General features: G+C 34.9%; 1 protein-coding gene and 1 long non-coding RNA gene across 3 annotated transcripts; both read left to right on the top strand.

The window, feature by feature from the left end:
- The first annotated feature begins 37904 nt into the window (after positions 1-37904).
- LOC137396427 (neuropilin-1-like) lies at positions 37905-67916 on the top strand. 2 transcript variants are annotated; one of them, XM_068082706.1, is made up of 4 exons: positions 37905-38038; positions 39251-39496; positions 40771-40924; positions 67781-67916. In XM_068082706.1, exons 1-4 carry the CDS (start codon positions 37946-37948, stop codon positions 67900-67902), a joined length of 615 nt encoding a protein of 204 aa, XP_067938807.1. In that variant the 5' UTR covers positions 37905-37945; the 3' UTR covers positions 67903-67916. The 2 variants fall into 2 exon arrangements, with proteins under 2 accessions (XP_067938807.1, XP_067938808.1); XM_068082707.1 differs by lacking the exon at positions 67781-67916 and adding an exon at positions 41407-41735.
- Positions 49788-55530, top strand: LOC137396429 (uncharacterized). The gene is made up of 3 exons (XR_010978549.1): positions 49788-50019; positions 54197-54350; positions 54813-55530. It is a non-coding gene; the product is annotated as an uncharacterized lncRNA (long non-coding RNA).
- Positions 67917-72089: the final 4173 nt, after the last annotated feature.

Below are 72089 nucleotides of genomic sequence, written 5' to 3'. Positions count from 1 at the left end.
TCTTATTTTTTTCTTGTTTAGCTGAACAGCTACATGTACGAGTATAGCTGGTATAGTCACTTTCAAATAGTTTTATTGTTCCGTTAAAGCTAATACATCTTTTTAATTCCATCACTTCAGATTGTCTTGGAGATCGGATGACAGAAAATACCGTAAAACAGAGAGCTCATCTTACGCTCTTTATTAACACTTTTCCAACCTATTAACCACTATGCTTTAGCCTCTTTTAAAAATTAGCTTGTTTCAATGTATCTGGTCAGTTACACAAAAATAAATATCATGAATACTTATTAACATTGTGTATAACTCATTTTATATTGCACATAAAAATTCTGTTTTGGCTACCAAGTCTATCAAACATTTTAAAGCAATAATTGTACTTTTAGTTATAAAATGAAAATATCCTTATATGTTTAGAATGAATAAAAAATTGAATGCTCCAACAAATTGCATATTATTGTTCAGGCTATAATATCATCACAGGTTAAGTACAAGCAATATAAATCCACTGGTAATGATATTCGTTGGTTCTCAACGCATATTTAATTATATATATACAATTTAAAAATAAGGTAGCAGATTTATTGTATCCCAAAGGGTTCTACTACCAAAGTTGGGTGCAAGGTATAGGTTGCCAATAAAAGGGTTCGGTGTGCACTTCGCCCATAAAAGAGTTAAATTAATCTTCCAAAAATTCTGATGAGCTATTTGAAATAAACACCATGCCAGGACCTGTTTGAATCCCACCTTTATTTGACTGCCACTCTGGAGAATGTGTTAGAAAAATAGAGAGCCATGGCATTCAAATAGAAGTTTACGGTATATTGAAATTGGTTGAAAGTATTTGGCATAGTTTTATAGTTTATAGCCATAGTTTTTATTACCTTTTAATAAAATGAGTTCATAATTGAAAAGTTTCGGGCTAAATAAAAACAAAATACTGCTTGAAACATTTATATAATAATTTATAGGCCTTAAGTATCATATACTCTATATATAAATTACATATACAATATCTACCATACGTGTAATCATATATACATGTATATCATACAATCGAACCAAAAAACTACAGTTTATGTAGCTTGTAGTTTCTGTAGCTGTAGCATAAACTGTGTAACACATTTTATGAATAAGAAAAATCTTTGCTAGCATTTCTCTTTACTATGTTTCATGTTTTTGCTAAAGTCTAACACTGTTTATTACTTGTTAAGTTTTTTCATTTCTAAGATTTGCTCTTTGCATCTTCTTCCTTATTTTGAACTTTAAGACTAACTATGGTCATCTTTATTTGGATTTATTTTTCTGCTGAGGCTGATGCAATGTTTTGACTCTTTCACTTCAGAATGTCTCAGAAACTAAATGATGCCAGAGAGTTCCATAAAACAACAAGTGCATTTCATCAGCTTTATTCACACTTTTCAGCCTCAGCCACAACTACATTGTATGTAGCTGAGGCAAAGATGGTACAATATAGCAGGCCATATTCTACCATTTTTGAAAAAAGTTGTATAGTTTTACAATGAAAATAGTTTTTCAAGGACTCTAAGAAAATACACTGACGTACACGTTTTGTACATTCACTAACATCATGCTTTTTTTCTAGCTGTACCTAACTAGAAATGTACCATCTGTGTGAGGTCTTTCACAAAACCTCTTGGAAAGGGCTCTGCTAGAGCTTTCCTGCATTTGTCATTTTACTCAACCACCACTTATTTTCTCAGATTCACATTCTAATATCTAACTGAAGACCAGGACTGCAATCTATCAAAGGTATTCAGTCATTCGCCATCATCTAATTCTCAAGAAAGATAAACTACTTTTGGCTCTCAAGACGTTAAGCAATGTTTGAGTCTTTTGAATAGCTGGTCGAGTTTCAGAAAACATAATGTGAGCTTTGTTATAACAATTGTAGCTTCTGTCCAATACAAAAACTGCATGCTCAGAGAGATTTGAACGTTTGATATACAGAGCTGAGCCAGTGCGCTTCTTATAGCAGAGATACATAGGGGTGGTAATATTTCATCTTCATACATCACTTGTCTTAATACCTGAAAATTCACTATAGAAAGGCTTTCTTATAATTGTCTGTCTTTACTTTTTCACGTTGAAGCTCAGCTGACTAATCCCAGTATACTGATAGCAGGTAATCCAACTCTTACAGTTATTAGCTCGATTCTTAATATTGTACTGCTTTGGTAACAAAATATATTGTGGCCTCATTTAATATGTGGCTCATTGGTGAATCTGATCGATACATTTTTATTTCATTGACAAGTGTATTATAACCTATATTATAGCATGTACCAGTCATTAATTCTAACGTGAATAAAACTTTTCAAAAAAGCTCAATTAAGGCTCTTCAAATTTTTTACATAGTAATTCTCAGGCAAAAAAAATCACGCATTTTTTAAAATATGTTTTGAACAATTAAAAAAGAATCTATTTGCTAAATACTTTTACTTATTCAATGCATCCAATGAAGTGCATTCTGCAGTGTTCTGCAGAATGCCATCTTTAACATTTCTCCAAATTAGTTTAATAATACAGTAGAATTGTGTTTAGAGATATTTTACCAAACACATCAATAATCTTTATTTTTTAAGGAGACTAAAAACTCACCTTATATTAGCAAATCTAAATGTTTGGTTGGTAGTTTTAGACATTGTGTTCTGATAAGCTAAAGCAAAATTGTTGGTATTTGTACATGTCCCGGTAATTCACCCACTTTATTTCAACTGATAGATAATTTTTAAACAGATTTCTTCATAGAAAACTGGTTAATGCTGGTTTCTATGTTTTCTTACACAGCTAAACACTTGTGCGTTTAGAGTCTTCCGACTCTTCTTTTCAAACTGTTAACTCTATCTAATAACATACTCAAGTAAAACACCCTTCAAGATTACATATTTTATCTTTTCAAGCTATGCAAAAAGTGTATAAGGTAAATGTTGCAACTTTACATGCATTCCTCAGTCTGCATCCAAACAATGATATGAATTAAAAGTGATTTGAGGTGTTCAATGGCTCATTTGACACGTATTTAATTGTTGTGATGCACCTTTCTCTAGCTATTTGCTATTTAACTTGCTTTGTTATTTTTTTATCATTTCTTTCTTGTGAGTATCATGGATACGGTATAAGCTTATCTGAAAAAAAAATTTTAACCAATCTATAGCTTGTTTTGCGACGCTTGAAAGAAGGTATATTGTGCTATGTATCGGGATATTTTATCCAAAATGTTTTTATGTTGCATGTACGTGTCATAGCGAGTTTCTAATTATAACAAACGCGTCCAACAATGCAACTCCAAACAGAAATAGTTAACTCTAGAAATAAACCTCTATGCTGAATGTGTAAATAATGTTACGAGAAACCTGTTCACACATCATTGGTAGACACAATGCATACACTGAGTTGCATGTTTATGCCATAGCCTAGGCATGGCTCTCTTCCCCATCCCCCAAGAGAGCCACGCCCAGGCTACTTATGCCACATGTATAGTTTAGATAAGTTTATGCAATGGACTTGGTCTTCATAAATCGTCAATCCAATTGCCAGCTCTTGGTAAAGTCCATGAGAACCACTGTGCTAAGCACCTTTCAATCTTCTGTTACTTTTAACAAGCATTTCTTGGCAGTAGAGTCAGTTAATGTAGTGGTAAAAAAACTCACTAAAATGACTACTATATTGGATACAGTGCCACCCAAATACTACAACATATAGTCAGCAAAAATAGATAATTTTTTTATTAGAGAAATACCTCTTTCCGTGACAAGAAATTGAAAATTCATAGTACATAATTGCGAGTGCAGGTTCATTTTTCATTGAAACCTCCGATACCCTAACACCTGGAAATTATAGCTGGCCTTCCAAATACTGCCAGAGACTGACAACAAGTTAAAAAAGTCAGCTGCCAAATAGCAAACTAAAGGGAAGGGCTATAATCTTGCGGAGAATTCTCAAATTCCAAAATCACAGGTAGAAGACACAAACTCGAGTAGACATTATCACATGCATAATTTATTGGAGGTAAAGAAACAACTTTTTGATATATTTTAATATATTTAATTTACAATGTTTTACCAGACTAGTACTTAGTACACAGTACAGAAGAACACAGTACAGAAGTACACAGTACAGCAGTACACAGTACAGCAGTGCAGAAGCAGTTCAGCTGCAGTATATGTACAACAGTAAAGCTGTACAGAAGTACAGCAGTAGCCCATAGTACAACGGACTGAGCCGCAGTACATGTACATGCAGGAAATTCCATTTGTTGATTGTAGTGAGCAAAAACAGAGAGTTATGTACTATCTCTAAGTTAAGCAAATCAACTAGAACTACAAATGCAAACTGTATTTCTGCAGTATTTTGTAAGCAGGACATGTACTCTCTCAGAAGTCTATTAGGTAAAAGTATTTCTCATTGAGTTGTTGACATCAACCTTAAGAAACCCACAAAGCTCTGTAGTGGATTTTTTGACCAGCATGCAGTTATCAGATTCACAGACAATTGCCCTATTAGTATAAAACACATTATTGAATGGGTACTGTTAGATACTTTATTTTCACAACTAGGGAGTTGTCTTGTTTTTGAACAACCTTTACGCGCTGTGAAGACAACCTAGACTATTAAAACTATGTAAATGTACTCACTTAGAAAATATTCATGATACATGTATGATAAAATGATAAACTACAAAAAAATGATTTGGCAATTTTGCTACAAAATTAAAAAAAATGTCATGATTAGAGTTAAAGTTCATTAACCGCTTTTCCTGTAGGTACATGTAAATCTTGGTTGAATCATTCATTTTGAAGTTGAAATGCAATCGAATAGATTGCAAGCCTTATGCCTGGTAAGCACCAAGATTATGTTAAGAACATCATGAGTGACAAGATGATTTTTTCTTTAATGTGCACTAAATTGTACCTTTTTTAGCAGAGTTTGTATCAGATTAGAAAACTTGGATCCTATTTGTTTTGGTAAATCTGAAGAAGTAAAAATTTATTCCTTCAAGTTTAAAATTAGGTGAAGGACATAATTTAAAAGTTGAATGAGTCTCATGGGCTCATGGTTAAAAGTTGGGTACTAAGGCTTCTCTAAACAATATTAATGATTAATGGCAGGTTATTTGCTATATCGTAAATTGTTCACACAAGTGTTATATTGACACAATATGGTATGGTTCATTATAGCAAGGTAGTTGCTGTTAACCAAGATGTTATGAGAACCCTGAAAATTGACAAACAAATGCAGGACAACTCTTGCGTCAATCCAAGTTCCTACATGTATTTGTAAAAGTATTCCTGTGATTATTGCCGACCATTGATAACACACATACCTTAACGTGAACCAGACAATAAGAAATCTAATCTCAAATAAACTAAAATCTTTTGAACATATTTGCCTAAAACTAAATTAAACAAAGCAAAAACTAAAAGCTTTCTTTTATTTTCCATTCAGAATTTAAATTGACCGTATTTATTATATGTTTCTAACGACATATCTAAAAACTACTATAGTAAGTTTCAAATTGATGTGACATAAGTCAAATTAAATATTTTTTGTAAAACTATAGTTACAAAGGTTCATTTTTAAAACATCAAATACATAATTATTTTTAAGGGCATGGGTATAATATTGATGAGAGAAAATGGGATTTGAGTGCGAAATATTGCTTTACATGAAATTTATGTAAAACGTAAATACTTTCGCATTATCATATCTTCTAATGAAGCATTTCTTGTTTGTCAAAATTTAGTATAATATTTAACTTCTTGTTGCTGTGCGCTGTTCATTCAAACTTTCTCATTTTCTAAAATCAGTGCTTTGTTTATGATGACGTTTGATTGAAAATGGAAGTGTTCTACTTGTAAAAACAGGATTCTACTTGTAAAAACATTTACAGTAGCAGTATATCTATTTATCACTTGTTCATCATCATTTCATGACTCAAAGTATAGTGGAAAATTTTAATTAGTATTAAAACAGTTTTTATTTGCATTAAAATCATTTATGACCTACCAACAAACGAGTCTTATTGATTTTTTTGTGATACCATTCCATTAAAATTTGTTATTAAATCGAAGGAAATACGTAATAGTTTGAATCTATTATTATAATATTGATATATTATATTAGTTAGTATAAGACCACCTGTTGCAAACATTTACAAGTTCATAATTTTAATTAAATCCTATAGTATCTTTGATGAATCTCAGAGAATCACATACTTTCTGTCACTCCATCGATATTAATCTTTTATCTTTGTGATGTTTCCATTAATTAATTAGGAATATTACTGCTGTTACAAAAGTAGACAATTCCAACTTATTAGCATGGCCTTGCTGCGGTTCAAGCAAAGAAATCAAAGACTGTGAAAAAGTAGCTCGGTTGCAAATCATGATCAAACATTCCAACAGAAGTTGTGCAACCTTACACTAATTTGAGTGAAAATGGAAAGCCTCTATAAAATCTAATGATTTTATAAATAATCGTTACCTAGAGCAATAGTTGCTAGAATGCTTGAGACAGCATAAGCTCGCACAGCTTGACCTGAGATAAACTTTTAGCATCATTTGATATAATGGCCTTAGTGGTGGGGGTCTGTACCCATCTTAGTATATTGGAGGAGGCCTATGCATAGCCTGTGTTTAGTGTATTCTAATCATGAACATCATCACTATATTTGTCATTACAAAATGAAACCTTTTTTGTAGAAAGTGAGTTAGCAATGAAAACTCGTGAAAATAGGTCAGCAAACTTAGAAAAGTTATAATATATAAGATCTGTTCAATTAGCAAAGATCAATGCACACAATTTTGACAATTCATTTTCACTTCAATTTTTTTGCTTGCTGATATTTTTATAAACCTCCATTTCCTTTCTCGCACAATGTAATGTTTTCAGATTAATTATAGGAAGGCAGTTTGAACATAAATGCATATGTTCTGTTTTAAACATTAAATTTTATTTTTTTAACTTAATAACAAAAATATTAACTTAGTTTTCACCCAAAATCATATGAAATCAATTAAGGTTTTCTTCTCAGAGTGTGCATCTCTGTTATAGAGTATGACAACTCCTGAGTTATAAAATAGAGTATTATTTTAATATAACCTATAAAATAATATAGTTTACCTTTATTATGCAGTTTAATATATTGTCTGTTTGTACTGTCTAAGAGTTGTAGAGCTGTACAAAAAGCTAGTACACTGTTCTTTCAGTGTATTTTTGCAATTAGCACAAAACTAAACTTTGCGCTGCCGAGCAGCAATTCCATGGTCAGAAAGACTGTGGCTGCACACATTTTGGAGCACATTATATTCTTTCAAGAGCAAGTAACTGTGTATCAGTCTGCGGCTAAGTTAAAAGAATGCATTGGTTTCATTTGTGTAAACTTTGTCAGATTCCTTGACCTAGAGATAATGTACAAGTCTATGTTTAATTGTACACTAAGATAAACAGCTGGACTTATCGACATATACTTGTATTAATTCTGTAAAAATCTCATCTAAAAATTGAAACATTTTTAAAGTAAAATATTTGTTATTTTTTATTTTCCACTAGTGATAAAACTGAGTTGACCAACCTAAGAGATGACAACTCTATCTTTTGACATTACTTTTTTATTTTAAAAGCAGTATAAAAATTTTCTTTTTAGGTTTTCTGATGTAGTTTTTTCAATTTACGTTCCTAATAAACTATGGTTTGCACAAACATGGTTAAGACCTGGCTGTGAAAACCAAAAAAAAACCAAACAAACATTTGGCTAGTGGCTAGTCAAAGGCAAAGCTGTTACTCAAGCTTGGCTCTATTTGTTTTTTTTTGTTTTATCTTCAAAGAATTTTTTAAAGTTTGCGTTAACTTGTTTCTGCTAGAGTAATTTGCCCTTGAACTGTATCAGCCCAAATAGGTTTGAAGGGCTGCAAAACAAAGTACCTTTTATTTACCATAAGACGCTGGTAATATTAATTGTTGGTTTGATTTATTGTTCACTGGCGGCAATGCTATAGGTTGAAGTACTTGTAACAATGAGTAAATCGTGAATATTTTACAGTTTCAAGTGTGATATCTTGCGGCAGCTGTGAAACCCAAGTTGGTAATAAATAATGTATTGGCACTGCTATACTCATCATCAAACTCCATACATTGGTAGTTGCTTCCCCTTCCTAAATTATCAACAGCAGTTCTGCCAGGTAAGCACAAGTATTAATTTGATGATATAACCTAGAGTATTACCTCTAGACTGTAGATATTGTGTCAGCATGAAGTCATATATAAAACCATACACAAGGCTAGCACAGAGCCGTAACACATAAAAAACTCAACTTATTCGAGTTGAATTTTCCCAAACTTTTTTAAACTAATAATGTACAACTACTTGTTAGTAAATCTCTAAGTAGCTGATTATTTGGTTCACATGTGTTAAGAAAAGAATTCACCAAACAGATAACTGGTCATAGCAAGTTACACAGTGGCAAAATAAATTAAGCAAAAATAAATTTAAACAATATTTAAAATGAATAAAATTAAAATGCTTTGATATAAAGGCAAACAAACTTTAATTCTAAAAGGACCACAAAGTTTGACCCTCTTTTCATTTTACCAAAAAACTAGACAAACTATCACTAGCACTAGTGAAACGAGTTTGAGCTGTTGATCTCTATAAATACTGAAGTAACACTTTATTTCTAACAAGGCAGATATAGAAAAGTAATTGTTGCTTTTTAGAGATTATTTTTATTGAAGCTTGTCATTGCGGAAGTATTAGTTTGCTTTATATTTTGTTTTCAATAGTGCATTTTATTTAGAAGCAAAACCAAAAAGAAAATTAAGTTCTGTGTTAGAAAATATCATCAACTTACTTTATTACGTTTCTTAAATAAATTTGTAGAAATGAATGTTAAAGTTACTTGTTTGCAGCATACATGTAGCCAGTCATAAATTATTAGTATTAAGTTTATTAGTAAATGATTATACTAAAGACATAATAGATTATATTGCAAGTTGGTTAAGAGAACTCAAAACTCAGTAAAGATCATCCACTGAAGCCTTGTCCGCAATAACAAAAAATACAGAGACATATTTTTTGTGGAAGAATGAAATTTTGAGATTAGAATATTATATTTTAGTTTTCCATTTTAAGTTTCAGTTTACACTAAATACACCAATGACTTTTGTGCCAGATACAGAGTTCTACTCTACAACTCACAAGAAAAGTACCAAATTAACAATATTCTTCAGAAGTTTTGTCAACTTCTTTTTGTTTCAGTTCTGAGGATGACTGCTCTAACAAATGCCATTTATCAGATTTTTTTATGCAATCACAAAGTAAGATTTATCTTCGCGTTAAGGAGGTACTTTTGTAACACAATCTCAATGTACAAACTCAACACCAAATCATATAAATTCTCAAAACTGATTTCAACCTAAAACACTAATATTTAAAAAAGAACTAGTTGTTTTTATGTGCTAAAGCAAAGCATTAACCTATATTTCAATGGAGGAGTACCAAATTGACTAAACTCATATGGAACTTTGCCAAAAACTATACCAATATCAATTTTGAGACACGCCAATACCTACTTTATACAAAAATATAGTTTACATAAGCTGACAGCTACTAGCCTGCAACTATTAATAGCCATGAGTAATTAATTTTAATGTCAGGTTAGCTAAAAGCCATTAGTCTGTAACAAAAGCTAAAAATATCTGACACTCAGGCTAGATTGGAGTAGATAATATTTCAGTACAGACGGATGAATTAACAACTGATTGTAGTTCAGATTACACTTTTATTGTCAGGAGGTCGTTTCCTTTCTTCTGTTTCATCGTATTAAACATATTTTGATACAGGTATGCTCTATTGTCCAGGAAGTATTTTTATTTTTAGGAGACATCTTTTACTTCTACATTATTCTATAACCCAGTTTTAGAGTTCTAATGCATGCTATGCGGTATATCCATAAGTGTCAGCTCAGATGTTTACAAGAAAACTTACCAAAAACGACTTCAAAATCTCTTACATAAATTTGATAGTTCGTACGTTTTGCAAAATATTGTTAGGTATATACATATGATTATATTACAATTGTATTCTCACCTTTTCTAACTTATGCGTGGTGTAATGTTTAACCAAGCTTGTGTCTTCTACTAGATACTTGGGACTTGGAGCATTTGTCACAAGATAACAGCCAATTCCATTAGTTTGCTTTTCTGCAATTGTTATTTTGTTTCTTTATGGTACTTTGAAACACCAAATTTATTGTGCAAATGTTAATGCAATAAAGGTTCTATAGTGCTTTAAAGCTAATGTGTGCCAGGAATTTCAAGTGTTCTCTCTGAGTTGGACATATTTCTGTAGTATTAATTTTTCTGCTTTCCTTGTCGCAGTCATTAGGTACTGTAGTATCTACATATTATAGTAGCACTCTCGATTTTCTTGTCTACCTTTACAATATATGAATGGCTAGCCAAGACACGATTGTCAGAGATAGTTGGGAACTCAAGGAAGCTTAGCACAGAGTTTCTCACAGACATTATCACAAGCTCTCCCCCAGTGTTTTGGTCTACTGCAGCTCTATCTATGACATATGCATCTGTGCATGACACTTGTGACTGATTATGTGGTTCAGTGTAAACATTAGCTGCTGGCTGCTTGCTGCCACTGGTGACTTGTTGGAAGGTCTTTAGCGTATTATTGACACAGCCTGTATCTTGGATCATTTTTAGTGTAATATATTAGTGTTTTGTGTAGCCTAGTTAGGAGCACTTGTAATTGATCAGCCAAGATTGACAACTCCCTAAGTAGCTCTATATACAAACCTTATATAAAAATAGGCGTACAAGAATATATTTTCTTTTACACATAGATAAAGTGATAGCATGTTCAAAGTTAGTTGTAACTTTTATATAATATAAGTACTATGTTATGCATATTAATGCAGCAAGTTGCAAAAATAACAAAACGTTTCAAATTGCTAAAGAAAAGTGCAGGTCATCAGATAAAGACAAATTTACACAAAGTTTTGGTTTGTTTTATCACGAAGTATTGATATTGCCTATCATTTGTGATTGATCTTGATGTTTGAGGTGGTGTGACGGCCAAAATTTTTCAAGATTAAAATCAGCACAACTATATTGGAATTAAAACGATCAGATCAAGCAAAACTGCGACTATGATGTCTATGGTTGCAAAGAGCCCAACAGACTAAAAACACGTAACATTATTACTTGAACCCAAAACCCGATATCAACTATAGTATGGTTTAAAAAATGTGGTAGATGTAAGCTTAAAAGCCCCATCTATACCCCATTAGTTCAGGCATGCTGCCAAATAAATTGACCGGGTTGATAACAAGTATATTTGTTTGCGTAAAACAAAAAAACAGTTTTTATTATTATTCTATTTATTCATCTTTCTAAAGTTTGTTTATTATTTGAACGTATGATTAGTCGGTCGTTTAGATATGAGTGATGGTTGACAATATTGCTATAGATTACCATTATTATATATAAATATTTATATATATATATATATATATATTGCATTTGTATATATAAATAAATATATATATGTTTACATATATATTTAGATATAACTGATTAAATATGTATGCATATATACTTAATCAATTACATGTTTAACTATATTTATTCATATATATAATGCAAAAATTATATTAGTAAACTCTTCGGGCAACTCGGTTTTCCTAGGAGCTTGGCTTTATCAGGACAATTACTTCAGAAATTATCTCACAAACAGGCGATTATGCATATATCGAGACTTTAAAGGACATGCACATGAAACATAGTCATGTTTTGGATATGAGGAAATGCATGCACAATGGCCTCTTAGCAAAAAAGCGCAATTTGACCTACAATATATAGTTGCTATGTAATTTAGACTATAAATAATATTTACTCCATACTTTTCTATTGGTAATATCAAATATACTCTTAGCTAGAGTTACAGACTGATGACTGTCATCTCAGATCACAATCTTTAGGTAACGCTTAACAACAAAAGCATAATCTGAACTACAATCTTGTGGTAATTGATCATTGTGGATTGTAATAATATCTACTCTTTCCTTTTATTTTGACCTGCAAATATTCCTATCCCAGTTACAGACCGGTGACTTTCATCTCATGCAACAATTCATAGGTGATTCTTTAAAAAAACTTGATCAGTTTGCACTCAATTAATCCCATCTCTAGATCATCTGTCTGTTTATTTCAAAGTAAAAATAAACTTACTATAAGCTTCGTTAAATTATCTTGAATATTTTCCGCAACATATAAGTCAGGTTTTCAGAGCAAGTTCTAAAAATGGTGCATTCAGTTTTTTTTTGTTTATTCATTTTGAAACTCAGCTAACGGAGTTTGTATTGTAACCAATTCAACACCTTCCAGCTCCTAGATCTATTTTAAGTTGGTCATTGTGTTGAAATATTTACAACTTTTGAGCACTTAAAAAATGAATAGCCGAAATGGCCTACAAGTTTTGTAAGCATGGCGCATCTATTGAATCTATCTAACAAATGTATCTGGCTCGGTTTAATACATTTACATAATCTTCAGTTGCTACCCATATTATGGCCAATCAACTTGATATCAAAATGGTACATCCCTGCATATTTTCTTTCTTTATTTGGTATGAATTTCACATCGCTTAGCATGCATCTTAATAACAGGTAATCCAACTACGTTATAATTCTTACATCCAATCTTACTGCGATGCTTTGCTAAACAAAATACTTAGTGAAGTATATTAAAATATTTTATTTGTGGCACAGTTACTACACCTAACTACTGTTGAAATATTAAGCTTACTTTAATTTATCTGAGAAGCCACAAAATGAAACATATCCTGTGTCCTAACAACATCGTGTTTGCGGTAGCTGTTGCAAAAAATGTATGGATTGCAAGGCTTTCAGCGATACCCCTTAAAATGCCTCCATCATAAGACTACCTAAAACTGCTTCAACAAGTTATTTATATGTTGAATCTGGACATGTCCTAATGTTGCAATGTCGAGAGACAATGACAGCCTGGCCTCCTTTTTTGCCTTAGTTTCTCAGTCTCTTCATGTACGGCCTATTTTTTTACTCAAATTTTATGTTTTAATCAAAGCCTCCTAACTGCAATTTATCAAGGTTTTCAAGGTCATTGCTATCTCCCTCTCATGAGAGAATGACAAAAAACGGTACTATAATTTTTAGTGAAGAGAAACAGTTGGAGCGCTGAATAGTTATACATATTCTTATAGTTAAGATATTAATTATATTAATTACATCTCATTGCTGGATGACTCCTGAAATTTGCAAATGTTTTCTTGAAATAGATTACTTTTGCTGTTTTACATTGAATCTTCAATTTCTGTACTTATAACATATTTACAAGTAAGCCAACACCTTCCATTTTTTAAACATTCTCCTAATATTGCATAACTTCGGCGAAAGAAGCAATTTTTGTGTTAATTGAAATGTTGTCCATTGGTTGATGCGATCACTCATTCTTTATTTCAGTGTCATTTGTATGATAAATTGCTCTATTTGAGTTCTACATCAATAGTTTTTTTAACAACCTTGATAATAGTTGTTCAGTCTATACATACAGAAAGCCTCATGCACAAGAAATCAAACATTTTATGGAACATATTGAAATCAACTTGAGCAACAATCTACATGTACTTCCTAATGTCTAAGACTTATGAGATGCACATGATCATATAAATTGCGCAAATACTTAGAGCAGTTATCTGGAAATGCTATGTTTAATATTTCTACAAAAAGTTTGTTAATAGAAAAACATAATTCAGTGAGGATACTTAGATAAGCTCAAGCAGTCTCTAGCCCAAAAAAAGATTACAATAACTGAATTTATATCAGTCAATCTAAACGTTTCATTAGTTGTTTTAATCTTGTCTGCTGGTGTGCCAGTAATCTATTGCAATATTGTCAACCGTCACTCATATCTAAACGACCGACTAATCATACGTTCAACTAATAAACAAACTTTAGAAAGATGAATAAATAGAATAATAATAAAAACTGCTTTTTGTTTTACGCAAAAAAATATGCTTGTTCTCAACCCACTCAATTTCTTTGGCAGCGTGCCAGAACTAACGGGGTGGATGTCTCTTTTAAGCTTACATCTACCACATTTCTAAGCCTTACCGAAATTGTCCTGCCTCCATCTGAACACTGATACAAAGTAAAAGTTTTGTTCCTATCAACACTTATAACAAGTTGTATGTGTTAATCATACAGTCAACAAGGAAGTTGCTAACAAATTCCGTAGATTTTATCAAAACTTATCAATTTTTTATAATTTGTTTTTGTTTTCGATGTTTCTATGATCCGACTGCCGGGATATTTCAAGGTTAAAGCTGAGAATGTTTGCTCACAGTTAAAATCCTCAGAAGAAAAATATATGTGAAATACTGTGACTAGTTCTTATCATTGCTATAGTTGATATCGGCTTTTGGGTTCAAGTAATAATGTTATGTGTCTTTATTCTGTTGGCTCTTTGTAACCATAGACATCTTATTCACATTTTTGCTTGATCTGATCATTTTAACTCCAATCAAGTTGTGCTGATTTTAATCTTGAAACATCTTGAGCGTCACACCACCTCAAACATCAAGATCAATCACAAATAAGACAATATCAATACTTCCCGATAGAATAAACCAAAATTTGGTGTAAGTTTGTTTTTATCTGATGACCTGCACTTTTCTTTAGCAATTTGAAGTGTTTTGTTATTTTTGCAACTTGCTGCATTCTTATGGATATCATTGTATTTATATTATCTAAAAGTTAAAACTAAAAATAATGGAACAGCTGTTACCAAAAAACTTGAAAACCCGAAAAGATTAAACTACTGCATATATGAAAATGCCTGACGCTATCCTGCTCTAATCGACTCATATATGGTCTTTTATCCACCACATTCGGGTGGGAGATAGAAGCCATTTTGATAAAAAAGAATAAATAAACCAATAATTGTTGTACCTGACACAAGTTGGCTACCGCTTCAACAAAACAGGGAAAATAAGCAAACTTACATACCATCTTACAAACATTATCCTCTCTCTGTTACCAAAGTGATGCAATATTAGGAGGAGATATGCTAGCTTGTAAGAGATGAGTTACATGTTATCGCTATACGAGCTTCATCAGCTTAGTCTCAAAGTAGAGCTCAGATAGAGAATCACCAGGCTATGCAATAATTATAGCATGAAGATCAATAAAACCAGCTACATGTACATCTATTTGGCTGTAAGAAGGTTATTGTCCTGGTAAAGTCTACTAAACTAAGAAGTTGCTTGCTCTTGCGCAATAATTGTAGTTATTTTAAAAAGCTTACACGAAGTTTTCTAACATGCAATACTTAATGTTCAAATACTTAAAGAATTTGACTTATAAAATAGTTAAAAAGCTTGTAGTGCTTCCGGTCTCTCTTTTTTCTTTCGAAATAAAAGAATAGGGATGATACGTTCATATCCAATAGATTGCGGGTAGGAGGCTTGAGTAAAAGATCACGATGTGAGTGAGAGAAAATAAGCTGTGCTTGAGGAGAGTACAAACCAAATGAAAAAATGATGCTGAGCGATTGCTACCTGTTAAAATTGCAGGATTAGGAAGACGTCAAGAATCAACTTTGAGAAACTTGTTTTAGCAGAACTAGATGGTCTTTAGGTAAAAGTGTTTGAAAAAGTCTTGTAAAAGAGCCTCCCGACCTATAAATCTCTGACCACAGATGCAGCGAACACGGTGTTGATAAATATGCATTATATTTATTCTTGTGTTACTGACCAGGCACATTGAAACAAGCTTTTTCTGTAAAAAGGTTAAAGCGTGCTGGTTAATGGGTTGGGAAAGTGTGAATAAAGAACGTAAGATGAGCTCCCTGTTTTAGGGTATTTTCTGGCATCATCCGATCTCCAAGACAATCTGAAGTGATGGAGTTAGGAAGACGTATTAGCATTAACAAATCAATAAAACTAATTGAAGGTGACTATACATGTAGCTGTCTAGCTAAACAAGAAAAAAAATAAGAAAATGGATGCAAAAAAGATAATGAAAAAATGAAATTTCACTACCATTAAAAATACTCAGCTGCAGAGTTTAATGGAAATCTGAGACATAACAGAGGAAAACTGAGTAAAAATATTTCTTATGCATAAGCTGTGTCAGTATCATGGGAGAAATATTGTAATTTATATGTAATGGTTTTTGCTATTGTAATGTTTTCACTCAGCCCTTTGTATTTCAATTTGTACCTTATTTTTGAAAGATGGTAAAATTATGGCTTCTGCTTAAGTGTTTTTGCTGATTTTGTTACATATTATGAAAAGCATGATTCAAATTAAACTTGGTGCTTGGAATATATAGAGCATGACTATCCCTTTGGCAAGTTTTCGCTAAAACCTTTGTAATTGATGGATGAATGAATGGTCTGTGTTATTAGACACATGTCTCTGAAATATGGTTCTTAGACTGATATTCTCTAAGGGATAAAATTTCAAAAGATTGCATTGCGTATATTGTTAGCAAAGTGTTGCAATGTTAAAAATAGATATAAAAACTAGGACGCTTTAGATTACCTGTTATCACATGCATCAAAGGAAACAAAATAGATATGTTAAATAGAGTTCAATAGCTGTGCCTGTGCACTAAACTTGTACATCTACTTGTACATTGACTGTACATGTTTACATTGCGCAACAGCGTCAAAAGATGTTAACAAAAGAAAACTATTTTTAGAGATGGCATGTGAGCCACATGCCATCTCCAGAGTGTCTGTCCATATAAAAGAGCGGCTCGTCCAGTTAATCAGTGCATTTGGTATTGACTGCTCAGGTGTTCCTTAACAACAAGTAAAAAGAGGTTTTCTAGAATGAATTTTCAGACAAAACTCGTTCTATTTGCTGTTTTAGGGGCGTGCTTGCTAGTATTTGGAGAAGCTTATGAAAGAGGGTCATCTCGATTAGTAAGTGTCATTTATTTTCATAATTGCTGTTTCTCTTGCAGCTTGTTTGCTTTGAACAGATAGTTGAAAGCTGAGGCTAGCATCTTTTCATCTCATACCTGTTTTCAGTTTATGCACTTGAATGACGTTAATTTATATATAGTTATATTTCAAATGCGCATGATGCGCCTAATGCGCATTAAAATATTTTTGACTTTTAAAAATAGCATTTGCTAATTAAGGCAGAAGTTTATTTGCTAACTTTAAAATGCACCTTGATACTTATATTTATCATCAAAGCCAGATTTTAATAACCTATTTTTAATGTCCACCTGACATTTTTTCTGTATCTACAAACATGTAAAATAAAAACTAAGTATTGTGCAGTTTTTCAACTATATATGATGTAATTGACTTGTTTCATGACAGGTAGGTATAGGTAGGTTGGTAGATCTGTAAGCTAAAGATCTGTTTCATTATGCTTTTTCTTTCTTAAACTGAAAAAGCATTTTGTGATGTGAGATCATCGGCTATGTTCAAAAAACCTGGCAAGACACTTCACGGACGGATGTTTCACAGGTAGGACTTTGGCACCAAATAAGATTAAAATAACAAAATAAAACTGACATGTACAAAATAAATGTTTGGAGAGGGTGACAGAAACTGGTTATAATCTCAAAACTAAAACACTTTCATAGTCTAGCTATGCCATTAAATTGTACAAGTTAATTTAATTTAATACTTTTTATGTAATGTCCGCCTTTTAATGTGAAAAATAACTTCAATGTCAATAGTTTAAAAAATAGAAAGAGTTCTTTAAAAAAAGTTATCGTTTTTGTAAGCATGAAATTAGATTGAAGGAGAGTTGGAGTAAACTTGCCTGTGCATGTAAATGCAAAAAAGAAATTGCTTTCTTTTAATACTTTCTGCATTCAATCATAATTTTTTTGTAGAATTTTTTTGTTTTTGAGCATAAAGCTGTAATGTTTTATAGATGTTAGATTTATTTATCAAATATTAGATAAAGTCAAAACGAAATTGTGCTCATTTCTCATGCTCAGTTAAAAAATTTGCATGTGGAAAAAATGGCTGCTGCAACTAATACATTGGGCAGGGTCCAGATAAACGTCTAACTCCACAAACACTTACTTTGAAAACTTGAGTGTATGTTCTCCTTTCTAATATTGCATCTTGTGCTTCCTACAGGTAGAAGTAAGCAGAAACAAAAGACAAACTTCGGGGCCACTAGACTGCGGGGGTACCTATACCGCTCCTACTGGATACTTCCATACTCCAGGATTTCCAGTCAATCATCTAGACAACACAACATGCAGGTGGCACATCCAGGTTTCTGCTCCCTATGAGCGAATCAAGCTTGAGTTCGTTCCAATGCTAAGTTTGCACAGCTTCTTGGGTGTGAATGGCATCAGATACTGTTACGACTATGTCAAGGTCAGAAACTTTATTTTGTGCTCACACTTTTGTTAGCAGTTTTGTACTCTTTGTAACCCGGTGGTCTTGTCGTAAAAGCATCTTAGATAGCATGAAAACTTTTTCTTATAAATAGTTAGTGATCAGAACTTTAAGATAACCTTACAGAAACCTCAGTTGAATTTATCAAAAATTATAGCTGTATTTTTATCAATTAAGACTGTTTATGATGATTGGGGTGATCTGACTGTAAGGATTGTTCAAGATTAAACTAAATAAGGTTTTATCACAGTTTCAGATTCAATCAAAAATGTGATTGTGAGGTCTATAGTTGCATATCAGAAAATAGACAAAATATAGACGTATAACGCTGCAAGTCGAACACAGTGATCAGCATTAATAACAGGCAGCAGTCAGACAGCCGAAAAACTAGTGATGTCATTTTGGCATATATGCTTTTTCTGAGCATTTTAACTGTGACCAAGCTTTGTTTATTTTACTCTTGAAACTCTGGCATTCAGATCACCTGAAAGATAATAAATGATTGCAAATAATAGAAAAGAACGATACTTTTTTGATAAAATCTAAAGATGTTATTCAGCCTTCACATTTATTATTCCTCAGAGTGTTGACCCGGTAGAGCTAGCTAAAGTTTTCCTCATGGCTGTTTTGAGAAGTGGGTTTTTTTATTTTGGTTTTCTTTCTAACGTAGTATTTCGGTATTCCACCGGCAATGCAGATAATATTCTTACAAAACACTAATAAATATTGTACAAGGGTTCAGATTTAGCTTTTACGATTACAATAAATGCATAACGCAGTAAGTAGTTGGTAATACGTTTTTCCATGAAACTATTTCTCAAAACAATAGTTTCATCTTTTGTCAAATTGAACTTGTTAAAGCTTGCAATTTATTTCTTTCAAACCAAACACATGGAGGCTATTAAATATTGTTAGTGACTGATCATATGCAGAATTTATCACTAATTTAAATGATATATTTATTTCCGTTTTGAATTAACAATTTATTGGCTTAGTAAAAGACCGAGGCAAACTTAAATTTACCTCAAAAAGTCATTTTGAAAATATCGTTTTTCAAAGTATCATAGCAATTTGCCATGCAACAACAAACAAAACATTACACGTTATGTTTGTTGTTGCTTTAAAATGTTACCAATTATGGTAGAAATGAAAAATTTGTCAAAAAAAGAAACGCTTCACAAATTTTATTTTTTATTCAATAGATTCATGATGGAAACTCAGCTGCAGCTCCATATGAATTATGGTGTGGACACGGTACTGCCCCACCCCTCTACTCTACTGGAAGCAGCATGTACCTGGAATTTGTCAGCGATTCATATGCAACAGACTACAGAGGCTTCATGGCAGTGTATGCAGGTATGGCAGCTTTTCTGGTTTCTTTTTCATTTAAGTTTATTCAGCTTTATTGTATTGAAATATATTATGTTTTTTATGCTATATTTTGTTAATTAGCATCATATCATTTTATCTTATTTTATTTTATCTTATCTTATTTTATCTTATTTTAAATTATATGAGTATGCTGGCAGTCTAGTGTGCTGTGAGAAATCAACTCTAACAATTATATGTTCAGTTATTATGTGCAGTATGTGCTATGCAGTATGTATATGAGCTATTATGTGTAGAAAGTGATCGATTGACACAGGTGTTGGAGTGTTGGTCCAACATATCACATGTTGTTAGTTTGATTTGCATACAAAGTAACTTTTTATGTCAACATATCACCATATCTTTACACAAATGGATAAACACTCGGCTGATTAGAGTAAAGATCATATTATAGTTCAGTATTATATTATGCTATATACTATATTGTATTATGTTTTATTCTTTGATATTCTATTAGAATATTATAATTTTCTTGTAGGAGTAAAAGCGGACGGAACTACTGAATGTGTTGACCTAGAAAAGATGTAGGAACCTAAGCAATCATCTCCGGACTCTGACAAAGAGACCGTGTAAAATTCATCAGCCTCCCCTGAGATCCTGATGAGTTAAATATAAGATTAGTTACTTGATAATAAACTTAACAGATTTTATTTTGTTTGAAATTTTGCTGGTACAGTGGGCCAAATTGGTGTAACTTTTTTAACTTCTAACAATTCATGCATTAAAAAAGTTTTCCACCAGTAAACGAAGTGGCCTCATTGTCTTTCGTTGCACAATATCTAACAAAATGTTATAAGTGCTAAGCTTTTTATTGCTATTAATAAAACAAATTTTGATGCAACGTAAATTTCAGTTCCAAGGTTCAAGAAATGTATGAAGATGCAGGAATCTACATACAAAAGTTCAATATATGTACAAAGTAGTTGAAACAAATTGGGTTGATCTCAAAGACCGTACAGAGTTTTGAAGGAACACAACACAACAAGAAAGAAGAGAAATGAAGTCATCTACCCCGACGTCATGTTGTCGCTCAAAGCTTCCCAGAACTTCACCCAGAACTTCCATAACCTGAGAACAACAATGATACACAGCTAAAAAATGCAATTACAATGTTTCAAAACACTAAATTAATTTCTGGTAAAGTAGTTGATTACTGAAAACAATCAAACTTATTTGTTGTGTTTGAGACAATAATCAACATTTTTCAAATTAGCTAATCTTTCATCATCACTCCTTTACTAAACAAAACAATTCACAATGTAAATGAATACTTTTCTTTGTCCTTTAAGAGTTTTAAATTATAACATTGTAAAAGGGAAAAATGATGTAACACCCAACATGCCAAAGTACTTGTAAAACCCAGCTTACCCAGCTCACATCACCCCTTCATTATTAAATCATTTGAAACTCTAGATTCAAGTTTCTGATAGCATAAGAAAAGGCCCACACACAGATCTACATTAATAAAACACTTTGTTATAGAGTGTGTATGCAAACAAGCGTGTAAGTTAGCATTTATAAACGTCATGCATTTCCATATCTTTTGTCGATAGTATCCAAACTTCGCATGCATATGCTATGTGCCTTGATTTGATTTGATTTGATTTGATTTTTATTGCGTAATAATAACATGACAATATGAGTAAAAAAATACACAGAGTAGCAATAGGACATGCCAGATAGCCAGAGGCTAGAGTCAAGGCAGCCCCAGCAAGCAGTAGGAAAAGAAACAGAATCAGCGATAAGCGCACACTCCGGAGCACCAGAGTCAGGAAGGACAGTCCCAGGACGCCCACAGGCGCTCTACCAACTTCGCCTTCAGCTGACCCGGAGCAGAGCCCGCACAATCACTCAAAAATTTATTATATAATTTCATTGCACTAAAAAATATCGATCTCTGTCCCTTAGAAGACAAACACTTTTTCAACTTTAATTGATTTTTACTTTTTAAACGGGTATCTTGACAATGATCTATCATAAAATCTTGCAACTCTTCCATGGGGAAAGAATTTGTTAAAAACATTAGCAGGCGATACTGGAATAAAATTTCAATTGGCATTATTTTTAAAATTTTAAAATTTTTGGAAACTGTTTGATTTGGTTTAAAATTGAGTATTATTCTGATTGCCTTTTTTTGCATGATTAAAAGTTTGTTTAAATCAGTTTTGTTGCCGTGGCCCCAAAACTCGATTCCATAAATTAAAAGAGAATAGAAAAAACTGTAGTACAAATTGATCATGGTTGATTTGTCTAGGTAGGGGCGAATGAAACGTAATATTAGTAATATGTAATTAAGTTTTTTGATGAGACTTTGGATGTGTTTTTTAAAAGTCAAGTTGTTGTCTAACGTGATACCTAAAAATTGAGTCGAATCTTTGATTTGTAGTTGAGAATTGTTTAAAGAAAGGCTTAGATTATAATTTTGAGTGTTTTTAGACGGATTTTTGAAAACTACTTGAAATGTTTTACTGTTGTTTAAAATGAGTCTGTTTGATAGGCACCATTCATTAATAATATTTAATTCCTCTTGGAGTTTAGAATTATCTGTTGAAAATATATTGGTGTCATCTGCGAATAAAATACAATCCAAAGCAGGTGCAGCATTTACTAAGTCATTTATAAAAATTAAAAATAAGAGGGGTCCTAAAATTGATCCTTGTGGGACACCAATCGTAATTGCCCTCATTTGCGAACAATCAGTATCTGTTTTGGTAAATTGAAATCTACTTTGGAGATAACTTTGAATAAGAGAGGAAGACTTTACACTAAAATTGTAGTAAAAAAGTTTGTCAATTAAAATTTTGTGATTAATCGTATCGAATGCCTTTGAAAAATCCAAAAATACGCCCTGAGTTATATTACTTTGATCTAAATTAGTATATAAAAATTCCATTAGACTGTTTATTGCTGTAGTGGTGCTTTTACCTTTTCTAAAACCAAATTGTTTAGGCGACAAGATGTTATTGGTTTCTAAAAAATCCCGTATTTGCAAAGACAAACATTTCTCTAAAATTTTTGATAAAGCAGGAAGAATGGAAATGGGCCGGTAATTAGATGGATCTGTTCTATTTCCCTTTTTAAATAATGGAGTCACGCGAGCTATTTTTAAACAATTTGGGAAATTAGATTGTTGTATAACAAGATTTATAAGATGTGTTAAAACTGGAATTAGGACTAGTTTATTTTCTTTTATTGCACGGAGAGAAATCCTATCATAGCCGGTTGCTTTAGGAAGACTGAAAGAATCAATTATTTGCAGTGTTTGGTAGGGGTCAATTATCTGGAAGCTAAAATCAATATCATTTACACAGTTGTCCATAAATTTAGAAAAGTGAATATCGGAAAGTGGCAACTCATTGGCCAGTTTATTACCAACATTTACGAAATGATCATTTAAGGTCTCAGCTATATCTTGCGAGTCTGTTAGGAGTTTTCCATCTTTGTTTATGCTCGTTGGGCTATCTGAATTTTTAGAGTCTCTATTTAACAATCTGTTTATGAATTTCCACTTTTCGTTTTGATTATTTTTACATTTATCAAATTCTTTTTTATAGAATTTAGTCTTCGCAGTTTTAATTTCATTTGTGACTAAATTTCTGAAACTGTGGTAAGAGGTGTGGAGCGAAGTATTGAAAGGTTCTTTTTTGCATTTAATGTGCAATTTTCTTCGCTTATTTATCTGTTTAAGTAGATGGTGATTCATCCAAGGTTTTAAAAAGTTGAGCTTTTTCTGATTTGTGGAAATTAATTTTTTCTTCCCAGCTATTTTTATTAAATTTTGGAACGACAAAGAAAAGGATTCAAAGCTTTTGTTAACATCAGAGCAATCCATTATCGCCCGCCAATCTTGTTCAGCAAGCTTGATTGCTAGCTGATCATAGTCAATAATGAAAATGGATAAATTTGAACGCTTGGGAATTTTGATTTTAAACTCAATTGATGCAAAAACTGGTTGATGGTCAGAAATATTAAAATCTATTGTTGCAGAGTTTATGTTAGAGTCAACCCGGTTAGTTGCTATGTGGTCTATAAGGCTATTTTTGGTACTACCTAGTCTTGTCGCAGTTAAAATTGTGTTGCAAAAACCATATGATGTTAACAAGTTTTCATAATTGAATGAGTTTATGTCAAGAATATTTTCGGGACCGAGATCGATATTAATGTCACCTACAATTATTGTGTCCGGTGGTAATGTGGAGATCAAAGCTCCGAGATCCTCCAGAAAAGACGGCAGAGCGCCCGAGGGCGCCCTGTAGACTGCCAACACCGAGAAAATCCGGCGCCCCGAAGAATGCACCGACGCTAACACCGCTTCCGCCCCAGCCAGTGTAGCCGCCAAAACTCTAGCCTCAAAACCATCTGCCACATACACGCAAACTCCTCCACCTCCTTCATTTGGCCGTGAACTGCAAAGCAATCGATAATTTTTTAAAATAAATTTGTTAATATATGAATGTTCACCAAGCCAAGATTCTGATATAACGATAAGAGAAAAGTTAACATTCAGATGAGCCAAAAAAAGTTCAAATTCAGAAAACTTGTTATGAATGCTGCGAATGTTTATATGCAGAATGTTTATAGAGTTTTTTAGTACTATGCTCTTCAATGCATTAGGTTTGATCAAAGCGCTATGATGAATATTTAGTAAATCAGGTGTATCGTCGAAGCCTGGTATAGTTGCGCTAGTAATAGAAAAACCACATTAAATTATGGAAATGATTAGTTCAAGTCTATCAGGTCTTTGTCGGAAGAAATTTTAATTGCTTCTGAAGTTTTTTCTTTACGCATGAAAATGTTTCCATGATAGGTCCAAGCATATTTATAATTTAAGTCTCTTTTTTTACATCTGACTTTATAAAACAGCTCCTGTGTTGTTTTAGGCAGCTGTTCATTGATGAAGATTTTGTCTGAGTTTTCATATCCCAGAGACTTCGTAGTAATTGATTTTTTTACCATACTCTTTCTTCCATCATAGAACGCATCTCTTGCAGACATCTTGTTGAATTTTATAATAATCGCTCTCTTAGGATTTTCACCAGACTGTTTGGTTCGGAAAATTCCGTCAATGTCTTGTTCATTATAGCTAAGGTCAAGGCTGTCAGAAAGTTTCTCAATAATAGCGTGAAGATTTTCCTTATTTGTTACTGGAATTCCGTCTAGAATAAGTGATTTGTTGAATTTTTCTTGTTCTATGAGTTGAATGGATTTAGAAAGCTTTGTCAACGAGCTAGTAGATGGTTGCAGGTCAGAGTAACCTTCTAGCAAGTCAATAAAATTAACTAGTTTTAAAACTCCATCTGGTTCCTGAGAACCAGTCTCTTAAACACCCACCTGCAGGCCATCGGATTGACAATGAAAGATATTCTAGACGCTACTGAACTTACTGCTAGTAAGGAAATACCAGACTAGCAGACAAAATACAAGGTTTACTGTGTCTAACCCTCCTCATTTAATTAGGTCATCACTGACACTGTCAAAGCTATTTTAGCATCTAAAATCTTGCCATCTGACAAGGTAGAATCACCATTAGTAGTAATAATGTCACACATACCATAAAAGCTATAAGGTGATAAGCTAATATCTGCTATATGTCTAGTAATTATGGTAACCTTTACTGTTCACAAAAGGTTTTGTTGTTATTTTCATTTGTGCTCTAGATAAAGCTGTTGAATAAGTTTATGACTAAAAGCCAGCAGTTAATGGACTATGATGAAATAGCTGATTAAAAGACTTAAGCTATAGATCTATGAATAAGTCTATGACTAAATAACTAAAATTGCAAGTCTATAAATAAGTCTATGACTAAATAACTAAGGTTATAAGTCTATAAAGAAGTCTATGACTAAATAACAAAAATTACAAGTAAATAAATAAGTCTATGAATAAATAAACAAAGTTATAGCTCTATAAATAAGTCTATGACTAAATAACCAAAGCTACAAGTCTATGAATAAGTCTCTGACTAAATACTTTAAATTACAGATTTATGAAAAAGTCTATGACTAAATATCTAAAGCTACAAGTCTATGAATAAGTCTATGAGTAAAGACCTGTTTAGTTACCAATCTATGAATAAGTCTATGACTAAATAACTAAAGCTAGAATTCTATGAATAAATCTATGACTAAATACCCAAATAGTTAAAGATCTATAAATGTCTATGACTGAAGAACTAAGGCTATGAGAATATGAATAGATCTATGAAAAAAATCTAAAAATTAATTATTCAGATTAGGCCTCTTTTTTAAAATTTTTAGTAAAACTGTCATGTATTTCACCACACTTCACATAATAGTTGTAAATGTGCTGGGATAATACAACTCCCTCACTATTTAGTTGTTTGTTATAATGTACTAAAATCTAAAATAGTTTGCCATTAACAAGATATCATTTTTCAAGGTGTCATTTACTTTCCGTTTTACCGTCCTTTGGTAGTTCTCGACTACTCTGACTATTTCATTGTCTGCTCACCTATAAAAGTTACTAAATAATTGTCCTATGTCACTAAATCCTCAGCTACACTATATTATGTCAACCAATCTGGCTGAATTGACAATACATGTGCTACAGTGTCTCTTATTGATATCTGCATGTTCATGCTAGCTTATTTACACCTGTCCTAGCTTGTTGGCCTTGGTTATGACTCGTATCCTTGCATATGAATTAGATTATACCAAAGCTTTATTGATAACTAGTTTCTTTTAGAACCATCCAAATAACCGGCATTTTTTACAAAAGACTGGAACAATCTCGGTGCTCACAGCCTATACACCTCAAGCTTTTATACACACACTCACATCCTCACACACTCTCACCGTCATTGAGTGGCATGTCACTAGAATAATAGCCATCTCTAACTACTGAAAGTTTTTAAACTTTCACATGGCCTCATTGGCGTTTTCTGATGCTGTACATTACACCTTTGTAAAATTGCATAAATTATTAGCAGATGACACTACCTAGAATTACCCTCTTTCCAACTTGGAAAAATTTTGGTGAATGGTTTCGTTTTACTTTTATTTGAAACTACAGTCCACAACACACAATCTAAGACTGTCAACTAAGGAACACTGTCTACATGACTTGTTCAGTTGCCAACCTAGCCTAAATATTATTAACATTTTAAGCTTTTTCCTCACTTCATGGATAACCAATGAATCTTCTAGCAAATAAGGCATTTCTCACAAAACTTTTGACTAATTCTGCTCAAACTTTGTTTCAAGAGTTACGTTTGATTAGCGGGATCATTTGTCATGCTCCTAAACAAACAATATGTATGGAATACAAGTCTCCTAAAATTCTTGGCAAACTGTCTTTTTATATCTTTGATTACGATACCCAACCAGTTGTCTGTTCACTTCAGTTAAGCCATTTCTGTTGCTTACTGCCAGCACAGAAATACCAAACTAGCATACTAAAGACTAGGTTTACTGTTCCTAACAGTTCCATTCATTCAAACCATCGCTGTCATTGTCAAAGCATACTTACTTCAACATTGAAATCTTTGCCACCTGGCAGTATACCACAGCCGATGGTACTAATGCCATACCACTAAAGCAGTGAGTTGATAGCTTAATATCGGCTGCATGCCTTGTAATTATGCCAATTATGTAATATTCACAACAGATTGCACTGCTCATTCTCAGCCTGTGCACTAGAAAAAACATTTGGGTAGGTCTATGACTGAAAGCCCAAATCTATGAATAGGAGTATGACTAAAATTCCACAGCTAATGACCTATTATGATGTCTATGAATTAAGGTCCTAAGAAACTCTAGCTAATATGCCAACTTTATTGTTAGCCCATCTGATTGGTAGACTTTCAAAACTAATCAGATGGAGTTCAATTATTTCAGCTGTCATTTTAGGCTGCTGCTTTCTAATAATCATTTCATAGTTACTACTCACCTTTAGTCTCTGGTTATCAAAAGCAACTAAATTTATTTACTTCTAAACAACTTCTAATCTTCTGGTTATTTATGAATAACTTATATGTCTATTTGTTTTTATTTCATAGCAAAACTTGTTTCCCTGAAACTGCTTTAAACTTCAATGGATGATTAATCATCTATTATCCTTAACCAGGTTATATTTTCTACACTGTAAAAATATATGGTTCAAATAGAGCTGTACATATTTTAAAGCTTTATTAAAATTCCATTTTGTGTTACAGATCACAATATCCGCAAAAGTATAGTTTAGCAAAATATTTTAATATTCTTTGTGATAGATTTTCACCATTGATATTAAAAATTGTAAAATGGCTCGTAGCGCTAAGCAGATAATTTGTGAAACTTTATTTAAATTCATCAAGTGATATCCTCTCATAGTACAGATACAAAGCTAGTCAACAGAGAGGGCTAATAAATCCAATAGAAACTTACATAATATCTGTATGCAGGTATAGAGAAAGCTATGTAACACTCAATATGCCAAGTACAGCTATATAACTCACATTTACCAATAAGAATGATTTTGTTTACTCTAAACACACTTGTTTATACATGATGCATCATGGGTAATCACAATACACCAATGATTATTGAATATTCACTAGATTGGAGTTTATAGAGCTTCAAAAGGCTGCATATTTGAGTGAAAGCCTGCAGAAAAATAAGGGGTGGATTTTTCTAGAATATTGTATTTAAAAAGTCGGCTAAATATTAAATTTAAAAGCTGCATGATCAAAAGTGTTGCCTTTTAAAGGTTTCTCCTAAGATTATAGGTTTCTATGTGATGCTATAAACCATGAACCATATTTAATGCGATGATTCAAAACTCAATATTCTTTAAGTTTATCTTCAATACAACAGCATGCAAGCTCATTTAAGCAGGCATATTATTACATAAGCAGTAGATATTATTACAGTCTACATTGATCAATTACCACAAGATTGTAGTTCAGATTGTGCTTTTGTTGTTAAGCGTTACCTAAATATAGTGACACGAGATGACAGTCATCAGTCTGTAACTCTAGCTAAGAGTATTTGATATGATCAATAGAAAAGTATGGAGGAAATATTACTTATAGTCTAAATTATCTAGCAAATAAATACAATAGGTCAAAATGCGCTTTTTTGCTAAGAGACCATTGTGCGTGCATTTCCTCATATCAAAAACATGTACATGTATGTCTCAGGTGTATTTCCTTTTAAATATTGATATGCGCATAATCACCTGTTTTTGAGATATTTTCTGAAGAGATTGTTCTGATGTAGCCAAGCTCTTAGGAAAACAGAGTTGCCCGAAAAGTTTACTAATATAATTTTTGCATTATATATATGAATAAATATAGTTAAACATGTAATTGATTAAGTATATATGCATACAAATTTAATCAGTTATATCTAAATATATATGTAAATATTAGAGCTGCACAACGATTATAAAAATTAATCACGATTAATAACTGGTCTGAACCAGTTAATCTTCGATTAATCTAAGAATTAATCTAAAAAACCTGTCTATTTGAAAACAAATAATACAGCTATATATAAATAAATTATATTTAAGACAATTATTGGTAACAGGATTACATGTTATGCTCAATGTACCTAAGTTACAAAGTAATAACTATTATGAGTATGAAAATAGTCTATGAAAGTCCATAATTAAGCCAGCCAAGAGTTGAGGCAGCACAATTTAATCTATTCACATTATCCAAATGAAGAGATGCCCTCTTCCCACATACAGTAGTAGTAGTTATTGTCTGCGGCAGCTGGCGATGACTTCTGAGCGGTAACATGGAAATTAGTTAAATGATATCTTAATGATGATGTGCTGTGGTGGTAGGCAAGTTCTTTCTGGCATATATTGCACTTAACTTTCTCGATATGCTTCCAACCACATATGAAAATGCGCTACCTAATACGGAGGACATTTTTCTGCTTTTATGTTCCATTGAAGTGTCACTCTAATATTACTATCATTCTAAACCTCAAATATGAAATTTTAATTTTTTTTCAAAAAATGAAGATACATGTATAATTCACCTTGAAAAGTTTTGAAATATAAACAAAAAATAGGCTGTAAAATATTAAATCATACTGAAATCACTTTTGTTGCTATAACCTAGAAACATGTGCAGACAACTAACAACATGGCCGCTTACAACTAAACTGACACGGCGCTCGCGTTTTTGTATTGTATATACAAGTTTTATGTTAGTGACTCACTTCATGTTTTCATAGTTGAGTGCAAAATAATTGTGGTTGTCTCTAATTGGTAAAAAAGTGTTGCTTGTCATAGTATTTATTTGTTAGTAAATTCAATGGTAGTAACCTGCTATGTTAATGTTATATTGTGGCGGACGCCGCGTCACAAATTTATTTCTCACATTTTATATACTCGCATATAATTAATTTTATATATTGCATCTTGTGCCTGTTTTATTATGTGTTTTACTTGCATATAATTACTCTTATATATATTTTGCATATTGTGGTTGTCTTTATTATGTGTCTTATCGCTAATACTTTGTTAGTTTGGCCGTAATTAGGCCAACGTGTTAGCGAGTCTATTAATCATTTATTCTTTTACTGTTTCTTACCTGATTCCATTAGACAGTTCGGGAAAAATATATGTCTATAGAGAATGCTCTCGCAAAGAGAGCAGAGTAGTCGCAGTCCCACAACTAATGGAAATTGCTTCGAAATAAAACGAACGGAAAACCATACTCACTTCTCTTACAATTTATGCATTTTTATTGCAATCTAGAGCGTGCTTGAGTAAGGGCCAGCAAATTCCTTTACAATATATTAAACAATACAAAGGAATCACATCATGATCATCACCTCAGTTGCATTTTATTCGAAGATTAATTGGCTCAACTCAGTTAATCGTGTATTTGTATTGATCGCGTTAATCGTTTAATTAACAAGATAATTGTGCAGCTCTAGTAAATATATATATATATATATATTTATTTATATATACTAATGCAATTTATATATATAAATATATATATGAATATATCTCTATATATACACAGACACAAGCAATTCCATGCATGTTTACATTCTTGTGGAGCTTTGCAGTGATAATGAGGACCTTGATTGGCCCATGAAACCTCTTCATGATGCTTACCACCAACAAACATCTAAGGTTGGCGACCTCCACAAGAAATAAAAGTGGCTGAACAACGAAAACCTAACAACCAATACAGAGTCGCTACTCATAGCAGCCCAGGAGCAAATGCTCTCAAATTTTAGGAAATTTTAGGTCAATCTAAAAGTGGACAATTTCCTAGACGTTACCATAGACTTCAACAATGGCAGATACCAACCTTATATGAAGCCAAACAACAAGCCACTATACATCCACCAGAAATCCAATCATCCTCCTCATATTCTACGCAACATACTATGTTCTATTAACCTAAGGCTGTCAAACATATCCTCTGATCAGAAAGCGTTTGAAGAGGCAACTCCAGTATATCAGGCAGCCTTCAATGAAAGTCAATACTAATACCAACTGAACTTTCAACCTACAACTAACCGACAGAAAACCACAGCCCGACATCGCAACATTACTTGGTGTAATCCTCCTTACAGCAATAATCTCACCTCCAATCTCGGCAAACAATTCTTCAAAATTTTAGACAGAGAACTTCACCAACAATCTGCTCCAAATAAGATTTTTAACAGTAACACCATCAAATTGAGCTATAGCTGTATGCTCAACGTGGAATCTATCATCGACAGCCAAAACAGCAAATTATTAAATCCACCACCAACACCTAGCCAACATGTACTTACTAAGAAGTTCAATTGTAGAAATAAAACACAATGTCCACTGAAGAGAGAATGCATGGCTAACAATATCACCTATCATGCCACTGTTCGAACAACAAACTCTACGGAAACCTACTTTGGTTTAACATCAACCGAGTTCAAAACAAGGTTCGGAAACCACACTGCATCTTTCCACCATCGCAAAAAAGTTTGGCGATCGAACTCGGCAAGTATGTCTGAAATTTAAAAGACCAGGATATCGACTACAACATTGATTAGCGTATTTTTACCAGAGCCGCAGTCACTTTCAACCACAAACATATGTGTAATAATTTTACTGTTGAAAAATACTATATTTTATGTAAACCTGAATGGACAAGCTTAAACAACAAACGAAGGTGTCGTTTCCTCATGCCGCCATTTAGATCATTTTATGCTTTCCAAATTCAAACCATCCGAAAGTTTTAATGTTTTAATCTTTTAGCTTTTATTTGATTATACCGTATTATTTTATAAGATCCGCGAGACACAAATTACCATTAGTGTCTGATGAGCGCTAAATATTTTAACATCTTTTTAGCATGACACTCTAAGTTATACAGTTTTTATCAAACTTTACACTGCTCTTTTATTATTTATTTCATAGGGAAGAAAACTTTACATGCTATGTTCTCATTCTTCTGTATCTGACAATTGCCTGTGCATGAAACTTTGAGTAATACAGTGTTTATCAAATTTTACACTGCTCTTTTATTATCTTTTTTATAGATCAGCTCCGGAAACTTCGAGCACTTTCAACTTTCATACAATTCTGATTGTTATATATATACATGTATAATTATATATACACATATTTTTATATTTATTTTCATATATATATATTTTTGGTCTCTTTGCAAAAAAGCATAATTTGAACAACGATATCTACAGTAGTTGCTAAGTAATTTAAACTATAAATAATATTTACTCCATACTTTTCTATTGATAATATTATATGATCTTAGCTAGAGTTACAGACTGATGACTGTCATCTCGTGTCACAATCTTCAGGTAACGCTTAACAACAAAAGCACAATCTGAACTACAATCTTGTGGTAATTGATCAATGTGGACTGTAATAATATCTACACTTCCCTTTTCTTTCGAGCTTCAAATATTTTTATCCCAGTTACAGACCGGTGACTTTCATCTCATGCAACATTTTACAGGTGGCTTTTTACAATATTTTATTACAATTAATATCTAAACGATCTTTTTGTCGAGCATCAGATCAGATATTCATAGCTTTAATCAAAGTTTTTCTGTGTAACCGTGACATTTACCTTTCACTATTAACAACAAACCTCAGTCAGTTGCTCATCAGAAGCCATGATTTTTGAATTATCTAGCAGTTTACTGAGTAAAAACTTGCATTGCAAAAGCCTTTTGCGGCCTGGTGAATAATAAGAAATTTTCTCGTCAAGTGGGAAATATTTCTTTACTTTTTATTTTACTTTGCTTGCTATATTGTACTGTAGTCATTGGGTACTGCTATATCTATTAACGTAGCCCTCTTGTTCTCCTTGTTCACCACAACTATATCTGATTGGTTGGCTATAATTGCTTGTCAGTCCAGAGGTAGAACTCCGAGAGGATCTTAGGGCGGTCATTTTTATTGATCTTACCAGGAGCTTCCCACTAGTGTTGTGGTTTATTAAGGTTATACTCATCACATATACTTCTGTACACAACACCTACAACATGATTAAGCTGCTCAGCGTATGCATTTCTTACTAGCTGCTTACATCCACTAATGATGTGTTGGATGGCCTCAGGTGCATCTTGGCACAGTCTGCATCTAGGATCATCTCTAGTTTGATAGATTTTTGTTTGAAGTTGCTTTGTTGGAAGCACTTGCTCCTGGGCTGCCATGAGTAGCGACTCTGTATTGGACGTTATGTTTCTTCTGTTCAACCACATATATGTCTGCCAGAGATTGCCAGCCTTATGTATTTGTTGGTGTTAAGCATCATGAAGAGGTTTCATGCGCCAGTCAAGTTCCTCATCATCCCTGCGAAGCTCCATTGTCAGAGCAGCCATTTGAAATTCAGCTAGCAACTTATTTGAGGCATTTGCGGAGGCTGCATCAGCTTTATTGCCTTGTTCTTCCTCTTTCACTGTCTGCTATACAATTTTGAGTCTCCCTAACTCCATCTTTCTTATCAGGATACAATCTAGTAATACCAGATTTAGGTGGAGTATTCCATGCATAGTCAGCAGTTTACGTGTTGCTATGTATGTTTTCTTGATTCTTTTTTCAGTCCGCTTTAATATCCCTGATGGGTATCTCATTACTGGCAGTGCGTATGTATTTATTGCCATGACTTGATTTTAGTGACATTGAGCTAATTTCGTAGGACCTGCCGAATGCGTTTCTTGTATTTGGTAATGGTTTTATGAGGTACTTCGGCTTCATTTTGATGTTGCTTTGCATAATCCCCAAGTACTGGTACCCTTCTTGTATATATTTGATAGTGCCATTTGACATTTTTAGTTTCTCTGTGTGCACAGAATGGTCTATCTTGAGAGTTGGCTTTCTACAATTCTCATATTTCTCGTACCATCTCAAATTCTTACAGAAGCTTCCTAACTGCAATTTATTGGTGTTTCCCAGCTCATTACTATCTCTTTTCCTAGACAGAAGAAAAGAGGCTGCTAGCACACCGGATTGCACACAGTTGCACACTAGCTTCGTGCAACTTTGCAAGTCATTTGATTTATTTATTTTATTGTTAAAAGAAACTGTTGAAATGCTTTTTTGAAATATATTACTTTTGCTGTTTTACATTAAAGCTACGCTTTCTGCACTTATAACATAAGTAAAAGTAAGCCAAAATTTTCCATTTCTTAAACTTATTCTTAATATTGCATAACTTTGGCAGAAAAGGAAATTTGTGTGCTATTTGAAATGTTGCTCATTGGTTGATGTGATCAATCATTCTATATTTTAGTGTCATTTGTATGATAAACTGCTCCAGTTAAGTTCTATATCAATAATAAAATTTTAACAAGCTTGATAATAGTTGTTAAGCCTATATATACAGAAAGATTCATCTAAAATAAATCAAGCATTTTATGAAACATATTGAAATCACCTTGAGCAACAATCGACTTCTTAATGTCTAAAACTTATGAGATGCATATGATCATATAAATTGTGCAAATACTTAGAGCAGTTATCTAGAAATGCAATGTTTAATATTTCTACAAAAAAGTTGGTTAATGAACGAAAATGATGCAGTGAGAATACTCTAATAAGGTCAAGCAATCTCAAGCTCAAAAAAGATTACAATACCTACATGTACATTCATATCAGTCAATCTAAGCATTTCATTGGTTGTTTTAAATCTTGCCTGCTGGTATGCTGGTAATCTATATCAATATTGTCGGCAACTACACACTAAACGACTGACTAATCATACTTTCAACTTGTAAACAAACTTTAGATGGATTAATAAATTGAATAATAGTAAAAACTGCTTTTTTGTTTTACGCAAACAAATACACTGGTTTCAAACCTCTCAAATTATTTGGCAGCGTGCCAGAACAAATGGGATAGATGGTACTTTTAAGCTTATATCTACCACATTTTTAAACCATATTTAAGTTGTCCTGTCTTCTATCTGAACAATGATACAAAGCAAATATTTTGTTCTACTAGCACGTAAAACAAGTTATAAGTGTTAATCATATATTCAACGATGATTGGCTAACAATTTTAGCAGATTTTTTCAAAAAGTATATATGTTTTTTATCATTTGCTTTTGATTTTGATGTTTGAAATGATCTGACTGCTAGGATATTTTAAGGTTAAAACTGAGAATGTTTGCTCACAGTTAAAATCCTTTGAAGAAAAATATATGTGAAATACTGTCACTAGTTCCTATCATTGCTATAGTTGATATCAGCTTTAGGGTTCAAGTAATAATGTTATGTGTCTTTATTCTGTTGGCTCTTTGTAACCATAGACGTCTTATTCACACTTTTGCTTGATCTGATCATTTTAACTTTAATAAAGTTGTGCTGATTTTAATTTTGAAACATTTTGAGAGTCACACCACCTCAAACATCAAGATCAATCACAAATGATAGCCAATAGCAATACTTCGCGATACTCAATAATTTGTGATAAAATAAATCAAAATATTGTGTAATTTTGTCTTTATCTGATTATGTGCACTTCTCTTTAGCAATTTGAAGTGTTTTATTAGTTTTGCAGCTTGCTGCATTATTATGCATATTATAGTACTTATAATATCTAAAAGTTACAACTAAGAATAATGGAACAGCTATTGCCAAAAGACCTGAAAACCAGAAAAGATTAAACTACTGCATATATAAAAGTGCCTGACGCTATCCTGCTCTAGTTGACTCGTATATGGTCTTTTATCCACCAAGTTCGAGTGAGAGGTAGAAGCCTTTTTGATAAAAAAGAATAAATAAACCAATTATGGCCATACCTGACACAAGTCGGCTACCCGCTTCAACAAAACAGGGAAAATGATCAAACTTACATAACATCTTACAAACATGATCCTCTCTCTGTTACCAAAGTGATGCAATATTAAGAAGAGATGTGTGAGCTTGTAAGAGATGAGTTACATGTCATCGCTATACGTGCTCCATCAGCTTAGTCTCAAAGTAAAGCTAAGATGGAGAATCAGCAGGCTATGCAATAGGTATAGCATGAAGATCAATAAAACCAGCTAAATGTATTTGGCTATATGAAGATTATTGTCCCAGTATTGTCTACTGAACTAAAGAGTTATACTTGCTCTTGCGCAATAATTGTAGTTTATTTAATGAAGCTTACATGAAGTTTCCTAACATGCAATACTTAATGTTTAAATACTTGAAGGATTTGACCAACAAAATAGTTAAGAGCTTGTAGTGCTTACGGTCTCTCTTTTTTCTCCCAAAGTAAAAGAATAGTGATGATACGTTCATATCCAATAGGTTGCGTGTAGGGGCTTACGTAAAAGATTACGGTGTGAGTGAGAGAAAATAAGTTGTGTGTGAGAAGAATACAAACAAAACAAAAAAATGATGCTGAGCGGTTGCTACCTGTTAAAATTGCAGAATTAGGAAAATGTCAAGAATCAATTTTAAAAAATTTGTCATAGCAGAGCTAGATGGTCTTTAGGTAAAATTGTTTAAAAAGGTCTTGTAAAAGGATCTCACGACCTATAAATCTTTTACCACAGATGCAAAGGACACGATGTGAATAAATACGCAGGATGTTTGTTTGCGTATAGCTGACCAGGTCCATTGAAAAAAACTTTTTTTATAAAGGTTAAAGCATGCTGGTTAATGGGATGGAAAAGTGTTAATAAAACATGTAAGATGAACTTCCTGTTTTATGGTATTTTCTGTCATCATCCGATCTCCAAGACAAGCTGAAGTGATGGAGTTAGGAATACGTATCAGCTTTAACGGAACAATAAAACTAATTGAAGGTAACTATACATGTAGCTGTCCTGCTAAACCAAAAAAAAACAAGAAAATGAATGCAAAAAATGATCATGAAAAAATGAAATTTGACTGCCATTAAAAATATTCAGTTGCAGAGATTACAGAAATCTGTGACATAACAGAGGAAAACTGAGTAAAAATACTTTTCATGCATATAAGCTGTGTCATTATCACTGGGAGAAATATGTAATTTATATATAATGTTTTTGCTATTATAATGTTTTCATTCAGCTCTTTGTATCTCAATTGGCTATTTGTTTTTGAAAAATGGTAAGAATTTTGGCTTCTGCTTGAATTTTTTTGCTGAATTCATTACATATTATGAAATGCATGATTCAATTTAAACTTTATGCTTGGAACATGTTGGGCATGACTATTCCTTTGGCAAGTTTTCACTAAAGCCCTTGTAATTGATGGATGAATGGTCTGTGTTATTAGACACATGCCTTTGAAATATGGTTCTTAGAATGACATTCTCTAAGGTATAAAATTTCAAAGGATTGCATTGCGTATATTGTTAGCGAACTGATGCAATATTAAAAATAGCTCTAAAACTAGGACGCATTAGATTACCTGTTATTATGTGCATCAAAGGAAGCAAATAGAAATTTTGTATAGAGCTCATTAGTCACGCCTGTGCACTAAACTTGTACATTGACTGTACATGTTTACATCGGAGCAACGGCGACAAAATATTTTCACAAAAGCAAGCTATTTTTAGAGATGGCATGTGAGCCACGTGCCATCTCCAGAGTGTCTTTCCATATAAAAGAGCGGCTCGTCCAGTTAATCAGTGCATTTGTTATTGACTGCTCAGGTGTTCCTTAACAACAAGTAAAAAGAGGTTTTCTAAAATGAATGCTCAGACAAAACTTGTTCTGTTTGCTGTTTTAGGGGCGTGTTTGCTAGTTTTTGGGCAAGCTTACGAAAGAGGGTCATCTCGATTAGTGAGTGTCATTTATTTTCATAGTCACTGTTTTTCTTGCAGCTTGTTTGCTTTCAACAAATAGTTAAAAGCTGAGGTTGGCATGTTATTATCTCAAACCAGTTTTCAGTTCATGCACTTGAACAACGTTAATCGATTTATTTACATTTCAAACATTTTTTTAAATTATTATCAACTTACTAGGGTCTAATGCGCATTAAAATATTTTTGGCTATTAGCATTCACTAATTATGGCAGAAGTTTATTTGCTAACTTTAAAACACACCTTGATATTTATACTTATCATCGACACCAGATTTTAATAATCTATTTTTAATGTCCACCTGACTTTTTTCTTGTATTTAGAAACATGTAAAATCAAAACTAAGTATTGTGCAGTTTTTTAACTATATATGATGTAATTGACTTGTCTCATGGCAAGTCTGTAGGTGGGTTGGTAGATCTGTAAGCTAAAATCCTGTCTCATTATCTTTTTCTTTCTTAAACTGAAAAAGCATTTTGTGATGTGAGATCATCGGCTATGTTCAAAAAACCTGGAAAGACAATTCACGGACAGATATTTCACAGGTAGGACCTTGGCACCAAATAAGGTTAAAATAATGAAATAACACTGACATGTACAAAAGAAGTGTTTGGAGAGGGTAACAGAAACTGGTCATTGTTTAGAAACTCAAACAGTTTCATAGTTTAGCTGTGATATCAAAGCAACAAGTCATATTAATTTAATATTTTTTATATAATATCCGCCTTTTTAATGTGAAAAACTATTTTTATGTCGATAGTTTAAAAAATAGAAAGAGTTATTTAAAAAAATTATCGTTTTTGTAAGCATGAATTTAAGTTGAGGGCAAGTTGGGGTAAACTTGCTGATGCATGTAAATGCAAAAAAAGAGTTGCTTCCTTTTAATAATTTCTGCATTAAATCATAGTTTCTTTGTTTTGTTCTTTTTTTAGTGAATTTTTTTGATCTTGCAAATAAAGCTGTAATTTTTTCATAAATTTTAGATTGGTTTCATGAAATATTAGATCATGTTAAAGCAAAATTGTGCTCATTTCTCATGCACTCAGTTAAAAATTTTGTATGTGGAAAAAGTGGCTGCTGCAACTTGCACAGTGGGCAGGATCCAGATAAGCTTCTAACTCCACAAATCCTTATTCTGGAAACTAGCATGTATATTTTCCTTTCTAATATTGCATAGTGTTCTTCTAAAAGGTAGAAGTAAGCAGAAACAAAAGACAAACTTCGGGGCCACTAGACTGTGGGGGTACCTATACCGCCCCTACCGGATACTTCCATACTCCAGGATTTCCAGTCAATCATCTAGACAACACAACATGCAGGTGGCACATCCAGGTTTCTGCTCCCTATGAGCGGATCAAGCTTGAGTTTGTTCCAGTGCTAAGCTTGCACAGCTTCCTGGGTGATAATGGCATCAGATACTGTTACGACTATGTCAAGGTCAGAAACTTTACTTTGTGCGCACATGTTTGTCAGCAGTTTTGTACTCTTATAACCTGGCGGTCTCGTCGTAAAAACATCTTTAATTGCATGAAAACATTTTTTATAAAGAGCTAGTGATCAGGACTCAAATATGAACTTACAGAAACCTTAGTTGAATTTATCAAAAATTATAGCTGTATTTCTATCAATTAAGACTTTTTATGATGATTTGGTGATGGTGATCTGACTATAAGGGTTGTTCAAGATTAAACTAAACAAGGTTTTATCAAAGTTTCAGTTTCAAACAAAAGTGTGATTGTGACGTCTATAGTTGCACTTCAGAAAAGAGACTGACAGGATATAGACGTATTGTGCTGCAAGTCAAGCACAGTGATCAACATTAATAACAAGCAGCAGTCAAGCAGCCGGAAAACTAGTGATGTCATGGCACATATGCCTTTTCTGAGCAGTTTAACTGCGGTCAAGCTTTGTTGATTTAATCTTAAAACATTCTGGCAATCAGATCTTCTCAAATATCAAAAATGATTGCCAATAATAAAAAATACCGATAGTTTCTGATGAAATCTAATAAAATTTTGTGGAAGTTCACCGGTAATGAGGTTTGTGTCTTTAAAGATGTTATGCAGGTTTGATATTTATTATTCCTCAGAGTGTTCACCCGGTAGAGCTAGCTAAAGTTTTCCTCATGGCTGTTTTAAGGAGTGGGTTTTTTATTTTGGTTTACTCTCACCTAGTATTTTGGTATTCCACCTGCAATGCAGATAATATTCTTAGAAAACATTTCCTTAAATACTGTACAAGGCTTTAGATTTAGCCTTTATAGTTACAGTTGATGCATAACACAGTATAAGTAGTTAGTAATGCGTTTTCTCCATGAAACTATTTCTCAAAACAATAGTTTAATTTTTTGTCAAATTGAACTTGTTAAAGCTTGAAATTTATTTCTTTCAAACCAAACACATAGAGGCTATTAAATATTGTTAGTGACTGATCATATGCGGAATTTATCACTAATTTAAATGATATATTTATTGCTGTTTTGAATAACAATTTATTGGCTTAGTAAAAGACTAAGGCAAACTTAAATTTACCTCAAAATGTCATTTTTAGAATAACGTTTTACAAATCATCATGGCAATTTGCCATACAACAACAAACAAAACATTACACGTTATGTTTTTAGTTGCTTGAAAATGTTACCAATTATGGTAGAAATGAAAAATTTTGTCAAAAAACAAAACGCTTCTCAAATTCTATTTTTTATTTAATAGGTTCATGATGGAAACTCAGCTGCGGCTCCATATGAATTATGGTGTGGACACGGTACTGCCCCACCCCTCTACTCTACTGGAAAAAGCATGTACCTGGAATTTGTCAGCGATTCATACGCAACAGATTATAGAGGCTTCATGGCAGTATATGCAGGTATGGAAGTTTTTCTGGTTCCTTTTATTTAGGTTTATTCAGCTTTATTGTGTTGCAATATATTATGTTTTATGTCATATTTTGTTAATTAGCTTTATATCATTTTATCTTATTTTAAATTATATGAGTATGCTGGCAGTCTAGTGTGCTGTGAGAAATCAACTCTAACAATTATATGTTCAGTTATTATGTGTGGTATTTGCTACGAGGTATGTATATGAACTATTATGTGTAAAATATGATCGATTGACACAGGTGTTGGAGTGTTGGTCCAACATATCACGTGTTGTTAGTTTGATTCTTATACAAAGTAACTTTTTATCTCAACGTATCACCATATCTTCAGACAGATGGATGAACACACCTCTGATTAGAGTAAAGATCATAATTATTATAGTTCAGTATTATATTATGCTATATACTATATAGTATTATGTTTTATTCTTTGATATTCTATTAGAATATTATAATTTTCTTGATAGGAATAAAAGCGGACGGCACTACTGAATGCGTTGACCTAGAAAAGATGTAGGAACCTAAGCAATCATCCCCAGACTCTGACCACGGAACAGTGTAAAACTCAGCCTCCACTGAGAACCTGACGAGTTGAATATAATATTAGCTACTTAATAACCAACCAAACAGATTTAATTTTGTTTGAACTTTTGCTAGTACAGTGGGCCAAATTGGTGTAATTTTTTTTAACTTCTAACAATTTATATATTACAAAACTTTTCACCAGCAAACGAAGTGGCCTCCTTGTTTTTTGTTGCACAATATCTAACGAAATGTTATACGTGCTAAGCTTTTAATTGCTATTAATAAAATAAATTTTGACGCTACGTAAATTCAGTTCTAAAGTTCAGGAAATGTATGAAGTGGTCAGAATCTGCACGCAAAAGCTCAATGTATGTACAAAGTACCGGAAACAAATTGGGTTGATCTGAAAGAGCATACAAAGTTTTGAAGTAACACAACACATCAAGAAAGAACAGAAATGAAGTTATCTACCATTGATGTCATGTGGTCGCTCAAAGCTGTAACAAAGCATTTCCAGAACTTTCAAAACTTAAGAACAACAATGATACGCAAAAAGATGCAATTACAGTTTTTCAAAACACTAACTTAATTTTATGTAGAGTTGTTGATTACTGAAAACAATCAAACTTATTTTTTGTGTTTGAGACAATAATCAACATTTTTCAAATTAGCTAATCCTTCATCATCATGCTTATACAAAACCAAAAATTTCACAATGTCAATTAATACTTTTCTTTTTCCTTTCAGAGTTTTAAATCATAACCTTGTAAAAGGAAAAATGATGTAACACCCAACATGCCGAAGTACTTATCAAACCCAGCTAACCCAGCTTACATCACCCCTTCATTACCAACTTATTTAAAACCCTAAATGTGTGTGCGTGCATCTGTGTGTGTCTGCGCGTGCGTGCGCATGTGCGCGCATGTGCGCGTGTGTGTGCACGTGTGTGCACGCGTGTGCGCGTGCGTGTGTGTGTGTGAGATTTAAGCAAATTGTGAGCAGATTCAAACAGTTTATTACTGTCCTTGTCATTTTAGTCGTAAAATTAATTTTTAGCATAACATTTTGTTAGAGTTTTTATTTTAATATTTGGTTTGTAATTAATAGATTTTGCACAGTGTTTGTCACTGCATATCTAAAGCTTTTGTATAGAAGAGCTCTACTTTTTAATATCAAAATATTTTATTTAAAATTTAATCTCCCACAAAATCAGCATCTAAAATTTATTTTAATACGACAAAATTATGATAAAGATGACATAATGGAAAGAATTAGTTGTATAAAAAGCCAGCATATAAAGCCAAGCTGAAAGATTATAGTCATTTTATTTAGAGATTATCATTTACGAACTTCACATGATCCTTAGAAACTTACTTAATAATCTGTATGTGCTGCATATATAAACAGTTGCATACATGTATATAAAGTATATACTTTTATAGTGTATATAAATATTTGCGGTAGTGAAGACAACTTGACACTAATTTTTTTCTGGTGAAAATATTTGTCTAGTAAAATTTTTGTAAATATTGTTTTGCTCATTCAATGTATACTTATTTCTTAGTTGTCATTTTTTCTCATTTATTGATTTGAAAGAAAATTTATTTAAATGTTATTCTTATAAATAATTGTTTTTAGATCAAAAAGTCAAGAAAATTTCCTGATTTAAAAATATATTTACATTATTAGTGTTATAGTTCTAAAATAAAAAATTTGCTAAATAGTCAATAGATTACTGCAAATTTTAAAAGATTTTATCACTAAGTATAAATATTTGTTTATCCTTTCAAGTATTGCTCGTTGTTTTACGCGATCTGACTGCCAGAATGTTTCAAGATAAAAATCGATCTAACTTATTTGCAGTTAAAATTTACAAATTTGAATTTATTAAAGAAAGAAAATGTAGAAGTAAAAACCTAAACTTATCAAATAAATAAACTGCAGTATGAAAGTTAAAGCACGTAAATTATATAATTTTTTATTATTTATGTATTGTTCAATACATCAGAGTCTTGATCACATCGATTAAATTGTGACCTGCAGTTGCGTGGCCCTAGGACTACATGTCAATCGCACTTTTGCAAGATCACGCAAGGCTTGAAATTAATTAGTCTTAGTCGTGCCCCTCATCATCACAATAAAAAGAGAGGGTTAGTGCATAATATCATCGAAAAAACATAGTATGGTGCTTGGAATCTGAGTTGTTTATTATAGAAATAATCTGTATATTGAGAAATAATGACAATGATTCCTTTGTCATCTTCATTGGTTCTCTGGAGTTTTCCTACCTTCACCCGCCACTAGCGTCATTATCATAGTTGATAAATATAACCGGTAAGCAATAAAATAAGAGATAAGGGCACGCGACACCAAATATAAAAATTGTATAAGCTCGAAAATTGTGACGTCACAATTTTCGAGCTTATACCATTGAACATTTTTACAGTAAAGCTCTGGAGAAATCCTATAAATACCAACCAATGTCTGTTTCACCATGTCAAACAATGGCTTATTCAAAAGCCAAGATTCTGATGTATTGAAATATATGATAAAAATTTTGTAATATATTTGTTTGAATATGACTGAAGGTCAAATCACATTAGGCGTAAAGCAAAGAGGTTTGCAAAGATGTGCACTAATCTCTGGTACGCATTTATTAGTCCTCTCTTTAAGATACATAATGCAAAGTGTTGAAGAGAAATACACTAAATTGCTGAGATTGCAGTATTGCAGTCGTAACAGGTTATTTACCGAATCAACATTCAATCATATTTCCATTGCTCACTAAAGCCTAAACAGGTTACATCTGTATAATTCCCATATAAGGGCAATTTTAGACAATCAAAAACTATGCTTATATATAGCAAGAGGAGACTCCAACAAACATATTGATTTGCATTTTATCTATTTTACGACAGCCTGGGATCTTGTGGAAGATGCATTTGGTTAATATCCAGCTACTTGTCAAGCCGCAGTATAGTTAACACTTTTTTACCTCAGGACACCAAGAGATACCTTTGCATATATAGTTACTATGTAGTTACTAGCACTCAAGCAGTCTATTGAGCTTCATGAGAGGTCATCAGGTCACAAGGTGTGCTAGGAAAGCAGAGAGAATAAGTATGGGGTGCATGGAACAGATGTCAATGTGTGGGTTTACCAAGCTGAATGGCAAGTGTTGGAGTTCTGTTGAATGCGTATTTTTATCTCAACTTCTAACCGTGGTTCTAAACAGATGAACAAACAGTCTGACATTATTGATATTGTATTAAGTATTAGCTTTTGAAACTACATTTTAATATCTTGTTTTTCTACCATTACCAATAGTAATTTCTCTCTAATTTTAATTGTGTAACAGTGTTATTCCTAAAATGGAGCAGATGATATAATCACATTTACTGGGACCATGCACTCGCTCTTCTGCATCACCCATTTCGCACAGCAATCTGTATCCAAGATCTTACAAGCTATTTTCTTAGTTCTCTTTTAGTATGATGCAAAAATAGATTCCAAATTTCAGGTTCTACTTTTTATGTTTTATGTCTACTTTTATTAGTTTTATTAGCACTTAAAAATTTCAAGTTCTAAGGCTATATCAAACATGCTAGCTTTGGTAATAAACTATTTTTTCTAACACAAAAAAATACATGTAGTTTTAAAACTTGACTATTTGGTTACAACCAACGTACTAATGCTTTGCTTTTTTTTTACTCTGTTGCCTAGTTTTACTTTTCATGTTTTATTAGTACTTAAAAATTAATTTTGTTTTCCAAGAGAAGAAAAATTAGGTTTTTGTTATTGTCAACAGTTGTGGTGATAATGCCATACACCAGGTGTAACAACAAAGATGCTATTTTGGGTAAAGAACACCAACTCGCTCTGGTACCGTGGCTACCCTACCATTGCATGACCCATAATATTCATACTATGTACCGTACTTTTCAGACTATTAACCGCACTCTTATACAAGCCATGTCTGCTTTAAATTAAAAAAAAGATAATAAAACAATCCATAAGCCGCACCTTTGTATAGGCAGCAGAACTCAAGACAGTGATTTTTAACATGGCAGCAACTTTGCTAGTTAAAACGGCACTGTTCCGTATTAACTGATGCTTTTTAACCAAGTGCCTTACGGAACAGTACTGTCAGCCATTGTTTCATATTTTCTTTCACCGCTAGAGGCACACTAAACAGAGATTTCGATGGATTTGCCGTAGCGGTGAAAGAAAAAACCACAGAATAGCCGCACTCTTATATAAGCCGCATGGCTCCAAAAATCAGAAAAATGTAGCGGCTGATAGTCCGAAAAGTACGGTACATAGTTTTACCTTTGAAGTCCCTAGATTAGTAACCATTGAAAAATAGCTATGAAAAAACATTATATAACTGTTATATAATGTTTTTTCATAGCTAAAGTGATCTAAAGCTTCCTTGTCAAATAAGGAAATAGTTTCGTTAGGGAAAAATTATTTTTTAAGATATAATGATCAAATATAAAAGTTAAAATGATCTCTAATTTTAGGAAAATTAAAAGAGAAACATAAAAAAGTGAAAAAGTAGAAAATATAAAAATAGCATTTACCGTGTAAATTCTGCTGACAATAAGAACCCAACATAGACATAAGCTTTAATATAATAAGAGTCATATTTGTTTGTTTAAAGCCACACTAAGAGCAATAGGAAAATATCGCGCTGCACAGAAATCAAACTCAGATATTTGACTTCAAAACCAGATATTAACATTGTACAACTTGACCACCTTTTACTCTTGAAGAATAACTGCGCTCATAGTCATTGCACATGATGATCTCTTATGGAGCAAGACCGACAGCGTACTAGTTAGATTAACTTACATGTATAGGTATATAGCATCTTTATAACAAACATTGGAATGCATGACTGACACGTTCAGGTACTCCAGTTTTACTTGAATGCTGCTTGCTCCGAACTCGCTATCATCACATTTCAACCAGCTGCTATATTCTATGGTTTTAAAAATTGATTACTTCGCAACTAGCGGCAGCCACATTTGCTGATGCAGATGCTGCCTGGTTATTTCTCTGTTGATGAGCGACTAGAGTTGACATACATACTACTTTTAGCTTCAGAGGCTTGCAAGGCACGATAAGCAAACTTGTGTTGAAGAAGCAATGCATATCTGAGCAATTTACAAATACAGTAGATTATATATTGAATTAATATTTCATCATATTTAAAATAAATTAGGTGGTAATAAAGCTAAAAACTTAGTTGTTTGGTTGGCAATAGTCATTCTAGAGCCACAGCTTAATATATATATATATATATATATATATATATATATATATATATATATATATATCTACATTTTAACCAGTTACAAGAACTCTGACGCTTTGAAAGAATTAAAATTTGATGACTGCATAAAATAATCTGTTTTATGGCGTAGTTTTAGCAGATTGTTTTTTCTAAACACGTTTCTAAAAGAACTTCAAGGCATATATAGTAGTTGTCTGCCCTCAACAATAATGCAAAAGGAATAACTTATGTTGCTAGTAAACCGCCTATAAAGCTAAAGCACAGTAGAAAGTTGTAGTTCTTCCATAGATTAACTTCAAAAGTAAACTCACAATTTAAAAACTCAGATGACCGTTTCTAAGCAATAACAAGCAACTTGTTATGCTTATATTTATATATATATATATGTATATATAAATATATGTGTGTATATATATATATATATATAAATATATGTGTGTATATATATATATATGTATATATATGTCTCAGCTCAATAAGAACCACGTTATCAACCCGATATATATAAATATATCTACATTGTAACCAGTTACAAGAACACGAATACTTTAAATGAACCTAAATTTAGGGATTCTACAAAAAAAACTCTGTTGAACCGCGTGGTGTTAGCAGATTGCTTTTCCCTTTACAGGGGAAAAGAACCAGAACCACCTAAGGAACCATTCTACCAGAGCCTTTAAGGAATTAACAGATGGTTTTACCTGAATATGCTCTCATAAGAACTTGTAATGATACAATGCAGCCGACATAAATATGTATACAGTAATCTTTTCTACGTTTTGACTTCAGCTTTAGTGGCTTCGTAGTAATATGAGTTTTGATGGCCTTCATTTAAATGCATGTAGCAGTACACTACTCGTCTTGTTGATGAAGCTGCTCATGTATTATACATTGTGACAACCAAGAGTTATTCTCTCTCTCATATCTACATATAGGTGAGCTCAGAAGATCAATCAAACCAAAAATCAATCCAAAAGAAACTTCAAGTTATCTACTTGACATAAAATTTACATAATTCGCTAAAAAGGAAGGGTGAATGCAGAGCGCACAGTCTATTTGAGAAAAAATCTTTTAGTTACTTACAGTTAGTTAGTTCTAGTCCTAGGTTAAAATTACTGTTATTAATTTTGTTGTAGTATTATACTGTAGGTTACTCTATAATAGCAGATTTAACCATATTTAATTCCCTCATGTGTACTGTATGTGCATATTTTATCATACTGCAGCTTTGGAGTATGTGTGCGACACAAATCAGACTGCTTAATATACAGTACTGTACTCGATTTTAATCTTCGGATTGTTTCAATGTCCAGGCATGACCTAGTTTGTATTAGCTGGAATAAATAGAAGTTGGCTGAACCTATTAGTTACGCCAATATTAGGCAAAATTTGCGCTTCATTTGGCATGTCATGTTTTGTGTCTACTGATTATGTGATTACCATTACCCCATCAAAGCAACTCAGTCCGCGTTAGTTGCCAACTATGCGTTTATTGACCTTGAGCCACATGTCTTCTCTAGAGTGTATTTCCATATATAAGAGCGACTCGTTCGGTTAATCGGTGCATTTGTTATTGACTGCTCAGGTGGTTCCTTAATAACAAGAAAAAAGGGGCTTTCTAAAATGAATTTTCAGACAAAACATATTTTATTTGCTATTTTAGGAGCGTGCTTGCTAGTATTCGGAGAAGCATATCAAGGAAGAAGAGGAGGAAGAAGAGGTCGATCAGTAAGTGTCATTTATTTTTATAATTACTGTTTTTCTTGCAGCTTGTTTGCTTCCAACGGATAGTTGACCGCTGAGGCTTGCATTTTCTCCTCTCAGACCTGTTTTTAGTTCATGCACTTGAATGACGTTAATCAATTTATATATATTTCTAACATTTTAAAAATTATTATCAACTTACTAGAGCTTAATGCGCACTAAAATGTTTTTGTTTTGTAAAAATATTAATTAATTAATAAAATTAAGGCAAATATTTATTTGCTGATCTGCAATAATCTGCAAACAAACCTTGGTATTTATACATATCATCAAAGCAGGATTTTAATAACCAATTTTCAATGTCTGCCTGACCGCGTTCTTATATCTACAAACATGTAAAAATAAAAACTGAATCTTGCACAGTTTTTCAGTTATATAAAGTGTAATTGACTTGCCTCATGGCCGGTCTGGAGGTAAGTTGGTAGATCTGTAAGCTAAAAATTTGTCGCAATGTGCTCTTTTTTTCAGAAGCTGAAAAATCATTTTGTGATGTGAGACCATTGGCAATGTTTTGAAAAACCTGGCAAAAGAATTAATTGACAAATGTTTCACGGGTAGAACCTGGTTAAAATAATAAAAAAAACACTGACATGTACAAAAGAAATGTTCCAAGAGGGTGACAGAAACTGGTTATTATTTAAAAACTAAAACAGTTTCCATGATTTGAAAACATGCAATTTAATTTAATTTAACAATCTTTATACAATATTCAACTCTTAAAAGTGGAAATTATTGTATTTACAAAAGAATAAAAAATCTAAAAAAAGTTCTTTAAAGACAACTTATAAATTTTGTAAGCATGAAATTAGATTGAGTGCGAGTTGGGGCAGACTTGCCTGTATATGCCGAAACAACAGGGATTGCTTTCTCGTAATACTTTCTGCGTTCAATCATAATTTCCTTGTTTTGTTTTGGTTTTTGTTGTTTGCTTTTTAAGTTTCTAAACTTCAATATTTTCATTTATAAAGCTGTAATTTTTTTGAAACCTTAAACTGGCTTTAACTTAAAAAGTTTAGCCTGGTTTATCAAAAATTAGATCATGTCAAAACGAAATTGTGCTCATTTTTCATGCACTCAGTCAAAAATTTGTATATGGAAATTATCTTAAATTGAAGATTTTTAAATAGCGACTGCTGCCATGAACACAGCGGACAGAATCCAGGTAAACGTCTAACTCCACAAACACTTACTTTGTGAGTTTACATGTATATTTTGCTTTCTAATATTGCATCTTGTACTTTCTACAGATAGAAGTAAGCAGACGCAAAAGACAAACTACGGGGCCACTAGACTGCGGGGGTACCTACACCGCTCCTACCGGATACTTCTTACTCCAGGGTTCCCAGTGTATCATCTAGACAACACAACATGCAGATGGCACATCCAGGTATCTCCTCCCTATGAGCGGATCAAGCTTGAGTTCATTCCAATCATAAGCTTGCACAGCGTCGTGAATGAGGATGGCATCAGATACTGTCTCGACTATGTAAAGGTCAGAAACTTTATTTTGTGCGTACATTTTTGTTAGCAGTTGTTTACTTTTTATCACTTGGCAGTTTTGTCGAAAAAGCATCTTAAATAGCATGAAAGCTTTTTTTTTATTATGAGCTAGTGATCAGAAATGAAAGATGAACTTACCCGAACCTTAGTTGAATTTATCAAAAATTATAGCTATACTTTTATCATTTAAGACTATTTTCGACGATTGGGGTGATCTGACTTCAAGGATTGTTCAAGATTAAACAAAACAATGCTTTATCGTAGTTTCAGTTTCAAACAAAAGTGTGATTATGACGCCTATAGTTGCACTTAAGCGAGAGACCGCCAGAATAGAGACCCCATAATGCTGAAGCTTGAACACAATAGCCAATATCGATAACAAGAGGGACAGACAACCGAGAAACTAGTGATGTCATTTTAACACATATGTTTCTTCTGAGGATTTTAACCGCGACCAAATTTTGCTGATTTAATCTTAAAACATTCTGCCAGTCCGATAACTTTAAACATCAAAACCGATTGTAAATGATAAAAAACAACAATACTTTCTGACAGTCTACTAACATTTTGTGCAAGTTAGTCTTTAACCCTTTCATGCGCAACGTCCACACATGTGTACACCATTTTATAGCAGCTACAAAATGTTGTTTTGAGCATATACAGCAACTTCAATTGAAGCATTAGTTAGACTCTGGAGTTGGCTTCTCACCATGTGAGTGGAATTTTGTCATAAGGTCAAGGTCAATGTTTTGGAGGGAAATTTAGTTTGGATTGCTCATCACAGGTTAGTACTGAAATATACTGACATGTTTTGTTGTGCTATTGGGTTGCTGTGCATCTGTAAAGCCTTCTGAATTTTGTTTTCTTGTGTATAAAAGTGACAAGCATGCAATGGAAAAGCAGAAATTGAAGTAAATTATGTGGCTAAAGTAGTTAGGCCGCTTCAGTGGATGTCCACACATGTGTACACCATGCAACAATTGAACTTGCATTTCACCAACAACTACATTATGCATGGCATCCATTGTTGCTGGAATGCAGATTTCAAAACATGAGTTGCTTTATGAGCATAAAATATATTCACAGTATGATATTGGAGAGACTAAGGCAGTGTTACACAACTATAGCTCTTATGTTTCTAGATGGATAGAAGGAAGTGTACCAATCCAAGGATTTTTTCTGATGATGTGCTTGCAGCTGCACTTGGCAGCGATAGTGAGGATAACTTGATAAGTGATGACAGTGACCTAGATGAGGATTGGAGCCCACAAAATCAGTTGAAAGAGTATGTGGAAACTGAAAGTAGCAGCGATGAAGAGTATAGCTGCAATACATCCTCAGCTCTCTCTGAAAGTTTAGCTAACAGCAATGATCAACCATCTACATCGAAAGTCACGTCTACTCCAAAGTCGATCACAAAAGGACAGTTATCAAAAGCGCAAGCACCAACTACCAGAGAAAAAAAGACTGCATTACCAAAGAAGCAGTGTAAGCCTTCAAGTCTCACATGGAATGCAAATTGTGATAATAGCCACGTAAACAACATTCCTGCTTTTTCTGGACAGCGTGAAGTCACTATTCATCTAGGTGGAAATATTGAGCCAATAGACATATTCAGTCATTACTTTACCGATCAGCTTCTTGATGACATTGTTTACCAATCGAACTTGTATGCAATTCAACAAAGCATAGATACTCCTTTAGGCTTGACAAAAGGTGAGCTCTTTATATTTCTTGGGATCAACATTGTCATGACTTACATCCGCTACTCCAGACTACGAATGTACTGGTCGTCTAACACAGGCTTGAGATGCAACTTGATTGCCAACGCCATGTCAGTGAATAGATTTGAGAGAATACGGCGATTTCTACACTTTGCTGATAACACAGAAAACACAGAATCAACCGATCGCTTGAAAAAGATTCGACCATTTCTTGACGCAATGAATTCTACATTCAAGTCTGCCGTCACACCTGAGGAGTTCCATAGTGTAGATGAGATGATGATACCATTTACTGGACGAAGTTCACTAAAGCAGTACATACGCAGCAAACCTAAAAAGTGGGGATACAAGGTCTGGGTACGGTCAGGTGTGTCTGGGTATGTTTACGATTTTGAAATCTATCAAGGAGCTAATCGAAATCGGCCTGAAAAAGAGTTGGGTTTATGTGCAGATGTAGTGATGCGCCTGTGTTTAGGGTTAGAAGGAAAGTACCACAAAGTCTTTTTTGACAACCTCTTCACCACCATGGAGCTGTTAAAAACACTTCGTGAGAAGAAAATTCTGAGCACTGGTACCTTGAGGAAAAACAGGCTGATGGGTGCTGAGAACATATTGGCAGAGGATAAAAGCATGAAAAGACGAGGAGAATTCTCGTACACAACAAGCCAGTGTGATATTACTGTTGTCAAGTGGAATGACAACAGCTTTGTCCATACAGCGAGCACATTTGCTGGAGTCGAGCCTCTAAGCTATGTGGAGAGATGGGACAAAAAAGAGAAGGCAAAAGTGAATGTCACAAGGCCATTTGCTATAGAAATTTATAATCAGCACATGGGGGGAGTGGACTTGACAGATTTCCTTGTGTCTTGCTATCGCCACAACCTGAAGCAGAAGAAATGGTACCTTCGAATATTTTTTCATTTCTTGAATCTGGCCATGTCAAACAGCTGGGTCATTTACAGATGGCTTGAAGAAGGCTCTCCCCTTGATCTGCTGGCTTTTCGAAGCAGTGTCGCAACAGCCCTAATTGGTAAGGGTTTATCATTGGGAAGCAAGAAAGGCAGAGGTCGTCCATCATCTTCTCAAGCAGTACCTCCGGCTAAATTGTCTCGGCTACAACCTCCAGCTACTCTCCGAAAGAATCTGTCGCTTGGCCATTTTCCAGAAAAGAAAGAGCAGAAAAATGCTTCGCGATGCAGAAGCATGGCTTGCACAAAGCGGTGCAGGTATATGTGTGGTGTCTGCCAAGTCTACCTCTGTCCGGAGTGCTTTGCTGACTATCACCAGTAACTCGTCGAGCAGACACTCGTCTGTGTACAAAAATTATTGCTGTATCCCCTCATGATTTGAGGTCACAGTGCATTTTCAATTTTGTGAAGTCTTCGAAAGATGTGTCGACTGAGTGATACAAATATATGTCATAATATATATATATGTCTTATATGTATGTGTGATAGATCTTGCAAAATGTTCATAATATAGCAGCCTAAACCACATATTGTTCCTGTAATTAGCTCTATGTCCACATACGTGGACAATGCGAATTGGTGAACGGATGCATGGTGTACACATATGTGGACATGGTAAAAAATCTTTGATGTCATTGAGCAATTTAAAATTTGTTAATATCAGGACAAACAAGCCTTAAAGCTGATAGTAAAATCAAATTTTGGAGCAGTTTGGCTAACTAAAAAGTAATTCATGCTAGAAAGGGTTAATGAAGTTTGTATTGTTGAAGATGCTATGTAGGCTTCACATTTATCAATTTTTGAAGCGTTCACTTGGTTGAACTAGGAAAATATTTCACTGTGGCTGTTTTAGGAAGTGGGTTTTTAATTATGGCTTTCCTCTAACGTATTTCGATATTCTACTTGCAATGCAGATAATATTCTTAAAAAACCTTTTTGCTAAATACAAGGGTGTACAATATGTACAAATGTAAGATTACACTTTGTACAAGGGTTTAGATTTAGCTTTTAGATTTACAATAAATGCATAATGCAGTAAATAGTTTGTAGTTTTCTCCATGAAACTATTTCTCAAAACAAGTTTTTAATTTTTTTTAATTGAACTTGTTCAAGATTAAAACTTATTTCTACCAAACCAAACATACTGAAGCTATTAAATATTGTTAGTGGTTGTTCATATGCAGAAATTATGACACATTTAAACGATATATTTATTTACATTATAGATCAAAAGTTTATTGGTTTAGTAAAAAATTGAAGCAAACTTTTTATGACATTTTGAAATTTTTTTAATTTAACACAAAATTACATTTTAACAAGAAAGTTTTTTAAATTATCATGGCAATTTGCCATGCAACAACAAATGAAACATTACATGCTATGTTTGTTGTTGCTTTAAAATGTTACCAATGATGATAGAAATGAAAGATTTTAATATAAGACAAAAAGCTTCACAAAATTCACCATCTATTTATAGGTTCATGATGGAGACTCAGCCGACGCTCCATTTGAATACTGGTGTGGGCACGGTATTGCCCCTCCCCTCTACTCCACTGGAAACAGCATGTACTTGGAATTTGTCAGCGATTTATACCCAGCGAGTTATAGAGGCTTCATGGCAATATATGCAGGTATAACAGTTTTCTAGCTTCCTTCTATGTTTGTTCAGCTTCATTTTATTGCAATATATCATGTTTTTGCTTTATATTTTAGTATTTAATTATATATTATGTTATCTCATGTTATATAATACGAGTATGTTGTGAGAAATAATCAACTGTAATAATTATATGTTCCTTTATTCTGTGCAGTATGTGTTACTCAGTATGTATATGAACTATTATGTGTAGAAAGTAGCCGAATAACGCAGGTGCTAGATTGTTGGCCCAACATATCACATGTTGTTAGTTTGATTCTCATACAAAGTAGTTTTTTATCTCCACCTATCACCATAGCTTCAGACAGATGGATGAACACACCTCTGATTAGAGTAAGGATCCTATTATAGTTCAGTATTATAGTATGTTATATATTATATTCTGTTATGTTTTAGTCTTTGATATTCTATTAGGATATTATAATTTTCTTGATAGGAATAAGAGCAGACAACTCTACTGAATGTGTTGACCTTGAAAAGATGGAGGAGCCTATGAGCTTGCCAACGGATGATGAACCTAAGCAATCATTTCCTGACTCTGACAAAGAAACCGTGTAAGGCTCATCAGCCTCCACTGAGCTCCTAACAAGTTAAACGTAATATTAGTTACGTGATAACATCTGCTAGTCATGGAAACCTGCATTAACTAAAATATAAGACTGGAACTCAGTATGACGCTGACCTTTTACTGCTCAACATAACACTATCAAATACTGATTTTTACTCTTTGCAAAATTCTGATTCATTACATAAAATTTTAATATAGATAGTATAACTGCGCTTTGGCAAACATATCAAGCTAACAGATTTAATTTTGTTTAAACTTTTGCTGGTATAGTGAGCCACAATGGTGTAAGTTTTTAACTTCTAACAATTTATTCATTAGAAAAAATTTTCACCGGTAAAAGAATTGGTCTAATTGTCTTTCATTACACAAGATCTATCAAAATATTACATGCGCGAAGCTTTTTATTGCTATTAATAAAAATAAATTGTCAAGCTATTTTCTTTAACTAGGTTGTATTTTTTACAATCTTATAGTGAATCTTCTCACATTGAACAACAGCATTACTATTATCTTTAATGTATTTTTCTCAGAAGTCTCTGATGACTTTCTAGTCACAAAGTTATGGATACTGACATTCTACATGGTTTTACATTATTTATAATGTGTGAATAAGCATTACTTCATCTCACATACAGGTGGTTGCCCCTTCATTTAAAACAGCTGTTTGCAGTATGAAACCACATTGCACCAGGAGAGTGTGTGGCTGACATAGCACAGAATTAGTGATACTATTTTATGTTAATCTTTAGTAGTAAAGGTAAAATTGTCTTACGATGCTACCTGTGGCAACATTTTCAGCCTTTAGAATAATAAAAGCTGTTTTTGACCATCTAAAGACAAGGTTAGAGGATAGAAATTAGAGGTTAGAGGTTAGAGGTTAGAATTCAGGATAAACGATTGTTATTATTATAAACGAGTCTTGAACTCAGAAGACTCATTTTGGTAGGCTGAAAGTCTTACTCCTACACTGATCTGGGATTATAGAATTCTTGTGCAGAAGAACTGAGGTTTTGAGAAAAACAGTTCTGAGAACTGGGTCACCTCTTCTCTAACATACTGCTGGGCCTAAGCATGCTTTGCTAAAATGCAAGTCATTGTTGATTCCCGACAGGCAGCAAGCCAATTACTAAAAGTAAAATTGTCTCACAATGCTACGTGTGACAACATTTTCAATGTTTAGCATAATAAAAACTGTGTTTGACCATCTGAAGCCAAGATTAGAGGTTAGAGGTCAGGATTTGGATTATTACAAACAGGTCTTGAACTCATGAGATTCATCATGGTAGGCTGATAGTCTGACTCCTACACTAATCTGGGATTATATATTATTGTGCAGATAGCGGTTCTCTGTGCTTTATCAGCGCTCATGATAATCTCGTACAACACGGTAGACAGTCATCATACTAGTAACTGTTATCATGAACTACTTTCAGTCCTAGTACTCTAGTATTCGGTAAACTAACTAGATTTTTAGTAACCAAACTGCAGTTTAGCAAATATTTGTACACTACTGAAAAACTGTTTACAGTTTATTTAAAGTCACTAAGGGATGTCATATCAGCGATATCCCTATGTGATATTATAGCTAAGTCTATCATAGTTCCAATACAAAGCTAGTCAACAGACACGGCTAATAAATCCAATAGAAACTTACATAATATCTGCATGAAGGTACAGAGAGAGCTATGTAACACATGTTACCAATATGTTAAGTATAGCTATATAACTCACATTTACCAATAAGAATGATTTTGTTTACTCTAAACACACTTGTTCATACGTGGTGCATCATGGGTAATTACGATACACCATCGATTATCGGATATTTGCTAGAGTGGAGCTTTTAGAGCTTCAAATGACTGCCAGTTTTAGCGAAAGCCAGCGGTTTTAGGAGGAAGCTATAAACATTGAACCATATTTAATGTTATGATTCAAAACTCAATATTCTTCAAGTTTAGCTTCAGTACAACAGCATGCAAGTTCATATAAGCATGCGATGTGCTTCGTTTTCAATAATTTCTGATTTTCTTAGCATAAAGATTTTACATTTGCAAAAGAATGAGCATGATTTCTTTGCTTGGTATTTGGCTGCAAAAATGTAGATAAGCCATTCTCAGCTTTTAAATGTAATTGAGTGGTATATTTTGAACCACAAAATTTCCATCAAAAGAGATTTATTGCTATTTTAAATGATAAATAACTTAGCGTTTGCTTCTATTTTTTACCAAACATTTTGGAATTTGCAAACTCGTTTCAGAATTTTGGAGGTTTTCAAGAAAACATTTGTTTACTGTTTGACACAAATAACAATGTGTATTTGTACGGTCACTGCAGGGAGGAAAAAACTTTACACTTACTACACAAATGTACTGAGTGTAAGTTTTTTGAGGCAGCATCACTAGTACTCCTGCTGTCACATTCACCGCTTAAGGTCTTTTGAAGTGGCAGAATTGCTCATTGATTGATCACCAAATGAAATTGTTTGTCTACAAAGTTGAATATCATGAGTTCAAAACCTGTATGAAGTATTATTTTATTCCAACCTGTAACTTTTGTTTTTGAGAGACAGGCAAACAAACAGACATAGCGTTTAATAAATATTAACCTATTTTAAGGTTCCAACCAGTTTGTAAGTGATTATAACTATGCTAATCGCATTCTGCCTTACTATCATTATGTTGCCAAGGGAAGCGACTCCTGTCAGTGATGATTGATGATATGCATCATGGTTTGCAGGAACTTTTTGCCTTTTTCTATAATTGCTCGTGTGATAAATCTAGTTGGAGATGTCTAACGAAGAACACCTGTTGTCAGTTGTCACGTAGTCAGGGGCTTATGGTTTTTTCAGGCTATTAGATAGATATGATTAGATTAGGCTATTAGATAGATACTTCCCCGCATACATGATCAGAGAATTTGAATCATTTTTGAAGACTGTCACATTCCTTCTCTTCACTGACCTATTTTGATGGCACAGCAGTTGGTAGAGGTAGAGAGTTATGAAAGCCTAATAGTTTAGAGTTCAATAACACTCCTTATGCGCAACCAATTTTATTCAAGTGATGACAAAACAAAATAAGACTCACGCTATAAAACCAAATTTCTAGAAACTAATCCCCTTTTACCACTATTTTATACTGCTTCAGGTCAAAAAAACAATCGAATACAAAGTACCATCACAATTGAACAGTCTTCCAATGGACTTACGAACCTCTGCATTTACTAATTTTAGAGTTAATGTTAAAAGCCATTTATTAAACCTAGTAGATTAATCAAAACCTGCTGTTTGACCATGCCAATTCCTGTGGGCCCAGCGGCTCGACTAGCTGCAATGCTATTGAGTATGTGGGCCTCACCATGCCTTAACCAGTAGGAACTAAGTTTTCATTTATTTTGTTTAACTTAATCAATATTATTATAACTATATCTTTATTTTGCCTAATGTTACATGATATATGATAATGTTGTATGAATCATATAACATTACCATGAAATGTTATATTTGATAACTATTGTATAACTAATTGATAAAATAAAACTCTGACACGCACACAACCTACATGTAAGTACTCATTTTTAGTTCTGCCGTTTCAACCGCTTCCCTAATGTGTAGAATAGTAGAACATGACTAGCTCATTCGCTGTTATATTTACTTTTTAGTTGAATGAATTCATCTATTTTGTAATGCCTATTAAGTTTCTGATTGCCAGTCCAGCGTGCACACCTACATGTATGAATCGCTGAGAATTAAGTTGGGTTCACGTGACCAGCTGAATGTTTTGCCCGTTATTGCATTTTGCTGTGTTCTATCTAACATATACGCTAGTTGTCAGCAACAAAGGTTTACTAGTTCAAATTTGAAACACTTAGACAAGTTAACTTTTGTGGTTGTTTTAGCATTAGAGCAGTTCATTTACTTGAGATCTTTATTAGCTATTAAACTAGATTTGAAAATGATATAATTCTGTTGCTAACCAATTCTCATTAGCTCATGATTCATTGCTCGACAATTACTTTGAAGTTAACTCTATTAATGCAACCTCAAAAGTTATGTTTATGACCATTTGGCACAGTTGCAGCTTTCAAAGAGTGATTGATCAGTGGAACAAGTTGTAACTTTTTCTACATAATTCCTTGCCTAATCTGTTTCTTGACCTTGGTAATTTATGTTGGGCCGTCGGCTACTAAACCGGCTCTTCTATCTGCACTCTAGCTTGAATGAAAAGGGTGAGTAGCAACCCTGCACAATTAAAAATAAAATTTGACAATAGATTGAGGAGCTCCTCTATGAGCCAATAGCCAACTAGCTTGAGATGGTATCTCAATAAAAAAACTCAACAGAAGGCAATGGCAAATCGCTGTTAAACCTGCCAACAAAAGTCATGATTATAGGAAGTAGGGGAGCCATGATCATTGGCATCCACACGGGACATGGTATTTAGAGATAGAATCTATTTCTGAATTCGTGGTTGATACACCGTCAAGTTTTGATTTTCTGTATCAACGGCAGTTTTGTTTGGTTGTAAGATTTGAACTTTTGACCCTCAGAAAGGAGAATAGTTATTTTCCTAGAATTTTATTGCTCAATAAACGGTAAAAACTTTGCTAGTGTCTTCATTAATAAACCATATTTTGTCATTATGTCTATCTGTTAGTCTTGCTATTTTTGTTCATCTCCACTCTGCTCAATAAATATTAATTTCAATTTTAACTCAGGATTTACATGTATCAAAGACTTTTCAGAGTTTGCGCTTATTTCAAAAGAGTGCTTTACTTTTTACCTTCTACTGATGAGCATTTGCTTACCATGGTGTACTGTAACAGTGTTGGTGTCTTCTTGGCATTTATTTTGTCTATTATAAGTGTAGAATTAAGCGTACCGGCATTGCAAGGGTATTAAAAAACAGCTTATGAACAGTGACAGGTAATGTAGTTGACTGCCACTTGCCATTATCCTGGCACATTGCCAGTGAATAATTTGAGCAAGCTATTATCTTTACTGCTAAACTTACTAATAAGAACCTTCAAAGCGAGCTTTAGCGACGAGGCTGCGTAATGCAGAATGCTAAGCGTATTTCAACCAACATAACAACTCATATCACTCAATGCATTTTGTGATACAGATCACATATCTGCCAAAGTAGAGTTTATCAAAATATTTTGATATTATATCTGATAGATTTTCCCAATTCATTAAAATTTTTAAAATAGCTCATAACATTGAGCAGATAATTTGTCTAAACTTTATTCAAAGTCACCAACTGATAGTCTCTCATAGTTCAGATACAAAGCTAGTCGACAGACAGGGCTAATAAATTCAATAGAAACTTACATAATATCTGTATGAAGGTAGAGAGAAAGCTATGTAACAGCAATATGCCAAGTATTGCTATATAACTCACATTTACAGATAATAATGATTTTGTTTACTCTAAACACACTTGTTCATATGTGGTGCATCATGGGTAATCACAATACACCAATGATTATCGAATATTTATTAAGTGGAGCTTATAGAGCATCAAAAGGCTGCATATTTGAGAGAAAGCCAGCAGGAAAGCAAGTAGTGGATGTTTCTAAAAGATTGTGCTTAAAAATTCAGTTAGCTAATAAATTCAAACTCTGCATGATCAAAAGTCTTGCCTTTTACAAATTTTTCTTAAAATTGTAGGTTTTTATGTGATGCTATAAGCCATGAACCTATTTAATGGTATGATTCAAAACTCAACATTCTTTTAGTTTAGTTTCAATACAACAACATGCAAGTTAATTTAATCAGACAATGTGATTTGTTTTCAATAATGTCCAATTTTCTCAGCATAAATATTTTACATTTGCAAAACAGCATTTTGCAAAAAGCAGCCAGCAGTTCTGGTTGGTACTATAGTCATTTTAGAGCCATGACTGGACATATATATATACATATATATATATATATATGTATATATTATATATATTATATAAATATATATGTATATATATGTCCAGTCATATTTTTTTCAAATATGCATATATTTGAAAAATATATTAAGAATAATGTAAACTTTTAGTAATTGCGCTACAAATTTGTTTTGTGCGATGCACTCATCAGACGCGGTTGGACTAGAATGAAAATTTGTACTTAATGTACCGAACTGCTAGAAATGGGCTCGATGTATTAATCAGGTGATTTACTGTTAAGTGTAACCGAGAAGAGAACTCTTAGCATGTCTGCAACTAGAAGACAATTCAACTCTTTTGTTCAATGTGCTCAAGTGTGGTTTGCATTTTATGAAGTATTTTTCTACATTTTAATATAAATATATATATATTTATATATTTATCTACATATATATCTACAGTACATATATCTACTATATGAACAGCAAACTATCTGTCTGTATATTTGTGTGCATGTATGTTAGTCTACTTTATTGAGCGGTCTTTTCTTTTTTGATTCGGTCGTACGAAGCAAATGAATTAATATGAGTAGTAAATAAATCAATAAAATTAATTGAAATGTACTACTCATTAAATAAATTAATCAGTAGTAAATTTAATTAGTAAACGAGTAATAAATTAATATTTACTGTCACTAGAAGGTTGCGTGAACGTTTGTCTTTTCTGGCCACCTAGACAATCATTTTCGCTTCGAAAATTACCTACTAAATTTCTACTTCGAAAAGGTAAGTACTTCTCATTCAATGTTGTACTGTCTATAAACTACCACATCTCCACTACTTGAAAACGTTGCATTTGCCACTGTTGATGATCATAAACATGCTCATTTCCTTTCGCAGCTGAGTTACTTTTATTGTTTTCTAGCTACGAGTACTACAGCTACTACAGAACTTGCATGGGTATTGCTACTGCGTTTTACCTACTAAATCTCTACTTCAAAAGGTAAGTACTTCCCACTCAATATTGTATTGTCTATGAATTGCCACATCTCCACTATTTAAAAACGCTGCATTTGCCACTGAAAGAACTGTATGAAGGACCTCAGAGGTGGAACATTCTATTCCACTTAAGGAAGGTACTCGGCCAATCCGACAACCCCCTCACAGACTCGAACCAGAAAAGGAGGTAGAAGCTGAGAGGCAGGTCGAGGACCTGCTCAAACGAGGACTCATCGAGCCCGCCGGAGGAGCTTGGAACTCCCCCGTAGTGTTGGTCCAGACGAAGGATGGGAAATGGCGCTTCTGTATTGATTACCGGCATCTCAATGCCATCACGGAGCAGGATGCCTACCCGCTACTCAGGATCGATGACAGCCTGGATGCCCTGTCCGGCAGTCGCTATTTTAGCACGCGCGATCTGGTGAGCGGGTACTGGCAGGTGCCTCTGGATGCAGAGGCACAGGAGAAGTCAGCTTTCTCGACGCGGTTCGAGCGGTGGAAGTGGAAGGTGTTGCCCTTCGAACTGATGTCCGCCCCGCCACATTCCAAAGACTCGTGGAATGCGTCCTACATGGCCTCCACTAAAGAAGGCTGCTATATCTAGATGATATTATCGTCATCGCCCTGAATTTCGAAACGCATCTACATCGGCAGGAGAAGGTCTTCCAGAGACTCCACAAGGCCGGACTAAAACTGAAGCCCTCCAAGTGCGAGCTACTACAACCCCAGGTTCGTTACCTGGGGCACATAGTAAGCCAGAACGAAGTCTCTACAGACCCCGACAAAGTGGAGGCAGTAGCGAAGTTGCTGAGTCCGCGCGGAGTAAGGGAACTCCAAGGATTCCTCGGGACGGTCCGTTATTACCGGCAATACATCCCGGAGATCGCCACTATAGCACACCCCTTGCACCGACTGACTGCAAAGGGAGAGCCCTAGAGATAGACGGAAGGAGAGCAGGCCGCCTTCGACACGCTGAAGGAAAGCATCAGCACCGCCCCGATTTTGGGCTATCCAGATCCTTAGAGGCAGTATATCCTTGACACAGGTGCCAGCGAATGTGGAATAGGGGCAGTGCTGTCTCAAGTACAGGAGGGCTGCGAGAGGGTCATTGCTTACTACAGCAAGACCCTCACCCCCTTGGAACGCAATTACTGCGTCACTCGACGAGAGCTATTTGCAGTAGTGAAGGCAGTCAAGCACTTCTGGCCGCAGCTGTATGGCCAGGAGATCCTCCTGCGGTTGGACCACACGTCATTCAGGTAGTTATGCTGGAGGAAGAAACCTTCAAACCAAGTAGATCGGTGGCTTGAGATCTTGGCGGAGTTCCGCTACATCCTGGAGCACCAGTCAGGAACTCGCCATGGAATGCGGATGGATTGAGCAGACAGACCTGTGAGGACTGCCGGCAATGCGCAAGCATTGAACAGAGGGACGGGGGAGCTCACGGAAGAAGCTAGCAAAGGAACAAGGGCCGTTAGCCGTGTGGGTACCAACCAGTTGCCTGGATGGGACTTACGCTCTCAATGGGGCGTGATCGACCCTGGGCAATGTCGCATACCCTCGGGGGGCCGGCTGACAACCCGCACAGGACTCCCGCCCCAACGGTGGCGGGATTGAACCTGGGTGCCGGGGCTCCCCCAAGAGGCTATCAGCCCCGCCAAGAGTGACAGGACCAAAGGGCAAACTAGCAATGACACTGGCTACCGGCCAGGGACCAGTGGCCATCATGTACCGTACCGAGGAGGAGGTGCCAGCAGAACACCTGGAGGTCGGGAGCAGAGAGCTGAACATCCTGCATCACCTGTGGGGCTCTCTGCGCATATGACAGGGCGGCATGCTGGAAGCACGCGTGGTTCCACCACAGGGCCACGCTAGATGGTGCGCCATCTGCCCCCATCTAAGCAGAAACCATGATGTGACAAATGCACGCCCTGGCTCACTATGGGATGGGAAGGACAATAGGTCGCCTCCAACTGACATGGTACTAGCCTGGGCTAATGTCCACAGTCAGGCGACTCGCCAAGAGTTGCGAGGTGTGCCAGGCCGCAAAGCATGGAGGGACAAAGGTGGCCGGAGGAAAAAAGAGGCTCTATGCAAGACGATCCTGGCAGAAGGTGGCCATGGATCTGGTGGGGCCATTTCTTGTCACACCAAGAGGGAACAAGTGGGTACTGGTTCTTACCAACTACTTCACCCGGTAGCAGGACGCATTGGCACTACCTAACGCCATGGCCCCGGTGGTCGTCAACGCACTGGATGAACAGGTCTTCTGCTACCTGGGATTGCTTGAGCAGATCCACACGGGCCAGGGGGCACAGTTCGAGAGCCAACTGATGGCCGAACTGTGCCAACTCTGGAACATAGAAAAGACCCACACGACTCCATATCACCCACAGGCGAATGGAGTCATGGAGCGGAATAACCAGGGACTCGGGGATTCTTTGAGGGCGCTGCTCTTGCCTTAGAGACAGGACGAGTGGGACCTACTGTTTTTTCAGCTGATGAGGGCATACAGAAGCACCCCCACTCCGCGACTGGAAAGACGGCCAACCTGCTAATGTTGGGACAGGAGCTGAGGTTGCCAGACCAGCTAGAAAGTCACCCTCCACTGACCGAGTTATTTCTTGCCCACGAGCACGCTCTTGAGGTGCAGCAGAGGCTGCAGAGAGTGCACGAGGCGCTTTGGCAAAGCCAGATGGAGGTGCGACAAGAAGATAAGGACGAACCACCACTGTACACCCCAGGCGACAGGGTATGGCTCACGAACAAACGCCGAAGACGAGAAGAAAATCCCAAGCTACAGGCAAAGTTCATGAGACCATATCAGGTCTTGAAGGCTTGGGGGAACCACACGTATCTGGTGGAACGGCAAGGACAGTCTTCCAACCAGAGCGAGGGAAGGCTGAAGCCTTATCACGCTTGCCTAGAGAGGTTGGGGCAGGCCCCAGCCATGCTGGAGCCAAGGAAGGGTCCAAACATGAAGGGCGCTTGACCAAGCAGGCCGGAGAGAAGGCAAGAGGCAGGCAGAATAGATCCTGTACCAATAATGCCAACCCCCCCTCCCCCCCAGACTTTCAGCCTACCAAAATGAGTCTTCTGAGTTCAAGACTAGTTTATAATAATAATAATCGTTTATCCTGAATTCTAACCTCTAACCTCTAATTTCTATCTTGGGGAAAAGTTGCGACTAGAGGCTGCAAAGAATCGATAGGAGAAGGTAACTCCCAGGGAAAATCCAGCCGGACTGGAGAAAGAAGGAAGTCAAGGACGCCCTTCTAGCCTTCTAGTTCTGAAGAAATCAATCCGGCCACACGAAATAATGTTCCGGGAGAACCGGAATCATACCTGGTAGAGACCGAAGAGACCGCAACACCAGATCCCATTAGCCCCGCAATCCAGTCAACTCCGGTCCGGATTACTCCGAGGCTAGCCCAGACAACCAGGAGGCCAGAACGATACAGAGATGGTATATGCTACTCAATGGAATTAAGAGAAAACAGTCTGGAGGTCGCGCGGAAAGGAGGTAAAACGGTTCTCACGGACGCAACTAAGGACTTCTTAATTAAAGCACTCGTCTTCTCTAAACAATATCAAAGCGCTGAAAAAGATGGAGAGCGATGGCAACACATCTCTACAGGAATTACTGGCTTCGGTCACAATGAGTTTGAAAGAAACTGGAGAAGGAGTGAGTAGGCCAACACTGACAAATGTGTTGGCCTACAAAGGGAGTAACACGGAGAGGGACTAGGCACGATGGGCAGATTCTGCCGTGTTGGAGATTACGAAGAAGGGAGCAGAGGTGCTGCTAGATGCCACTCTGACAGAGGACAGCATAGAGGAGCTACTGAATGAAGTTAAGCCGGAACCAGTGGAAGAGGAGTGCCGGGTGGCTGCTGTACGCACGAAGAAGAGACGGATCAGTCCCCCTTCACCGGAGTTGTCTCTTTTTCCGCTGGCTGTTGCCGTGAGGGAAAGCACACCCGTGAGGCAGCTGAAACCAGAAAGGGTCAGGCTACGGAAGAAGACCATCGTGAGGGCCATTAAGTACCTGTCTTCCGGACTGTGGCATGGGCGGAAGAGCGGGTGCAAGATGGGAGTTGCTGGATCTGCCAGTTCACAACCAGCACTCGGCGGATCCAATTTCACATGCTGCAACACTACGCCGTGTTTGTGTGCTCCTGCAATTGGCAGCACGTATCAAGGGACCAGATGTTACTACACCACGCGACTCATCAGCAAGGAGGAGTGGAGCCGGTGGTATATCTGGTGGATCAAGACTCCTGGGAGCAGTTTTGCCAGGAGAACATGAGGGGCTCCCTAACAATTGCTGCCTGCACACCCACTACCAGAGGAAGAAGACGTCGCAGTTCCCAGAGAGGAGCACAGGGGGCTAGGACACCACTATGCCCCCAGCCCGGGTCCACCCAGCTTCGATCAGGAGGAGCAGAACGGCCGTGGAGCCCGCCGGGTCACACACCCTGGCCGAAGTGATAGGACGGGCTCCGGCCAGCCAGACCCTCCTGCAGACGCAGCGCAGCCGGGCCCAGTTGCTAGCGAAGGAGGCACAGGAATGGGCGAAGGCTGCTGAGACTATGCAGGTGACTCTGCGGCAGGGACACTGGGAGGGCTGGAAACACCAGCTACTATTGGAGGAGATAGAGTGCCTCCGTTATGGAGCCCACCAACATGAGGCTCTGGCCCAGCTAGTCTTCCCACAGGATTTGAATTGGAGACCCTAGTCGCCAATTGGGAGGAGTGTGTGGTGGATGGTGTCTCCTTCCATTTAGCCAAGCCAAGCCGATGTACAGCCGAGTCAAGTATAGCCAAGTCAGAGCCGTACCAACTGAAGACCGAGCCGAGCTGGACTGAGCCGAGCCGGGCCGAGCTGTGCCGGGTCTAACCAAGCAAAACAGGGGCGGAGTTTAGCAACTATATAAGCCCAAACATTTGTCTAGTAGAGCAGAGCTGTTCTGGGCCTGTTCATTGCCTGTTACTTGATTCTTTCTTGTACACCTTGATAAACTAAGCAGAAATATATGTATTGTACTCATGCACAAGTCTTGTACTAGTGGAGGAAAGTGAAGGTCGCACAAAACCTTTACAATATTGCCACATATAGGTGATGAGGCGTAGTGTATATTCTATTAAAAATTTATTATGTATGCTTGTCAACACCGTGAAACTACAATAAAACAATGACTTGATTGTCGATAAAGGTTATTGAAAGCATGCTAATTATACAGGTAGTCATCTGCAAAGCCATTTGGTAACATATAAAATAAAACACATAAAATGAAAGATATAATATTTCCCTTAATGACACATCCAGGAGATTACTACATAGTATGTGATTCTCCTTCTGGTTAATTCTTGATTATATATGTATGCGATAGATATTGGCGTAATGAAGAAACTTAATGCAGATAAAAGAAAGTAGCAGCATCGAAAAATAAAGCTGAAAAGCTACATGTTGTTGGCTTGAAGGCTGAAAAAACAATGACTTTAAGCACACTTAATCAAATGTATGGCACTATAGCAAGTCAGACAGACCACCCATGACCATTAGACCATTCAAGATCAACAGATCAACTGGGATTCATTCTGGGCAAGAGCAGTGAATCATACAGGGTGACTAGATATTGCAGTGCACTATAAAATTAGGAAATTTAACAGAGACAGCAGAACTTTACAATGTATATGTACTATTACATGTAGGAAGTAGTCGATTGACACAGGTGTTGGAGTGTTGGTCCAACATATCACATGTTGTTAGTTTGAATCTTGTACAAAGTAATTTTTTATCTCAATGTATCACCAGAGCTTCAGACAGATTGGGGAACACAGCTCTGATTAGAGTAAAGATCATATTATCGTTCAGTATTGTATTATGCTATATATTATATTCTGTTATGTTTTATTCTTTGATATTCTATTAAAATATTATAATTTTCTTGATAGGAATAAGAGCAGACAACACTACTGAATGCGTTGACCTTGAAAAGATGGAGGAGCCTATGAGCTTGCCAACGGATGATGAACCTAAGCAATCATCCCCTGACTCTGGCAAAGAAACCGTGTAAAACTAAACAGCCTCTACTGAGATCCTGACAAGTTAAACATAATATTAGTTACCTGATAACATCTGCTCGTCATAGAGATCTGCATTAACTATAATATAAGACTGGAATTCAGCCTGAGTCTGACCTTCTACTGCTCAACACGGCACTAACATAAATTGATGTCGACTCCTTGCAAAACTCTGATACATTTTTTTACATGTTAATATAGAAAATATAACTGTGCTTTGGCAAACATATCAAGCTAGCAAATTTAATTTTGTTTAAACTTTTGTTGGTACAGTGGGCCAAATTGGTGTAAATATTTTAACTTATAACAATTCACACATTGCAAAATACAATGACACTTTTTCAAATAAAGTAATTTTTGGGAAAGTAGTTGCTCACTGAAAACAATCAAGCTGATGCTTTTTGTTTGAGACAATAATGAACAATTTTGAAATTAGCTAATTTTTCATCATCACTCCTCTACAAAACCAAAATATTCACGATGTCAATGAATATTTTTCTATTTCCTTTCAATGTTTTAAATCATAACATTACAAAAGGGGAAGAATGATGTAACACCCAACATGCTAAAGTCCTTATCAAACCCAGCTAGCCCAGCTTACAACACCCATTGATTATCAACTCATTTAAAACCCTAGATTCAAGTTGCTGACAATATAAGTAAAGACCCACACACATCTACATTGATAAAACACTTAGTCATAGTGTGTGTACACATAGTGTGAGGTGAGTGGTGCCTGGTGCCTGGTGCCTAGTGCCTAGTGCCTGGTGCCTGGTGCGTGGTGCGTGGTGCGTGGTGCGTGGTGCGTGGTGCGTGGTGCGTGGTGCCTGGTGCGTTGTACGTGGTGTGTTGTGTGTGGTGCGTCATGCTTGTTGCATTGTGTGTGGTGTGTGGTGTGTTGTGTGTGGTGCGTTGTGAGTGGTGCATTGTGAGTGGTGTGCGGAGTGTGTGGTGTGTGAGGAGATGTGGTATGTATGGTGTGTGTGCGTGCGCGCGCGTGTGCGCACACAAGCAAGCATGCAGGTTAGCATTTGTAAACGTTTTCAAAGTTTTAAAACTCCATCTGGCTCTTTAGAACCAGTCTCTTAAACACCTATATATACCTGCTGACTATCTGATTGAGAATTAAAGAGTTAAAAGGGTATTTACACCTGTTCTAGCTTGTTGGATTTGATGATGACTCATTTCCTTGCATATTAATGAGATTATACCCTAAGCTTTTTTGTTAAGTAGTTTCCTTTTGAACCGTACAAATAGCCGACATTTTTATATGGGGGTGGTACACTTTTGGTGCTCATAGCCTACACACCATAAGCTTTATACACTCACACACAGACACTCACACACTGTGTGAGTGGTGACAGGCACTCACACACTCACACATTCACGCACTCACACATTCACACACTCACACACACTCACATACTCATACACTCACACACATTCACACGCTTACACACTCGCACACTCACACACTCATGCACTCAGACACCCATGCACTTACACAATCACCCACTTACACACACGCACATGCTCACACTCAAACGTTCACAAGCTCACACGCTCACGCACTCATTGGGCTGCATGTCACTAGAATAATAGTCATCTCTGATTTTCGGAAGTTTCTTAAACCTTCACATAGCTTAATTGGCATTTTTGAACCTGTACATTACACCTTTGCAGCGTTGCATAAATTATTAGCATACGCTAGTACCTAGAATGGCCCTGTCTTCAACTTTAAACAATTCTGATGAATGGTTCTGTTTTACTTTCATTTTAAACTATAATTCATCGCACACAATCAAAGACTGTCAACTAGGGAACACTGTCTACATGACTTGTTCAGTTGCCAACCTAACCTAAGTATTATTAACCTTTTAAGCTTGTTTCTCACTTTATGGATAATGGATGAATCTTCTAGCAAATAAGATATTCCCTCACAAAACTTTTGACTGATTCTGTTTGAACCTCGTTTCTCAAGTGCTGTTTGATTAGCGGCATCATTTATCATGCTCCTAAATAAACAATATGTATGGAATGCAAGTCTGCTAAAATTCTTGGCAAATTGCCCTTTCATATCTTTGATCACCATGCCCTTCTAGTTTTTTACTCTCTTCAGTTAAGCAATTTCCGCTGCTTACTGCCAACACAGAAATACTAAACTAGCACACAAAAGACAAGGTTTACTGTTCCTAACACTTCTCATAGAGCTGAAGTTTTCAATTCTCATTACTTGGTCATCTAATTAAACCATCACTATCATTAGTCAAAGAGTTCTTCAACAACACCTGACAGTATACCATGACCAATGTTATTAATGTCATACCATTGAAGCAGTGATTTGGTAGCCTAATATCTGCTACATGCCTAGTAATTATGTCAAACTCTACAGTGATAGTCACAGCAGATTGCACTGTCCTTCGTCAGCCTGCGTACTAGAAAAAGCTTTTGGATAGGTCTATGACTGAAAGCTCAAATATATTAATAGGAATATGATTGAAATCCCGTAGCTAATGAGCTATGATAATGTCTATGAATAAAGGTGTTGAGTGACTTTAGCTCAGAGCCATATAGCATTACCGAGTACCGCGACCAAAACCGGAAACAAAAACGCTTGTTTTCAAGCAAACCCGATCAACATACTGATCTTTAATGGAACATTCATACCTCGCTCTCAATGCCTCACTTTTTGGCATTTACTTTACTTTTTTACAAAAAAATTATTAGTGGTCTCTTGTAGAGAATGTTGTGCTCTTTTTAAATGGTATATAATACAACAATCAATTTCAGATTTCAGATCAATTTTTAACTGCCAATGGGAGTAAATTTTGTTGGTTAATGTCGGCGGCCTCTCTATTATAACTTATATAAAAATAGTGGGCCTGACGGGTTTGTTTGGAAACGAGCAAGCTCCCATACACGCTTCCGTTGTTCATGGGACTCTGTGAAGTTATATGACTCTGGTCTAGCTAATATGTTAACTTCATTGTTATCTCAACTAATTAGTGGGCTTTCAAAACTAATCAAATCGTGTTCAATTATTTCAGCCATCATTTTAAGCTGCTGATTTCTAATGATCATTTCATAGTGACTACTAACCTTTAGTCTCTGAGTATTGATAGCAACCAAATTTATTTACTTCTAAACAGTTGGTTATTTATGAATAACTCTTATGTCTATTTGTTTCTATTTTATAGCAAGATTTTCTACCCTGAAAACTGTTTTAAACTTTTATAAATTGTTAGTTAATCATCTATTTTCCTTAACCAGGTTGTATTTTTACAATCTTATAGTGAATTTTCCCAGGTTGACCAACAGCTATACTATTAGCTTTAATGTACATTTCTCAGGAGTTGCTGATGACTTTGTAGTCACAAAGTTATGGATACTGATATTCTTCGTACATGGTCTTACATCATTTCTAATGTGCAAATAAGCAATTACTTCATCTAACGTACAGGTGGTTGCTCCTTCATTAAAAATAGTTGTTTGCAGTATAAAAATGCATTGCTACAGCATAGTGTAGTTACCATAGCACAAAATTAGTAAAACTCTTTTTGTTACTCTTTATTACTAAAGAGTAACAAGTTCCAGCATAAAAGAGTGTCAGGGTGGCCTAGTGCATGGTAGCGCCTTTAACCATCAGCCATTGGGTTGGTGGTTCAAGTCCTGCTTAATGCTGATCTGACAAAAAGCTCTCAGCAAGCTTTCAGCCCTAAATTGCTGGGTCTTTTGGATCTAGTCCATAATTCGAAAGCCCCGTGTACCACACTGACAATGGGGGGGGGGGCATATTAAAGATTCACCTCAGCCATTTGCACATTGGGCAAGTGAAATGGCTACCTGGTTCTGTCAAACTAAACATTTTGCAAAGGGAAAACCTCTTTTCAGGTTAATCGGACAGTTCCAGAAGTGTTAGATTCGAAGAACTGGGTCACCTCTTCTCTAAAATACTGCTTGGCCTAAGCATGCATTGCTAAAATTAAGTCGTTGTCGATTCCTGACAGCAAGCCAATTACTAAAAGTAAAATTGTCTCACAATGCTACCTGTGACAACATTTTCAATTTTTAGCATAATAAAAACTGTGTTTGACCATTTGAAGCCAAGATTAGAGATTAGAGGTCAGGAAAAAGAAGTATTACAAAAACAGGTCTTGAACTCATGAGATTCATCTTGGTA

Source organism: Watersipora subatra, chromosome 5 (assembly GCF_963576615.1).
Source record: "Watersipora subatra chromosome 5, tzWatSuba1.1, whole genome shotgun sequence".
In the NCBI taxonomy this organism is placed as follows: domain Eukaryota; kingdom Metazoa; phylum Bryozoa; class Gymnolaemata; order Cheilostomatida; family Watersiporidae; genus Watersipora; species Watersipora subatra.
The sequence above is the reverse complement of the archived record's forward strand: the minus strand, read 5'-3'. Positions and strand labels throughout refer to the sequence as shown.

Coding starts and splice junctions, on each gene's coding strand:
- LOC137396427 (XM_068082706.1), top strand. CDS start 37,946: ATGAATGCTCAGACAAAACTTGTTCTGTTTGCTGTTTTAGGGGCGTGT. Junction 39,497..40,770: donor ACTGTTACGACTATGTCAAG/GTCAGAAACTTT, acceptor TTTATTTAATAG/GTTCATGATGGAAACTCAGC. Junction 40,925..67,780: donor CTTCATGGCAGTATATGCAG/GTATGGAAGTTT, acceptor TTTTCTTGATAG/GAATAAGAGCAGACAACACT.